This window comes from Mercenaria mercenaria, chromosome 7, assembly GCF_021730395.1.
Source record: "Mercenaria mercenaria strain notata chromosome 7, MADL_Memer_1, whole genome shotgun sequence".
Lineage (NCBI taxonomy): Eukaryota > Metazoa > Mollusca > Bivalvia > Venerida > Veneridae > Mercenaria > Mercenaria mercenaria.
In genome coordinates, this window is record NC_069367.1 from 84,423,131 (window position 1) to 84,495,219 (window position 72,089).

At 34.0% G+C, this 72,089-nt stretch overlaps 1 protein-coding gene across 1 annotated transcript; it reads left to right on the forward strand.

The window, feature by feature from the left end:
• The first annotated feature begins 1,305 nt into the window (after window positions 1-1,305).
• LOC123553737 (PCI domain-containing protein 2-like) lies at window positions 1,306-33,389 on the forward strand. Its single transcript, XM_045343341.2, has 14 exons — window positions 1,306-1,401; window positions 6,180-6,221; window positions 7,725-7,846; window positions 10,567-10,632; window positions 11,099-11,195; window positions 13,766-13,869; window positions 14,714-14,789; window positions 15,439-15,533; window positions 16,487-16,533; window positions 17,445-17,545; window positions 21,979-22,052; window positions 22,785-22,910; window positions 26,100-26,223; window positions 31,908-33,389. The coding sequence occupies exons 1-14, from the start codon at window positions 1,366-1,368 to the stop codon at window positions 31,995-31,997; spliced, it is 1,200 nt and encodes a 399-aa protein (XP_045199276.1). The 5' UTR covers window positions 1,306-1,365; the 3' UTR covers window positions 31,998-33,389.
• The last annotated feature ends 38,700 nt before the right edge of the window (window positions 33,390-72,089 follow it).

Below are 72,089 nucleotides of genomic sequence, written 5' to 3' on the forward strand. Positions count from 1 at the left end.
TCACTAGGTCAAATCAAAGAAAAACCATGTGTATGCTATAGAGGCTGTATTTTTCAATTGATCTTCATGAAATTTGGTCAGAATGATTGCTTTGATGAAATCTAGTCCGAGTTTGAATGGGGGTCATCTGGGGTCAAAAACTAGGTCAGGAGGTCAAATCAAAGAAATACCTCGTGTATGCGATAGAGGCTGTATTTTTCAATTGATCTTTATGAAATTTAGTCAGAATGATTGCCTTGATGAAATTTAGGTCGATTTTGAATATGGGTCATCTGAGGACAAAATCTAGGTCATTAGATCAAATCAAAGAAAAACCTTGTGTACGATAGAGGCTGTATATTTCAATTGATCTTCATAAAATTTGGTCAGAATGCTTGCCTTGATGAAATCTAGGTTGAGTTCGAATATGGGTCACCTAGGGTCAAAAACTAGTTCACGAGGTCAAATCAAAGAAAAACATTGTGTATGCAATAGAGGCTGTATTTTTCAATTGATCTTCATGAAATTAAGTCAGCATGGTTGCCTTGATGAAATCTAGGTTGATTTGGAATATGGGTTGGCTTGGGTCAAAAAGTAGGTCACTAGGTCAAATCAAAGAAAAACCTTGTGTATGCAATAGAGGCTGTATTTTTCGATTGATCTTCATGAAATTTGGTCAGAATGATCGCCTTGATGAAATCTAGGCCGTGTTTGAATATGGGTCATCTTGGTTCAAAAACTAGGTCACTAGGTCATATGAAAGAAATTACTTGATTAAACTCAAAGAGACCACATTTTTGGTCCAATCCTAATGAAAATTTGCCAGAATATTTTTTTCCATAAAATCACTAGGTCAAACATATTTACACTGTTATGGTGTGCTTCTCAGGTGAGCGACCTAGGGCCATCTTGGCTCTCTTGTTCTTTTAATTTATATAGAATCTAACAGGCACAAATGCTAGTCTGTTTTATACATTTTATCAGAGAACTGATTGTAATATTATCAGTCTATGATATTGTACATAGGATATAGACTGGTTACATCAAAGAGCTATAAAAATAAATTGTATTTTATACTTCTTTGGTTACATTCACATTTGTAAAAACATTTTTTAATTTTAAAAAGTAATATCTCTTAGTCGAGGAGCTAGTCTACCCAGGTGCCTGCCTGTGATGAAATAACATTGCATGGATGGTAACTTCCTTCACCATCAAAGCTGGAAAGTCAGCATATGACCTATAATTTTGTCGGTTTGATGTTAAACCAACTAGACATGGAGTGTACATGCACTGGCTTGTCGCCCAGTAAACGTTTTTCGCCGCGGAAGTAACAAAAATCCGAGAAGTAAACTTCCAATTAATGGCGGCGTCCACAAAAAACGAAAGATGGCACAGTGGAGTTTAAATCAATATTTCAACGTGGTATGACACAAGTGTGGAATGAAAGCTGCTCATACGTTTTATTTAAACATTTTATTGAAAAAATTTATTATTTTTTTCTATCCATGAACCCCAGTTGCACGGAAAATTCAACTTCAGTAGAATTCAGTTTCAGCAAATTTCAGGGGAGATAATCGGTGTTGAATTAGCAGTGCCGTTTATATATATACTCCTGGTTTACCCCCCATAACCACCATCATTGCTTTATATATATAAAAGTGACTGAGATAGTGAGAATAAGGATAGAAATAATTTAGGAATCTGTATCTGAGCTCTACGGAATGAATGTGAGTGTGTAACTGTCGTAAGAAGATGACAGTGATGTATTTTATTCTATAGGAATTGACCATATCGACATTATAGGATAAATCCCGTTTTCCGGTATTTCCGTAAATAGGGTCAGGGGGGCTGGCAAGATTCACCGATATAAAGACCGTGTACAATATTAGCGATTATTTTTGCCAGAAGATAAGGATTTAGGAAAGTTCTTACTTTCTCACAATGGAAATACTATTCTACATCCTCGGCAAAATTTTTTTTGTAAAAATAATCTGTTTACCTTGTTTTATGCAAATAATTTCACACCTTTGGTATCGTATCGAGCCACGGAAGCGGCAGTGTAGAATAAAAGATAAAATTTCAAATATAAAGTAAACTTTGAGGATATTTTTGCTACATCTTAATTACAACAATGTTTAATGATAATCTGCAATACTTTTTTTATTCATTTTCTTTGTTTAAAACTTGAAAAAGGATAATGTAAACATTACCGCCATGTAGCGTTATGGCCGATACCCCCCTCACCGTAAAACCGGGCACGGGCATTTATCCTATAATGTCGATATCGAGAATAGTTCCCAAGGGGTCTAATCCAGTAGATTGCCCAATTTTGAAACAACCCTATTTTGAAACAATTTCAAAACTGCAATTTAATTAAATGGGTAAGAGATAGAGATGTATAATAAACTGAAACTGATTAATTTAATTAAACGCCTATTTCTATACAATGACATTAGACTCTTCCACGCGTTAGCAGCATGCCCAGTCACACAGAATCCTGCGTTTTTCACGCAGAAAACACAGTGTGCACGCAAATTTTTCGATGGCCGTGCGTGATGGTACGCATATTTGTTGTGGCCGGCAAATAAACGAATTCGGCTCAAAAATTGGTGGTCGCTAACCTAAAACCCGGGAAACGCTTGCTTTTGAACAGAAAACCAATAAGCTTCCAGCGGCAAACATCTGCGCGATCAAGATTACTCCAAATACGTCACTAACAAAAATGGCAGCCGAGCATGAAAAACTTCATTCTGGGTGGAAATATTAGATTGACCTCAGTGCCATGCGAAAGGCGGGGTTTTCACTACAGAATAGGCATCATACAGCAAGTTCCTGCAGGCGTACTGTTGATAATGTGCAGAACAGAATGGTCATCGAGTACTACTGTAAGCAAATGCCTAAGCCAGAGAAAAATCTTATCAATATCATATCAAAAGCTGCTGAAGCATTTAGGCCTTTGACATTCGTAATAGTTAAATACTGTTCTTTATGCCTTAGCAGCATATAGTTAACAGGCTAGGCCTATATAAACACAGTATGACTGAGTTTACTGAATAAATACTGTAAACATTATCTAATATCTGTTGCTTTTAGTTTTCATACCAGTACATAATTATGTTCATGTTTTGGGAAAATTCAGTGTACCCAGATTTTTTAAGCCTGTACCCACTTTTTCCAAAAGTAGTGTAATCCTGTGGGCATGCTGCGCGTTAGATACTACATATTAACGACTGTTACAACCCAAGAACTATGACGCGCCAGGTATAAAATTAGTGAAAGATAGCATTGTCTTATTAATCCTGAAAGGATTGTTCAATCACCTAACATAACAAGTTAAACCTAAAACTATGAAGGTTTAAACAATACACAACGGTGGATTATTTGTACAAAAATCTGTACGTTTTTAATCGGTTTGTAACTGACTCTGTATTCGATAAGACAGATCAGTGAAACAGACTACAATGACATATTCATTAGCATAGTACATCTAATTTAACTAGCCTTAAAAATTGAGCGGCTGACACCTTATCCACTAGACCACTGCTCCTCTCATAAATATTATTTCGTGTTTAAAAACTTATGTCAGCAAAAAGTATTGAAAGCCTGGAAATAGCTGCATTTAATGGTTATTTCTTCCAAAAAATCTTCTCAGTATTAAGAGGTGATACCAAACCCACCTTATTTGTCACAACGTTAAGGATCGAATGATGTGAGAGAAAACGTAACACAGCAATACTGACATGGTGCAGAGTTTAGGGGATAATTCAGTGTTCCCAGAAACCCCCAAATAGGGGTTTTTCACCCCCAGAATGGTACTTTGCACTCCCAGTTTTGGAGACAGCTGTTATATATCTCTTAGTGAGGGGGTGCAAAAGTGCAAGAAAAACTCAAGTTTTCACCCCCAACTTGAAATGCCAGTGGGAACACTGATAATTGTGAAAAATTGATTCAAAACTGCACACCCCATCAAGTGCCATGAAGTGAATCAATAAATATTCATTTGTGAAAAGTCTACCATGCATGAATACAGTCAATGCTTGTCATGATTGACAATACTGCAGTTGCATGTGTCCGATATATGGAGTATTTGAGAATTGCGGGAGGTTATGGGACAGATAATATTTGATTACTTCCCTCGAACCAGTTATGTATTTAGATAAAATGGGTAGTAATGGAATTAAAAACAACATTGATTGATTAATTTATGTTTATCATATACTTTATTTTAAAATCACAAGTTAATATACAAGTTAGAGGGAGATAATTTGTCCTACGACACATGGACCACAAATGTGCTTACGTGAAGTTTAGTCTTTTTTCTGAGGCAGACGTAAAGTCATATCCACACGTAAATAAGTAATCATACCATCATATTGAAAGAGGAGCTTATAATCTGCATCAAATTTTGATCGGAAAAAGTGCACAGTTATTTTGCACTTTAAAGTGATTTGCTTTATCTCTACTACATACCAAACCTTTTTTAAAAGAATTCAGTTAAACAAAGCATGTTTCTCTTATGACTGTTCAAATATAAATGCATCTAGAACGTTATCTCGCTCAATAATGCGAAAATCACGAGGAAATTAAGATTATTTGGTAGATAAACATGTTAGCTTTACATTGATACCACACCCATTAAAATCCATTCACTTTAGCTGTGTCTATCGCTCGCTAAACATTGCCTACTCATGTATACTAATACAAAAATGGTTGGAAGAAGGTCAGCATACGCCGTTGAAATACGGTCCTATATTAAGAATTGTTGTATTCTTGGCATAGGGTGTAAAGACATTTTTGATGAAATATGTTCTGTTTATGGGCATAATGAAATGTCTTTTTCGACAGTTATCCGTTGGTTTAAGAAATTCAAATGTGGGTAAGTTTCAACAGAAGATGCACCACATGGCCGTCGGCCGAAGACAGCAACGTCTGCCAAGATGGTTGCTAGAGTGAAAGAAATAGTTGCTAATGATGCAAGATACACCGCTAGGCAAATAGCTAGTATGGTTGGCGTCTCATTTGGAGCAGCTCATACAATTCTGAAATGTAATTTGTAACAGATGAGCAGAAAAAGGCACTCGTGCAATGCGCAAAATTGTTGCTTAAACAGTTTCCAAATTACAATGCACGGTCTTTCGCAAATGTCGTCACTGGTGACTAGACATGGGTTCACTTTTTTGAGCCCAAATGCAAGATTCAGAACAAAATATGGGCAAGAAAGTCTGGCAAAAGACCATGCATTGCAAAGCAGACCATGAGTGTCAAGAAGGTAATGTATGCCATATTCTTCACAACTCGGGGGTCCTGCCATTCAGGTTGCTGTACCTAAAGGCAAATCCGTAAATGCGAAGTTTTACAAGACTAAAGTTCTCCGAAAACTGAAGAAATATTTCAAAAATCGAAGACCCGCAACTGGTTTGGCCAATGTCAGATTGCTACATGACAGTGCGTCATCGCACAAAGCGTCTATTGTACAAGACTTTCTGAAGCAGGAAAAGGTTGTTGTGCTCCCTCACCCTCCTTATTCGCCTGACCTTGCCCTGTGTGACTTCTTTTTGTTCCCAAGGCTCAAAAAATACCTTTCTGATTGAAAATTTATGCAGTGCAAACACCACGGTTCTGCAATATTCCAGTGTCTTCATAGTATACCTAGAAAAGACTATGAAAATGCCTTCAAGGATTGGATTAGAAGACTGAAACTTAGCATATCTGTTGGAGGTGAATACTTAGAGGGGACCAAATAAAATTTTCATTGAAATCTATCAAGGATACATTTTTATGTGCTTAGATGCATTCATATTTAAACAACCCTCGTAAACAACGTAAAAAAGGTTTGAGTTTTTTCTATGAACTGTATGGATGTGTTCTTTTTGCATGTATGAGTGTTAGGCAGGTGAATGAAGAAAGACCAGTATTGACCAGTATATTTTTCAATGAACAGAATTGTATATTATTCAGATTGCTTAATTATTGTTTAATATATTACTGTTACAACCTGTGCTAATATGTGAATCTAAAAGTGTGCTTTTCTGTGAATCTGAAACTTCGTAGTTAAAGTGTTGAAAAATTGGCCCGCCCACTTAGCTCTTTAGGGAGACCGCAGATCTAATAAGCTTTTATAATAAATTGAAACACACAAATTAAGTAAATACTTCAGAATTCAATGATCTCAGCAGATTGAACTTTTGTTCATTTTACAGTTGTACGACAGCTTACAACAGTATGATGGAGAAAAGGCAGGGGTAAGTTTATAAATCAATTTACATATTTAGTTATTAAAAAGTTGTTCATGTTATAAAGTTCCTTTATGCTACTTGTTACAGATCTGCGTTAAATTTAACTCTGATCATACTGTTGCCAATTTAGCAGATTGTTCTTGAAGCCATGGAAACTGTGCAAATAGTAAACAAGCTCTGTCGATGTGTCTTTTGTGAGCAAACAATTAATTTGTCTCCATGTCTGGGGTCTCTGTTGGCTTAAATCCTCCCTTGGGATTTAGAATTCTTTTATTATTATTATACCAGGTATATATATAGCGCCCTTTTCATGATAAACACGTTCAAAGGCGCTTTATATTATATCAAACGCAGCTACACAGGGCGCGAAATTCATCCTCTACTAGTACAGACACAGAGCGATCTGACCAGAGAGACAGAGTGAGATAAAGCCCCCAGAACAGATAGAGAGAAATCCTTTTTAAATACAGGCCTGTCCAGCTAACTTAGCCTAGCTCTTTGCGAATAGACAGTCTGGTTCTTTAACATGCCCGGTGTATAGCACTGATACACGGGAAGCCTTCTGTTCTGGGAAGAACCAGTACAGGCCTGTTAGTTAGGTGGGAGACACTTGAGAGCATCTCAGAAATTTCTAGTGCCTGGACTGGGGATAGAACCCTGGCCTCTGGATTGACAGTCTAGCATGTTACCACTAGACCACCGGCCCACTATGAGAAAGCCATACAGATAGTTTATGGACAGTCAATCCACTGTTCTTCCCCAGTGCCTGCATGTGCCAAACTTACTGTCCAAAGTGGCACCTTGGTTATTCCTCCCCCATGAAAAGCTGAAAAGTGGCCATATGATCTGTTGTGTTGGTGTAATGTTAAAGCCAACATAGGTTGTCTTCATCTTTTCTCATTGCTGGAACTTGTCATTTAATTAATAAGAAGTTGTAAATTATATGATATATAGGGTTTCTTTAGGATAAGAATCTTAGTTTCTTTTTAAAAGTTGATACACAAAATGTATAAAGCTTCACCATTTAAGTTTTGTTTATACTTAGAAATTATTTCATTTCAATGGGAGGGAAATCAGTGGTTTCTGGTACGTTGGAACATCTATTTCATGGAGGCATCAATCCACAGATTTCAAATGTTATAGATAAAATGAACAGAGATTTTATCTTTTCTTTAGGATTGAAATTTGTTGATAGATGCAACCACAAAATGCATGAAATTGGCCCCTCCACAAAATGATTTTAGTGACTGCAGTAAATTAAAATTTAGTGTTCTCATAATATTCTCATTGAAGTAGAGGTCTTAAAGTTGAGCTGTTATGATATTGCTGTGAGGAAAATATTAGAATTACTCCACAGTTGCAGCAAAAATAAAGTTACTTGTTGCATTAGCTGGTTCCCCTCTTAGAAGAGCGAGATTGGCCTTGTGTTCTAGTGTTCTATAGTTTAAAATGGAAAATCTTACTTAATCATCATATTACATGTTATGGTATATTTGTTCATTCCTTTAGGAGTTGCTTGGATTCAACCATCCACATGTTGCCAATCCAAGATTACAGTTGGAAAAGCCTGAGTCAGCAGTGGGTCGAGTGTTTGAACCCCCATGGGAGGATCTAGTTGTGGCACATTTGAGGTAAGGTTCTCAATGTTTTTTTGTCCCCCCCCCCCCCCCCCCCCCCCCCCCCCCCCCCCCCCCCCCCCGTCCATGAGTGGTGGGGGGCATATAGATTTGGTCTTGTCCGTGTGTCTGTGCGTCCGTCCGTCTGAAGTTCGTGGCGCGCCTAGCTCAAAAAGTATTTGATATAAATTGATGAAACCTTGCATGAGTCTTAATCATGATATGAACTTGCGCACCTCCTATTTTTCATTTGGCTCCTCCCCTAATTTTCAGAGTAATGGCCCCTGAAATAGTCAAAAATGTACATTTTCACTTTGTGACGCACCTAGCTCAAAAAGTATTTAATATAAATGGTTGAAAACTTGCATAAGTCTTAATCATGATATAAACTTGCACACCTCTAATTTTTTGGCTGGCTCCACCCCCTATTTTTAAAGTTATGGCCCCTGAAATAGCAAAAAAATGCACTTTTTCACATAATTATGTGCCTAGCTCAAAAAGTATTTGATGTAAATTCAGAAAACCTTGCTGGAGTCTTTATCGTGATGTGACCTTGCACACTTGGCATTCTTCTTAAGAATCTTAGCTCTTATTACAGAGTTATGGCCCTTGAAATAGACAAAATAGTGGATTCTTTGTTTGTGATGCACATAGCTCAAAAAGTATATGGCCTAAAATAATGAATCCTTTTCATAAAACGTTTGTTGAGGCTATACCCTCAAACTGAGACTACAAACATTTGAATTATTGCCCCTTATTTGTGACAAATGTACCAGTGGGGGGCACACACTGTGTCCTACAGACACATTCTAGTTTTAAGTATGATGAAAATAGTTCAAGTTTGGTTGGTCAGAATCCATCTATCCCAAAAGCTCTGTATTTGGAGTACTGATTTTTTACGTTTTTTTTTCAATCTTTTGCGCGCCTTATCTCCCAAACCCTTGCACGCAATTTAATAAAGCTCCACACAAGTGATCAGTACCTTTGTTGTGTATGGTACCATACATGTTAGGTTCTTTTAGATAAATGTTCTGCAGAGTTATGGGACTTTGTTATTTGTTACAATGCTATATACATACAATCTTGTGCACGTCTAATCTCTCAAATTCTTGCACACAATTTAATGAAACTTAACACAAGTGATCAGTACCAACCCTAGTTATTCTTTTACATAAATATTCTGCAGAGTTATGTGACTTTGTTATTTGTTACTATGCTATATACATAGAGTCTGTATACATACAGTGCACATAAATATGCAATCTTGTGTGCGTCAAATTGCAATTTACTGTGTCAGTGCATGCGGGGGTACATTCATCACCTTCAGTGATAGCTCTAGTTACATTATGTGGTAACTTGTTTATTAAGTCATTTATTATTTCTGAGTTGAGGAAAGAGGAGTTTTGAAACTATATCATTGTATCTAGGAATCATGTCACACTTTCTTGTTAATCCCCCGCCGTGGTGGAGGGATTATAGGAATGGTCTGCGTCCGTCCTTCCGTCCGTCCGTCCTTCCGTCCGTCCTTCCGTCCTTCCGTCTGTAACAAAATCGTGTCCGGTCCATATCTCCTAAACCCCTCGAAGGATTTTCATGAAACTTGGGTCAGATGATCACCTCATCAAGACGATGTGCAGAACCCATGAGTCAGCCTTGTCGGTTCAAGGTCAAGGTCACAACTGAAAGTCAAAGGTTTGAGCCTGCCATTTTGTGTCCGCTCTATATCTCCTAAACCCATTGAATGAATTTTATAAAACTAGGGTCAAATGATCACCTCATCAAGACGATGTGCAGAACCCATGAGTCAGCCATGCCGGCTCAAGGTCAAGGTCACAACTCAAGGTCAAAGGTTTGAGCCTTCCATTTTGTGTCCGCTGTATATCTCGTAAACCCCTTGAAGGAATTTTATAAAACTTGGGTCAAATGATCACCTCATCAAGACAATGTGCAGAACCCATGAGTCAGTCATGCCGGCTCAAGGTCAAGGTCACAACTTAGGGTCAAAGGTTTGAACCTTCCATTTTGTGTCCGCTCTATATCTCCTTAACCCCTTGAAGGATTTTCATCAAACTTGGGTCAAACGATCACCTCATCAAGGCAATGTGCAGAACTTATGAGTCAGCCATGTCGGCTCAAGGTCAAGGTCACAACTGAAGGTCAAAGGTTTGAGCCTTCCATTTCGTGTCCGCTCTATATCTCCTAAACCCCTTGAAGGAATTTTATAAAACTTGGGTCAAATGATTACCTCATCAGAACGATGTGCAGAAATTATGAGTCAACCATGCCAGCTCAAGGTCAAGGTCACAACTAAGGGTCGAAGGTTTGAGCCTTCCATTTGGTGTCCACTCTGTATCTCCTTAACCCCTTGAAGGATTTTCATCAAACTTGGGTCAAATGATCACCTCATCAAGAACTCATGAGTCAGCCGTGTCAACTCAAGGTCAAGGTCACAACTGAAGGTCAAAGGTTTCAGCTCTGTATCTCCTAAACCCCTTGAAGGATTTTCATGAAACTTTGGTCAATTGATCACCTCATCAAGACGTTGTGCAGAATTCATGAGTCAGCCATGTCAGTTCAAGGTCAAGGTCACAGCTAAAATCAAAGGTTTTACCCTTTCACTATCCATAGCAGTCGCGGGGGATTTAGCTGTCATTCAGACTGCCTTGTTTGTTATATTTTGTTGTATATTTGTACCTTTTGTATATTCGTATTGTATATTTATACTATATTTTCAGATGTTGCTGGGCAGTTGGCAATCATGATTTTGTTGAAGCATACAACTGTCAGTCATTCATAGTGCAGTATCCTTTTTTAGTGCACCACTTGTCAGTGATGGGGTGGTTCTTGAATATGTAAAAAGTTTCTTGTTTAACGAGGGTAGTTGACGGAAGTCCCCTCCTGGAATGGATGGAAGTTTTGAAGTAAGAAAGTTCTGAAAGATTAATCTTTTGCCGAAAAGGCGGCCAACCATTGATAAGGAAATATTGTTTTGAAAAAAAATACGGGTCTGGAAGCAATGCACATGTCAAACTGTTCTTGATCACCTTTCTCATGGCTCATTGTCACAGGAGCAAAATTTTTTTCAAAATGGCTTTTTGTCATTTTTTTCCTAAGAAAACATTATAATTGTAGTAAATTTAAGTGCATATGGCTCATGGACCCATACTGTATCCTAGGTACGTTACTGCCACCTGTGATCAGAATATGACTTTTCTTTGCACATAGTAGAGTCAGTTTTGTCTCTGTGTTTTCTTTAACCAGTAACAGATCATTTACAAAGATCTTCCAGAGTCAGAAAGATGAGAACTGGTCTCTACCTCTTCTCTTTGCTATATGTTTAGATCTCAGACTTTTTGCCAACAAGGTAAGTGGTGTTTACACTGGAAAATGTTTCTGCACCAGCTTAAACTTAGCAACTGTATACATCTATTCAGACATGCTGTCACAAACTGAACTTGGAGACAGCAAACAAAGTTATATTGTGAAAAAGTGCTTATCATCACTTTTAATATTATATATAATTTATACTTTTCAATTATCAAGTCCACATTATATTTGATTACATTTTGCAACATTGAGTTATTTTGAGTTATATTCATTTTTGACTTTCTGCAGAGTTGCTGAGACCTTGTTTATTTTTGTTAATTAATTGACATTATAATAGTACAAAATTGATTTCAATGTCAAGATATCATGCACATTTTTATTAGCTCACCTGTCACAAAGTGACAAGGTGAGCTTTTGTGATCGTGCGGTGTCCGTCGTCCGTCCGTGCGTGCGTGCGTCCGTCCGTAAACTTTTGCTTGTGACCACTCTAGAGGTCACATTTTTCATGGGATCTTTATGAAAGTTGGTCAGAATGTTCATCTTGATGATATCTAGGTCAAGTTCGAAACTGGGTCACGTGCCGTCAAAAACTAGATCAGTAGGTCTAAAAATAGAAAAACCTTGTGACCTCTCTAGAGGCCATATATTTCACAAGATCTTCATGAAACTTGGTCAGAATGTTCACCTTGATGATATCTAGGTCAAGTTCAAACCTGGGTCACGTGCCGTCAAAAACTAGGTCAGTAGGTCTAAAAATAGAAAAACCTTGTGACCTCTCTAGAGGCCATATATTTCACAAGATCTTTATGAAAATTAGTCAGAATGTTCACCTTGATAATATCTAGGTCAAGTTCGAAACTTTGTCATGTGTCATCAAAAACTAGGTCAGTAGGTCAAATAATAGAAAAACCTTGTGACCTCTCTAGAGGCCATATTTTTCATGGGATCTGTATGAAAGTTGGTCTGAAGGTTCATCTTGATGATATCTAGGTCAAGTTCGAAACTGGGTCATGTGCGGTCAAAAACTAGGTCAGTAGGTCTAAAAATAGAAAAACCTTATGACCTCTCTAGAGGCCATATATTTCATGAGATCTTCATGAAAATTCATGAAGATTGGTCAGAATGTTCACCTTGATGATATCTAGGTCAAGTTCGAAAGTGGGTCACGTGCGGTCAAAAACTAGGTCAGTAGGTCAAATAATAGAAAAACCTTGTGACCTCTCTAGAGGCCATATTTTTCATGGGATCTGTATGAAAATTGGTCTGAATGTTCATCTTGATGATATCTAGGTAAGATTTGAAAGTGGGTCACGTGCCATCAAAAACTAGGTCAGTAGGTCAAATAATAGAAAAACCTTGTGACCTCTCTAAAGGCCATATTTTTCATCGGATCTGTATGAAAATTGGTCTGAATGTTCATCTTGATGATATCTAGGTCAAGTTTGAAACAAGGTCATGTGCGGTCAAAAATAGGTCAGTAGGTCTAAAAATAGAAAAACCTTGTGACCTCTCTAGAGACCATACTTGTGAATGGATCTCCATAAAAATTGGTCAGAATGTTCACCTTGATGATATCTAGGTCAAGTTTGAAACTGGGTCACGTGCCTTAAAAAACTAGGTCAGTAGGTCAAATAATAAAAAAACCTTGTGACCTCTCTAGATGCCATACTTTTCAAGGGATCTGTATGAAAGTTGGTCTGAATGTTCATCTTGATGATATCTAGGTCAATTTTGAAACTGGGTCAACTGCGGTCAAAAACTAGGTCAGTAGGTCTAAAATTATTAAAATCTTTTGACATCTGTAGAGACCATATTTTTTAATGGATCTTCATGAAAATTGGTCAGAATTTTTATCTTGATACTATCTAGGTCAAGTTCGAAACTGGGTCACATGAGCTCAAAAACTAGGTCACTATGTCAAATAATAGAAAAAAACGATGTCATACTCAAAACTGGGTCATGTGGAAAGAGGTGAGCGATTCAGGACCATCATGGTCCTCTTGTTACAACATAGAAATCTGATGTCAATTTGACCTATTATTTAGCGCCATACAGGCATTAAAAAAGAGCACTACCTCATTTGATACACTATTTTGTATAAAGGATGTTTCAGAATTGAAATAATTAAAAAGAACTCTGCTGCACATAATTCACACATTTTGCATTGATTAATAGGCATGTAGAATGACTTACAAGATGTCTACACAGTCATAAACTATTCTGCGGGATGCGTTACTTCCCGTATATTAACACTGTTAAAACACGTTTATGCATTATTGTCACATCAGCATACTATTTTTGGTGCCATACATGCACCAGGAAATAGTGCTTCCCTATTTCATATACCTATTTACTTAATAGAATGAAGATAACTTGTAGCAAAACCATGTTTTAACATACCTTAACAATGCGAATCCGTGATACACCACATGTATTTTTCACTCAGCTTGTGAACATATAACGCATGCGTAAAAGCTCTCCCTATTGTTTTGATATGTTAAAACATGGTACTGCTTTATGTTATTTCTTAAATAGAATATAACCCAAAAAATTTAAAAACACTGAAGTATTGTAGCAGATTTATTTCATGTCTTGGTATACCTGCAGGCAGATGAGCAAGTAGTGAGACTCGGGAAGGGAAAGTACGGTGAAAGGTTAGAGAAGGCAGCCGATACTCTGATGGGATGTTTCAGAGTATGTGCCAGCGACAAGTAGGTTACTTGATATGTTTTATATATGAAGTAGGTGTTTTGATTGACCCAGATTATATAGGTGTGAGATTTTATCAGTTTATCTGCCTGTTGTGATAGAGCTATAAATAATTAATACAGTGATATTTATCAGCATATCTTTAATATTGGTTTTTGTAATAAAACAGTATTTTCTTTAAAAAATGATAAATTGTTGTGACATTTACGATTGACTACACATAAAACTTGTACCGCAACTAGTGCAACACAAGCTGTTTTTATCTACCGGTATTGTGCACAGTGGTAAAATTCCTGGAAGCATATTGCTAGAAATAGTTCAAGATTTATTGGACGTCTGACATATTTCTCTGAGTACCAGAAGTATCAGTATAAAGGGTGTGAGGTTAAAGATGTTTTTAAATAGGACATAAATTATGTGGTTTAGTAAATACAGTTTATGTTGTGTTTTTGTAATTATTTCATACTTTTAGAACGTGAAACGTGAATAAAATCACAAACAGAAAGGTCCTCTTTACAGCATTCACTAATAAGATATTGAGGTCTGTTAAACAAAAGACAAAACAAGAAACAAAATACAATGAAGCTGATCATAAAATGTCACAGTATGTAAATTCTTACCTTAAAAATGATTTAATCTTTTTTTGTCTGATCAGTTCTGTCTGGAATGAAACTGTCAGAAATGTGTGGACATTGAGGGAGACTGTAAACAAATGTCTTTGTATTCTAAACTAAAGGTTACATTCTTTACCTGTGGTCTGATACTCTTAATTTCCAGTTTTGTAATGTAAGATTTAAAATTAATAGCGGAGTTTATAACTTACTAATTACTGGTGTTATATTTCAGTCGAGCAGCTATAGAAGACACCAAGAAATGGGGAATGTTAAATCTCGTTAATCAGCTGTTTAAAATTTACTTCAAGGTATGCAGTAGATAAATCATTGATAAATATTCATAAAATGTTCAGGACATGACTGACAGCTGGTTACAGAATTTCTTTTATACTACTGAGAACAGTCACTGGTCTTTTCAGATGCAAACTACATGCAGTGTAAGAAGTCTTTATCTCAGTATTGTTATATTTTCTGTCCTGGATCATTGATTTCAACTCATTTTAGATTTGAAGATTGAATACTGCTTAAGCCGATGCTAGGGGACATGGGCAGTGTTGCATTTTCCATTACTGCTTATGAACAGAATCAAACCGAGTCTGCAATTTTCACTGTTTGCCTTGTTCTTGGTGCTTCCGAGGGGTCTGCTTTCCAGATTTTATTTACAACTTAGCAACTTCCTCAATAGTTAGATTTTCAGGAGAGACGGTCAGAAGTGATGCATTAGCTGACAATATATAGCACAGTTCTGAACAAGAAAGTTAAATCAAAGTTTCCTTATTACTTTGTTAAAACATCACAAATAATTTTCTCTAAGTATGTGGTTTGAAATAAATAGATCTGTGTTGAATGTAATTTTATGCATAATATGAAATCAGTACTATTTCAGGGGAGGGGTAGGGTGCACTAATTTTTGTTGATTAAAATTTTATGGTCACATCAACATGTTTATATTTACAGATTAACAAGTTACATCTGTGTAAGCCTCTGATACGTGCAATAGACAGTCTACCAATGAAGGACAAATTCAGCTTGTCTCATCTTATAACATTTAGGTATTATATATTGTGTACATAAGATAATGGAAGCTAAACGCATTGGACAAAATATATGTTAATATATATGCCATTTGTTTGGTCATAATTCAAATAAAGCGTTTAAGCTTTTTAGTTACAAGGATACTTAAAGAAATGCCATTTAATCAATATGTGAATAACAGTTGTCATAGCTGACATTATCTTTTTAGCTCACCTGAGCCTCTACCAAAATTGCTTAAACAGTTCTATTTCGGAAAAAAAATGGCTGCCAGGTGGCAGGGCTTATTTTCCCTATATGGATATTCTTCTCAAAAACTATCAGCCGGATTCCAAAAATATTTTGTAGAAATGGTGTGAAAGCCGGTGTGAATCTTCTTCTCCGGAACCTGAAGGTCTAGGGCTTAGATACAGAATGTTAGATTGGGGTTTCCTTTAATATCTCTGCAATATGTGCATAAAATAAATTATATCAGATTGATACATTACACAAGATATTTAAAGAAGAAATAAGATACTACTGTGACATATAAACCATATGACTGTAACAGGCAGTAATTTTAAAAATTGAAGAAAATACAGCTAGAAGTTAAACCACTGCTCCAATTTGTTACAAATGTCCCTAAAAGAGCCTTTACCAGATTCTTTCAATTACACAATATGGCCCCCAGTGGACAGCACTGGATTTTCCTATATATCTGTATAGAAAGCTTTGATAATCTTACAAACCACTGGCCTAATTTCAAAATAAATTTACACAACTACCATTATGAAACTTAAGCAATGGGACTCAGGTGAGTGATTTAGGGCCATCATGGCCCTCTTGTTTACAAAATTTGTTTCACTTTGAATGAAGGTAGGTGTATATATGAACAAAGATCAAATGTGTGATTGTTTTTCAGAAATTGTAGATATTTCCTTTAATAATGAAACCTTTTTCGCTCGCCTTTAATATGAGGTCAATATATTTTCAGGTATTATGTTGGACAAAAAGCCATGTTTGATGGGGATTTTAAGAAGGGTAAATGTTTTGTTAGACATAAATCTGATAACATCAGTGGATAATATTTAATCCGCTAAAATAAAGGAAACTACATTTGAAATACGATGCTTGTTATAAACTGGTATTATTGTTAAATGATGATTCAATTGATGCAAATGAATTATTGTTCTTCAAATTCTATATCATCCAGGATATTTAATCTTGCAGAAAAATTGTTTGTCGTAAATGTCTTTCTTTGATCTAATGTTGGGCGATCTGTATTGCTTTCATCTTCAGTTAAATGCATGTTGCTATGTATTACTGATGCTAAGTTTATAAAACTTACAGAAAGTACTTTTAACCACTTTAAATTTCTCTATGATAGATTCATAGGATTAACCTAACATCAATTTACTCGGCAGACATAAATAATTGAAGTTGTGAAGAGTACTGTTTGCTTCATCCAATCAGTTTACATCTATTTTTGCCGTTTTGGGACCCAAAAAACTATTCCATATAACCAAGTTTCACTATACCAGAATTTGCTTGTATACTCATTACATAGATGAAAGAAAGAAACCATCTCCTGTTGACTGAGTCAAACACTCCTGGTTTCTGTGAACTGTACAAAGGTTACTGTGTGGCCAATTTCCCAATGTATTTTTCAAGAAAGTATTTAATTGTTTCCTTGTAAATATTCACCTTCAACATGTATTTGAAAGCACAAATTCTTGTTTAACATGTGACCATATGGTATAACCTCTGTCAGTGATACATCCATGGAGCAAACTTTTCTGTACGATAGTAGATATGTTCTTTCCCATTTTATAAAGTTCTTAGTAAACAGACCTTTCTAGTGCAACAACTTTTTAAAACAAAATTATTGTAATCTTACTAGCAGTGTTCTGTACAGACTACTGGGGTTTCACTATACCTTTATGTACTTTCAGCCGAAGAGTATCTCAGTTTTGCCTTTGAACGATGTCATAAGGACAGTACAAAGAATAAACGTCTGATCCTACAGTTCCTTGTCCCTGTCAAGATGTTACTGGTAAAGTAAAATATTTCAAATTCATTTTACTCATAGAATTTGTCATAGACCTCTTATTACATGTCATAGACCTCTCCTGTATGTTACAGACTTTTTTGTGTGTCATAGACCTCTTTAGTATATCAACGTCATAGACCTCTTGTATGTCATAGACTTCTCTTGTATGTCATAGACCTCTTGTATGTCATAGACCTGTGTTGTATGCAGTAAACTTCTCTTGTTTGTAAAGTAGCTGTTATTTGTTTATTTTAGTGAAAAAATATATCTGCATACACATTTTTTAGTAGATTTATGTTTTTTTTTTTCTTGTTTTCCCTACTTTATGTTGGATTTAAGCCTACCAAGTTATTGCAGTAAAGAGATCGGGTCCTAAGCTATAGAAGTGTGAGACCATGGCATATGCTGTCTTGCTGAGGGCAAATATACTTACCTTGTAGTATTCAGGGCAAGGCTGTGCTGTGCTTTCCAGAGCAGGGCTATGCTATAATGACAATTTTATTGAAGGCAAAGTATCTGAAGCTGAGTATCTTCAGCCTCTGGTGTATGTGGGGAAGGTGTCAGTTGCGAAATACACATCATTACTAGTACAGAGTCCATGAGAACTTGTAAGGTTAACTCAGACAAAGAGCCCACCCGCTTAGCTCAGTAGGGAGAGCATTGGTCTACGGATTGCGGGATCATGAGTTCGATCACCGGGTGAGGCATATGTTCTCCGTGATGATTTGATAAAAGACATTGTGTCTGAAATCATTTGTCCTCCACCTCTGATAATTCATATGGGGAAGTTGGCAGTTACTTGCGGAGAATAGGTTTGTACTGGTACAGAATCCAGGAACACTGGTTAGACTAACTGCCCGCCATTACATGACTGAAATACTGTTGAAAAACGGCGTTAAACCCAACACAAACAAACAAATAACTCAGACAAAATTGACCTTGGTTAAGTTTTTCGTACCAGTCCTTATTTTGACAAGACCTTTTGAGATAAAGCTTTGAAACTTTTAAAACTTATGTACCATCACCATGTTCAGCTTCAGGCAATAGGACATAACTCCATCAAGGATTTTGTCTGAATTATGGCCCCTTTTCACTTATAAATCGTGGTTAAGTTTTTCGTACCAATTCATGTTTTGTGTAAACTTTTTGACATATGGCTTTGAAACTTTTATCACTTGATTATTATAACAGTCTCTATCTGTAGGCAAGAGTACCTAACTCTGTCAACAACTTTGGCTAAATTATGGCCCGTTTTGGACTTGTAAATTGGTTTAGATTTCGTACAAATCCATGTTATGTCAAAACTATTTGACCTGTGGCTTTGAAACATTGAACACTTAATTATCATTATGATCTCCATCTGTAGGCAAGAGAACATAACTCTGTTGAGTATTTTGACTGAATTATGGCCTTTTTTGGACTTGGAAATTGATTCAGTTTTCATACTACAAGTCCACATTTTGTCAAAACCATTTGATATGTGGCTTTGAAACATTGAACACTGTTTATCATTATGATCTCCATCTGTAGGCAAGAGAACATAACTCTGTTGAGTATTTTGACTGAATTATGGCCCTTTTTGGACTTGGAAATTGGTTCAGTTTTCATACAAGTCCACATTTTGTCAAAACTATTTGATATGTGGCTTTTAAACTTTTAACACTTGCTTATTGTCATGATCTCTATCTGTAGGCAAGAGTACTGTCAATTCTGTCAAGTATTTTGGCTGAAGTTTGGCTCTTTTTGACTTGGATATTGGTTCAGTTTTTTAACAAGTCCAACTATTTGACATGTGGCTTCGAAACTTTGAATACTTGTTTGTCGTCATGATCTTCATTTGTAGACAAGAGTACATAACTCTTGTCAACATTTTTAGCTGAGTTATGACCTTTTTGGGCTTGGAAATCACTTAAATTTTTCGTACCAGTCCATATTTTGTCTAACCTGTTTATCATATGGCTTTGAAACTTTGACCACTCATTTACCATCATAGTCTACATATGTAGGCAAGACTACATAACTAGAACGATGACTTTGGCTCAGTTATGGCCCTTTTTGACAAAGGAATTAGTTAAGTTTTGCATATCATTCCATATTTTGTCTAACTGTTTGATATATCTGGCTTTGAAACTTTGCACACTTGGTTGCCATCATGGTCCCACGTTGCCATAAAGTGCAAGATTTATCCAGTTCCACAAATACAGGTATATTGTTTGTCTTATCTATTTTTCTTCTTTTGTCTGAAAATATATTTTGACCCCATACTTAATCAATTCTTCGTATAGCTAAGCGCGCTGTCAATAAACAGCTCTTGTTCATAAAGTCTAAGCAGTGCTAATTTATATAAACTTAAAAGTTAGTGTTTATATAAGAAACCTATTGATATACCTAAATACATAATCAAAGTTTTCATGGAATAAAAAACAACTGTATTGGGGCCTGCCTTCCTTCGGTTGTGTGTAATAGGAATAGGGTTGGAAGTTGACAAGTGGATGAGGGCAGCAGGGTTTATATATGTTTATGTCAAGCCAGTGTATATGAGCACCATCAATGGAGTCAAAATGTAGTCGTTATTTGCAGATATTTTTTATTTTTGGGTTAAAATTCACTGCATGTGCTCGAAAAATAAAACAGATGGTTGTAAATGACAGGTGGTCTCTTTAACACAGGTTTCGCAGTACATTGGTTATGAAAGCAATATGTATTTCAGGGACAGATGCCTAAAATTAATCAGGCTTATTGTTATGTATTTTAGGGACAGATGCCTAAATCAGGCTTATTGTTATGTACTTTAGGAACAGATGCCTAAATCAGGCTTACTGTTGTGTATTTCAGGGACAGATGTCTAAATCAGACTTATTGTTATGTATTTCAGGGACAGATGCCTAAATCAGGTTATGTATTTCAGGAACAGATGCCTAAATCAGGCTTATTGTTGTGTATTTCAGGGTCAGATGCCTAAATCAGGCTTATTGTTATGTATTTCAGGGACATATGCCTAAATCAGGCTTATTGTTCTGTATTTCAGGAACAGATGCCTAAAGCAGGCTTATTGTTGTGTATTTCAGGGACAGCTTATTGTTACGTATTTCAGGGACAGATGCCTAAATCAGGCTAATTATTGTGTATTTCAGGGACAGATGCCTAAATCAGGCTTATTGTTACATATTTCAGGGTCAGAGGCCTAAATAGGTTATTGTTGGTAGTTGACAAGGTATATGGCTATGCAGGCTTATATTTTTATGTCAAGGGACAGATGCCTAAATCAAAAGGCTTATTTTTAATATTTTCAGGGTCAGAGGCTCAAAATCAGGTTTAATGATGGTGGTCACTTCAGGGTCTTTAACACATTGCAGTACTATTGGTTTGTTGTATTCAGGGACAGATGCCTAAAAATCAGGCTTATTGTTTATATTTAGGGACAGATGCCTATATCAGGCTTATTGTTTGTATTTCAGGTCAATGCCTAAATCAGGCTTATGTTGTGTATTTCAGGGTCAGATGCCTAATCAGACTTATTGTTTGTATTTCAGGGACAATGCCTAATCAGGTTATGTGTATTTCAGGACAGATGCCTATATCAGGCTTATTGTTGTGTATTTCAGGGACAGATGCCTAAATCAGGCTTATTGTTAATTATTTCAGGGACATATGCCTATATCAGGCTTATTGTTCTGTATTTCAGGGACATATGCCTATATCAGGCTTATTGTTGTGTATTTCAGGGACAGATGCCTAAATCAGGCTTATTGTTGTGTATTTCAGGGTCATATGCCTAAATCAGGCTTATTGTTGTGTATTTCAGGGTCATATGCCTATATCAGGCTTATTGTTGTGTATTTCAGGGTCATATGCCTAAATCAGGCTTATTGTTGTGTATTTCAGGGCATATGCCTAAATCAGGCTAAATTTATTGTGTATTTCAGGGCATATGCCTATATCAGGCTTATTTTGTGTATTTCAGGGACATATGCCTATATCAGGCTTATTTTGTGTATTTCAGGGTCATATGCCTATATCAGGCTTATTGTTGTGTATTTCAGGGTCATATGCCTATATCAGGCTTATTGTTGTGTATTTCAGGGACAGATGCCTATATCAGGCTTATTGTTGTGTATTTCAGGGACAGATGCCTATATCAGGCTTATTGTTGTGTATTTCAGGGTCATATGCCTATATCAGGCTTATTGTTGTGTACTTCAGGGTCATATGCCTATATCAGGCTTATTGTTGTGTATTTCAGGGACAGATGCCTAAATCAGGCTTATTGTTGTGTATTTCAGGGTCATATGCCTATATCAGGCTTATTGTTGTGTATTTCAGGGACAGATGCCTAAATCAGGCTTATAAACCGAGCCTGCAACATTTTCGTTTTTGTCGTGTTGAGCGACCTGTGAAGTTTCCACTTTCCTCTATTTTATTGTTATCTATTTCAGGGACAGATGCCTAAATCAGACTTATTAAGGAAGTATGATCTCTTAGCCTTCTTAGAAGTCTCGCAGGCTGTAGGGTAAGGCTGCCTATTTGTTTGGAGTGTTTACAGCAGTGAAATTTCAGCTGTACTTCCAGAAATGGAAGAAACAGAAAACAGTTAAATACTGGTCACAATTTTACTCGTCACAATTTTCCGTGTTTTCACTTGACTGTACTGATAAAGCTTTCTCAAACTTTCTTTGTTGGGTTTAAAGTCAAGCTGACAGAGTGATAGGTCATATAGGGACTTTCCAGCTTTTCATGGTAGAGGAAGACCCCAGGTGCCCCTCGCGGCATTATTTCATCACAGGCAAACACCTTGGTAGGACCACCACCTTCCAGCTGGATAGCCTCCTCACATGAAGAATTCTACACCCCTAATGTTGCTCAAACCCACATCAGTGAGGGGCAAGTGATTTGAAGTCAGCGATCTTAACCACTCGACAATGCAGGCCCCATGTCTTAAACCTGGGGTTTAGAATCACTCTTCCCAGGTTAAGAGTCACTCTTAAGCTGCATATAATATCATAATGAAGTTCATTAATGAATCACTACCAGTACACTACTGTAAGAAAATATTTCTTTAAAAAAAGTCATTATTTTCTTAATGGCAGAAATAGAATATGCTATAAATAGAATTACTGTTAGTAGATGTGGATAGGCATATCTGGCTCACAGTTTATTTTACCTGAGTGTAACTGTAAGCCTAAATATTCCCATCCCAACCTATGACAGTGAAAGATTCTTATAATTATGCCTATTTTTTCAGATCTGGTAACATACGTCAGCTGAATGCAGTTATGGAAAAGCATGAACACTACTTCATCAAATGTGGAATTTACCTCATCTTAGAAAAACTCAAGATCATAGCCTACAGAAATCTATTTAAGAAAGTGTAAGTGTAGAATGTAGACTGAAGTAGAGATCTTGCTTACAGTTGGACTGGTCATAGTTGGATATGTGTTCTCTTTAGTGTTTAGGCTTTGAAGCAGCTTTTTTCACTGGGTATAGTCATCAAAAGGCAAGAAATCAGCAAAGCAAAAAAGTTGGGCCTGTGGTCTAGTGGTAACATGCTCGACTATCAATTCCAGAGGTCCGTGTTCGAATCCCGGTCCAGGCACTGTAAATTTCTGAGATGCTCTTGAGTGTCTTCTACCTAACTTAGAGGCATGTACTGGTTCTTCCCAGGAAAGACGGCTTCGTGTGTATCAATGCTATACACCTGGGCACGTTGAACAACCAGACTGTCTATTCACATAGAGCTAAGCTTAGTAAGCCAGACAGGCCTGTATCTAAAAAGGATTTCTCTCTATCTGTTCTTGGGGCTTTATCTCACTCTGTCTCTCTAGTCAGATTGCTCTGTGTCTGTACTAGTAGAGGATGAATTTCATGCCCTGTGTGGCTGCGTTTGCTGTATGTAAAGCACCATTGAGTGTGTTTATCATGGAAAGGGCGCTATATAAATCTAGTATAATAAATAAATAAATAAATAAATAAAAACTAATACTGTGTTTATGAGATCAAAACGATATGAATTATTATTTATGACAGTTTGATAAAATGATAACTAAATTCCTGTTTTGTTGTGGGTAAGTTGTAAGTGTTTAGGATAATGGTAACCAGGATCAGTATCATATAACTTGACCATATTTATCTAATGGTTAAATTACAAATTCTGGTCATGACTGACTTATTTGTTGTCACGGCAACAATGCTATCCTCACATGCTTGTAATGTCATTCTTACAAGTCTACAACTTTAATTGGTGTCTTTCTTTTGTTGTTGTAGCTTAACCCATTGTTGTCACAGCAACTCTGATAATAATTTGGCAGATGGGTTACACAACATACATCCAGAGTTCATTTTAAAACGAGTGTTTCTGCATATAAATATGGATATACAATATTTTTGCAACTAAACATCAACATGTAGGTGTCTGTCATGCATGCAGAGTTAATAACTAAGCTAATATACTCCCAGAAACTTAAATGGAAATTTTGTAATATGCCATAGAATCATTTTTGTGGGTATGAAATTTCATGGTTTCTGCTAAAACTGCTGTTTCAAGGGATATGAATTCATGGATTTCAACTTCTGAACATGAAATGATTGGGAATTTTACTTGTGTTGTAATATTTGTTGGTATTCAGTTTCATGGATTTACTGAACCACAGAATCCATGAAAATCTGTTCCCCATGAATTATGCGCATCATACCACATGCTGTACTTTGACTGGGGCAGTCTTTTTAAAAAAAGTCAAACTGCACACACAAGTTGCTTCCCTTCAACTTCAGAAATCTCTACCTATCGGTAAGGGAGATCACTGTGTAGAAGATTGAAGAAAAGAACTATGATTATTTTATTAGTGTGATTTCTTTATTTCTAAAGCATCAACTTCAAATACCTTTGAGGCATTATCGTTAATTTAACAGCAACAGCAACCGAAAATTGCAAAAACACACTATGTGCGGTAAGATGCGCATAATGCCACTTCAAAAAAGTCAATATATGTGACTGGGTATTGCTATTTTTGACAAAATGGAGTTGTCATCAAATTTTGTCATTTTAAAATAAGCCAGGTTTATATATTATTATTTTATTTTATGCTAACTGGTGAAATATTGTGTTTTATCAGTGAGATATAATCCATATCACTCACTCTATATCACTCACTGTAAATGATATAGCTTTGGCGATCTGCTTGTACACTGTGTATGAATTTTAAATTATTTGCTTAAAACAGGATGAAAATTGTAGTCGCACTTTGTTCTTTATAGTATATTTATCGATTTAAATTATTTTACTTAATGTGAATTTCATAACATTATGCAGCAAGAAATAAGATAAAATGGAACTTTATGTCGTGTGCGTCTTTCTATAAAACGTCACAACACGTCTGACGTCATGTTCGTTTATGCGCGTCTGTTTCCCGCACTGAGATTACAGTTTGTTGCAAAATGCATATCTCAACGTAATTAAGCATAAAATAAAAAGAAAATTTGTTTGTTTTTCGTGAATATAGAATATCTCACCTCAAAGTGAGAAAATGTTTATATTTTCACTCGCGCTACATGCTCATGAAAATATTTGAATTTTCTCACTTCTCAGTGAGATATATTCCATATTCACTCAAAACAAACAAATATCCTCTATATAGTTTTATTACCATATTTGTATAGCACTCTTTTCATACAAAAGAACATACATTCAAAAGTGCTTAACAATAGAATGGACATACATGTACAATAGATAGTTATAAAATTAAAAGCAGTGATACCGATCAATTCTGCAAATTAAGATACGTGTTTAAAACAATTGAATAATAATTAAAATGAATAAATGCTAAACACAGGTTACTACATGAAGATTAAAACAATATCACACCTGCAATATATCTATGCATATGACTACGAATAGCGCAAATTGTCTGGTTAAACACAAATTACATCAAAAACTGTTTTATGCAGAAAGCAACACTGAAGTATTTAAAATACGATTCATAATGAGACTAAGAAAAGATTGGTAAGCTGACACAGTCACAGTCAGACTATCATATATGCATGTGCATATATATATTGAATTGCTTATTGGAATCATATGATACATGTACATTCGTGGTCTGATATATTTACAAAAAGCTTAAATTTTTTAAGAGATGGTATTCTAGTCTTGGGTCCATTTGCACCAAATTCCTACCCCTTTCAGGTTTTTATTTTTCTATTTTGATGAAAGTGATGACAATTTCAAAAAGACAATAATTATTCCTGATATAAATAACATAATTATGATATTCTTATATGATACTGAATATTAACATTTTTTACCTAAACAAAAATTGGTAATTTTTATACACTGTTCTGGCCCATTGTCATGGTAACCCAGGACAAAACACAATCATTGATACTGTATTAGATAACCGTCAGAATTTCTATGCATTGAATATTAAATTATAATTCATGAACTATACTGCCACAGACAGAACTTGAACATGAGATTTTGAGGACAACTTTCTAACCAGTTTTAAATTAGTACTTTTTTAAAAATGTTTAGCCATGTGTAATGTATATTTATTTATTCCTTCAGATATTTGATACAGAAAACACATCAGCTGCCTATACAGTCTTTTACACGAGCTTTACAATGGATGGAAGTGGAGGAAATTGATAATGATGAAACAGCTTGTATCATAGCCAATCTTATATGTGATGTAAGTTGCATTTTTAGCTCGACTTTACAAGATATATGAAGAACTAACCTACTTGCCCTTGTGTCAGCGCCCATATCACTTTGCTTATTTTGTATTTATCTTGTCAGTTCAGAACTTAAATATTTTGCTTCCTCTCACAAAGCAATATTGCCAGTGTATTAATCACTTAATCACTCCAGTGATAGTGATAGCTCTAGTTTCCTCAGAGATAACCTATTTCACTATCCAGCATCAATGTATTAATCACTCCAGTGATAGCTCAAGTTTCCTCAGAGATACATCCTATTTCACTATCCAGCATCAATGTATTAATCACTCCAGTGATAGCTCTAGTTTCCTCAGAGACACTATCCAGCATCAATGTATTAATCACTACAGTGATAGCTCTAGTTTCCTCAGAGATCGTCCTATTTCACTATCCAGCATCAATGTATTAATCACTCCAGTGATAGCTCTAGTTTTCTCAGAGATACATCCTATTTCACTATCCAGCATCAATGTATTAATCACTCCAGTGATAGCCCTAGTTTCCTCAGAGATACATCCTATTTCACTATCCAGCATCAATGAATTAGTCACTCCAGTGATAGCTCCAGTTTCCTCAGAGATCAATCCTATTTCACTATCCAGCATCAATGTATCCAGCATCAATGTATTAATCATTCCAGTGATAGCTCTAGTTTCCTCAGAGATATCCTATTTCACTATCCAGCATCAATGTATTAATCACTCCAGTGATAGCTCTAGTTTCCTCAGAGATACATCCTATTTCACTATCCAGCATCAATGTATTAATCACTCCAGTGATAGCTCTAGTTTCCTCAGAGATACATCCTATTTCACTATCCAGCATCAATGTATTAATCACTACAGTGATAGCTCTAGTTTCCTCAGAGACACTATCCAGCATCAATGTATTAATCACTCCAGTGATAGCTCTAGTTTCCTCAGAGATATCCTATTTCACTATCCAGCATCAATGTATTAATCATTCCAGTGATAGCTGTAGTTTCCTCAGAGATACATCCTATTTCACTATCCAGCATCAATGTATTAATCACTACAGTGATAGCTCTAGTTTCCTCAGAGATACATCCTATTTCACTATCCAGCATCAATGTATTAATCACTCCAGTGATAGCTCTAGTTTCCTCAGAGATACATCCTATTTCACTATCCAGCATCAATGTATTAATCACTCCAGTGATAGCTCTAGTTTCCAAGAATATCCTATTTCACTATCCAGCATCAATGTATTAATCACTCCAGTGATAGCTCTAGTTTCCTCAGAGACACTATCCAGCATCAATGTATTAATCACTCCAGTGATAGCTCTAGTTTCCTGAGAGATATCCTATTTCACTATCCAGCATCAATGTATTAATCACTACAGTGATAGCTGTAGTTTCCTCAGAGATACATCCTATTTCACTATCCAGCATCAATGTATTAATCACTACAGTGATAGCTCTAGTTTCCTGAGAGATATCCTGTTTCACTATCCAGCATCAAAGTAATCAATAATAAATAACTGTCTCCTCTTAAACCTCTTGTATGCTCAATTATTCAAAGAATAGAAATAGTTGTTCTACCTATGTGATAATTGGCATGACACTTTGGTTGAAGTTTTTTGTGCAAGGTCATATCTCATCATTCTCATCCATCAGATGTTCGTCAAAATCCCGAGACGAACCTCTGATTTATTTCTGTCATTTATTTGGTGAGCATGCGCACTCGTAATTACTACCGGGAGAAGTTTCAGCCAATCAATGTTCGCCACATTTGGCACGCCGAATTGAAATTTCGAAACAACATAGTTAAGCAAGGTAGTTGCTAAACGATGGATAAAGGCGTATTTTATGATTGCGATAATAAAGAGATTTATTGCTGTTATCGATGTTAAGAATTCACCTGAAGAAATAATATTCCTCGTAAGTCGGCATCGATAGAAAGACCGTCACACTTTTCACGGACGATTTGATTGGTTCGTACATTTGTCGTGAAACGCGCTGATGCTGAAACTTTACTGTAATGTAACCAACCACAAATACGGCGAATGTGCAGAGGTTCATCCGGAACCAGGTAGATCTCTGTATGCGAGAATGTATCTCATTAACATTGCATGTTTTGGATTGAAACTTGACAAGCCACTAGTCATCAACCCGTCAGATAACTGTTGGTCAACTGTGTAATTCCTTTTGCGATTGAGAATTTGGTTAAGTTTTGCATACACTTCAAGTCATCAAACAAAGTTAAATAACTCCTTTTTTTTTTTTTTGACACTTTTTCAACTAAGAAAATCCAGTTTAAAGTTTTGCTTTCAACAGAGTATCAAGTTATATCAAAATAACACCTATCGGATTGAATCTTTACACGATGGTTCTCAGTCATCAGGCCTACTGATATAACCAAGTTAGATAGGTATTTTGTTAGATTTAATGTAAATATTGGCTACAGCTTTTTGGAGAAAAAAATGGCCTCACAACTTTAAGTCTCAAAATGGAGTAAATTCCAAGTTTTTTTGCATCAAGAACTTTTTTATGCCTCCAAAGGTGGGCATATTAAAATCGCACTGTCCGTCTGTGTGTGCATCCGGTTAATTCTTGTCCAGTCTGTAACTCTTCCATCCATAAAGGGATTTTGAAATCACTTGGCATAAATGTTTAGCATAATGAGACGTGTCATGCGCAAGACCCAGCTCCAAGGTCAGGGTCACACTTAGAGGTCAAAGGTTATCATAGTCTGTTTCGTGTCCGGTCCATAACTCTGCCATCCATGAAGGGATTTCCAAATAACTTTGCATAAATGTTTACCATAATGAGACGAGGTGTTGTGTGCAAGATCCAGACCCCTAGCTCCAAGGTCAAGGTCACACTGAGAAGTCAAGGGTTTTTCTTGTCTGGTTCATAACTCTGCCATAGGGGATTTGAAAATAATTTGAAACAAATGTTAACCATATTGAGAATGTGTATCACGCTTATGACCCGGCCTCTTAGCCATTTAAACAGTTTGTTTGATGCTATTTACATGGAATTAAAGGAAGAAGCATTCTAAATGATGTTATTAATTAACTATAAAATTCCCAATCTGAGTAAAAACCCGGTTATTTTCCCCAATTTATCCGGTACCGGCCCTTTTACCAAAAGGGGAAAAAAAATCACTGATCAGGTCAAGGTCACGAAATGATGTGTGATTTTTTTACACATACAGCTGTAGCATTATTGGGCACGCTTCAGGGGCTTTTGTCACTAATAGTGACAGCTCTTGTTTTTTATCAAACTGCATGCAATACTTATTGCAAAAATATTTTTGTTTGTTGGCAAAGTCATTGTATGAACACACTGTAGAATGAGAAATTCTTTACTGGTGAAAAACAGAACAATCTTTTTCATGCTCTTCCTGTGTGTGGGTAAATATGCTGTAACATAATTTAATTTGGCAGGCACATAAGTTTGTAGTTTTGTTAATTGGGGATATGAGTTCATGGATTTCGAATTTCAATTTCCTTTTTAAACCCCCACAAAATGAAGATGGTTGGGGTATATAGGAGTGAGCTTGTCATTTGGTCAGTCTGCCAGTCGGTTCGTTGGTTTTCATGGTTTCCGGACTCTAACTCCTGAAAGGCTTGACAGATTTAAATAACTTTTGGTATACGGGTGTAACATTATATACATGTCAAGTTTGACTTTGAGGTCAAATACACAATGACCCGAAACAGTTAAACAGTTTCTATATGATAACTTGAGATTGCTCTGGCCTAGGATCATAAATTTTGATATACAGATGTAACATAATAAAATACAGGTCAGATTTGACTTTGAGGTCAGTAGATCAAAGGTCAAGGTCACAGTGACCCGGAACAGTTAAACGGTTTCCGGATGATAACTTCAGAATGCTTGGGCCTAGGATCATAAATTCTGGTACACAGGTTTAACATCATAAAATACAGGTCAAGTTCGACTTTGAGGTCAGTAGGTCAAAGGTCAAGGTCATAATGACCCAGAACAGTTAAATGGTTTCCAGATGATAACTTGAGAACGCTTGGGCCTAGGATCATGAAAGTTGATAAGGGGCTTGATCATAACAAGGAGATGACTCCTATTGGTTTTGAAGTCAGTAGGTCAAAGATCAAGGTCACAGTGACCTGGAACAGTTAAACCATTTTCAGATGATAACTTGAAAACACTTGGGCCTAGGATCATAAATTTTGGTACATGGGTGTAACATAATAAAATACAGGTCAAATTCGACTTCGAGGGCAGTAGGTCAAGGTCACAATGACCTGAAACAGTTAAATGGTTTCCAGATGATAACTTGAAAACGCTTGGGCCTAGGCTCATGAAAGTTGATGGGGAGATTGGTCATGACCAGCAGATGGCACCAACTGATTTTGAGGTCAGTAGGTCAAGGTCAAAGTGACCTGGAACAGTTGAACTGTTTCCCTTCAACTTTGACATTGGCTTACTTCTGTGACAAGGCCGTATTGTGGGGGTATAGTTGGTCACTCCTGTGACAGCTCAAGTTCATCAGGGTTTAATTTTGTGGAATGACTTGAGCATGAAATCAGTGAAAATCAGTCAGTGATTTTAAAATATATTTCTGAAATAGAGTTGAGTTTCTTCTTATTGTATGTTCTTGTTGGCATTTTTATGCCCCCACTTTGGGGGGGGCATATAGATTTGCTCTTGTCCGTCCGTCCTTCCGTTCGTCTGTCCGTCCTTCCGAAAATGTTGTGTCGCGTGTAGCTCTGAAAGTATTTGACGTAGAGCCACAAAACTTTACAGGAATGTTGGTCAGCATGTGTAGTTGTGCACCTGGGGTTTCGCGTCCAAAATTCATTCAGTCATGTAGAAGTTATGGCCCCTGACTTTGTAAAAATTGGTCATTTTAGTGTTGTGTCATGCCTAGCTCCAAAAGTATATGACCTAAAGTCACAAAACTTTACAGGCATGTTGGTCAGCATGTGTAGTTGTGCACCTGGGGTTTCGCGTCCGGATTTATCCAGTCATGTAGGAGTTATGGCCCCTGACTTAGTAAAACATTGGTCATTTTAATGTTGTGTCGCGCATAGCTCCAAAAGTATTTGACCTAGAGTCACCGAAGTTTACAGGAATGTTGGTCAGCATGTGCAGTTGTGCACCTGGGGTTTCGCGTCCGGATTCATCCAGTCGTGTAGGAGTTATGGCCCCTGACTTAGTAAAAAATTGGTCATTTTAATGTTGTGTTGCGCATAGCTCCAAAAGTATTTGACCTAGAATCACCAAAGTTTACAGGAATGTTGGTCAGCATATGCAGTTGTGCACCTGGGGTTTCGCGTCCGGATTCATTCAGTCGTGTAGGAGTTATAGCCACTGACTTAGTTAAAAATGGGTCATTTTAATGTTGTGTCGTGCGTAGCTCCAAAAGTATTTGACCTAGAGTCACCAAAGTTTACAGGAATGTTGGTCAGCATGTGCAGTTGGGGTTTCACATCTGGATTCATTCAGTATTGTAGGAGTTCTGGCCCCTGACCTGGGAAAAAATTGTCATTTTAATGTCATGTAGTGGGGGCATCTGTGTCCCATGGACACATTTCTAGTTTTCCAATCAAGGGCTCAGTGTGTCACCACAATGTCATGAAGTTATCTTAACGTACCATTCTTGTCACACAAAGAAGTAATTTAATAATTTTTTCTATTTTTCAGAACAAAATAAAGGGGTATATTTCATATCAGCATCAGAAGTTGGTCGTCAGCAAACAGAATCCATTTCCTCAGCTATCTACAGTGATATAAACTGGTACATGATGTCATGTTATTGTGAACAGTGAGTGGTTGTTATAGAACCACATAAATCTGCCATGCACTCTATTAAATCATGTACAGTGACTTTCACAACAGTGATTTTGAGAAAACTCTAGCACAGTGATTGTTGAGAAACTGCACAGTGATTAATGTGTGCCAGAAGAGTGATTTAAGCTCACAACCTTATAGTGATTGCTACAGTCCTATACAAGACAGTGATTGTAGTGATTAATGTCTGGCAGGACAGTGTTTTTCGACAGACATTTAAATGTTATTGGGACCATATCATGCAGGACAGATCTTTTAATAAAACTGTACAGTGATTAATGTCTGATAGGACAGTGCTTTTGGACAGACATTTAAATGTTATTGGGACCATATCATGCAGGACAGTGCTTTTAATTAAACTGTACAGTGATCTTTTTGCATGAAGGCACTTTACTCGTGAACCACTGCACCCAGGACCTTCAAACTTCACATGCTGATAGTACTTATGAGTACACGAACCCTACTGACTTTGGGGCCACCAAGTCAAAGGTCAAGGTCACAGGGGCCAATGTTAATTTTTTGCATGAAGGCACTTTACTTGCGAACCACTGCACCCAGGACCTTCAAACTTCACATGCTGATATTACTTATTGAGTACACGACCCCTACTTACTTTGGGGTCACCAGGTCAAAGGTCAAGGTCACGGGCCAGTGTTAACTTTTTGCATGAAGGCACTTTACTCGCGAACAACTGCACCCAGGACCTTCAAACTTCACATGCTGATAGTACTTATTGGGTACACGACCCCTACTGACATCACCAGGTCAAAGGTCAAGGTCACAGGGGCTAATGTTAACTTTTTGCATGAAGGCACTTTACTCATGAACCACTGCACCCAGGACCTTCAAACTTCACATGATAATAGTACTTGTTGAGTACACGACCCCTATTGACTTTGGGGTCACCAGGTCAAAGGTCAAGGTCACCAGGTCAAAGGTTAAGGTGCTGCGAGGGCATTTGTCACCATTAGTGACACCTCTTGTTCCTTGATTATTACAGTCTTAATGCATTTCCGTAGATGAAACTATATACAGCTGATACACAATACACAACAATCTCGGATGAATTTGAGACCCCAAAGAATGAGCATTTAAGAGGTCACTGTGCTTAATTGGCAACAATTGCTTACACATGTCACATCATCATGAGATTAGTATGCATTCTACTACCAGTTTTGTGATCACATTTCATTGTATAAATAATTTTGCCAAATCCTTGTAGCTGAAGCACAATTTAGATTGACAAGTTCTGAGAGAACAAAAATTTTATTTTATTTTAAATGATCTGATTGGTTAACAGATAAATGCCACATTGTGAATAAACTGATAAATGTTTTGTTTGTTTGTCACATGATGTAGATCAAACAGTGATTTTCCAGCTTCTATGTTGGAAGAAGACCCTAGCCAGATATAATTTCACAGAGCACTTTGGTAAAACCAGCGACCTGTAATCCCTCGCATGATGAACCAAGCTGGGCTCAAACTTGCAGGATTAAAAGCAAGTAATTAAAAGTTGACTTCCAGAACCTGACAGTACTGCATGTTTACATTTCTGCAATACTAGCTTGCTATAGATAGTGTTACTCGGTTTCTATGCCTAACGAAAAAATCACCGGCTGGAAGAAAATTGAGGAACAGGATGGATTACATATTTTAGCTCACCTGAACTTTGTCCAGGTTGATCTACTAGAATGGGTGGATGATCCTTGTACATTGTCTTGAATTGTTTGTCCTGTGTTCACATATTTTGCTTAAACATCTACTCTGAAACTACTAGTCAGAACTACACCAAACTTTGTCAGAAGTATCCTTACATAACTCTCTTTTTTTTCAAATGTTTCAGCCTGACCCCTTGTAGGGACTGCCAGAGCTATAAAAAAGAAAAACCATCATGAATTTTCACAGACCACTTGATTAATTTTTACCTAACTTTGTCTGTGCAATCCTTGTAAGGTCCTCTTTTAATTTTATATAGTTACCAGTATTGTAAATTTTCTAAAATTGTGAGGACCTTTTAAAGCTTCAGCAAACCTTGTCCTTTCTTAAGTTGAAAAATTTCTGAGAAGATTTTAAAATCAAAAAGGGAGATAAATATTTAAAAAATAATTCAAGATAGAGTTATGGTTCATGCACACCACTTAATCCATCACAGTCTATCATGCATTATGACAAGTTTCGTTAAATTCTGTGAAGTTGTAAAATAATTACCTTTACAAAACGGGTACAGAAGGGGAGCTCATTCAAATACTAAGATGAGTTAAGCTTCTTGTTTTCTTCACTTCTGCTAATGCCACCTGTCATTGCCGCATGTTTCTTCCTCTTCACTTAGCAGTTTTAGAGATACTTTTATGGAAAAAAGGTGGACAATTTAGTACAAAAAGTGTGATAATGATTACACTGTATACAGTATTCATCATTAAATATCGAGTCATACACCACCACTACAATTTTGGGTCTTATTAGCCCAGCAGCATCAGATGTCCATCCGTCCGTTAACAATTTCTCGTTATCACGTCTCCTCAGAAACTACTGGGGGGATTTTGACCAAACTTGATCAGAATGATGTATTGGTACCCTAGTTGTGGCCCCCCCCCCCCCCCCCCCCACTGAAAATCAGACTGGTTCAGCAATTTTTGAGTGAGTTATGGCCCTTTGTTTATTTTGATTTCTAATATAATTTTATAATCCAGTGGCCCTCCATGTAGTTAATTGGTTTTTTATGGCCTTACCTGTAGAAGGGTCATAAAGTCTGCAGACACTAATGAGATAATGATTCAAGGTGTTCATTATTTTCCTATTACACCACAGCAGTGAATGGACTACTCTAGTAGACTTATGATAGATTTTAGTACTCAAATTTCTGGGTTTAATTATTAGTTATGATATAAGTAATTATATGTGCATTCTTTGTTTCCATAATAAGAAAAAATAATAATTGCATTTAACTCATTAATGGTGTCATCTCTCTTGTTTAGGGTATGGGTTTAATCATTAGTTACTACCCTAGTCGATTGATGATTAATTTGTTTAGTACTCAAATTTCTGGGTTTAATTATTAGTTATAATAGAAGTAATTACATGTGCATTCTCTGTTTCTGTAATAAGAAAAAAAATTGCATTTAACTCGTTAATGGTGTCATCTCTCTTGTTTAGGGTCAAGGTCACTTATTTTGATCTAGTGACCTATTTTTTTTGTTTTTAACCTACAACATTCAAATTTGGACCACATGTATAGTTTTGAGTGGCTAGATGAACCTTGACATGAGTTGACCTTGATCTTGATCTAGTGACCTACTTTCGCATTTCTGTAGCTACAGCCTTCAAATTAGGACCACATGCATAGGTTTGTGTACTGAAATAAACTTTGACCTTGACATTGACCTAGTGACCTACTTTCACATTTTTAGCGCGACTATTCGAAGAATAGGGGAGCTATCCTACTTGCCCCGGCATCAGTGTGAGCGTTAACCTGAGCATGAGCGTCACACAAATGTTAAAGTTTGCATACCACCCCAAACATTTTCAAAGTCCATTGAGATATTGCTTTCATATTTTGCATACTTGTTAACCATCATGACCCCAGTCTGTAAAAAGGAGGAGGCAACTCTATCAAGCATTTTGACTGAATTATGGCCCCGTTTTGACTTGGAATAAATGTTAAAGTTTGCGTACCACCCCAAATATTTTCAAAGTCCATTGAGATATTGCTTTCATATTTTGCATACTTGTTTACCATCATGACCCCAGTCTGTAAAAAGGAGGAGGCAACTCTATCAAGCATTTTGACTGAATTATGGCCCCTTTTCAACTTAGAATAAATGTTAAAGTTTGCGTACCACACCAAATATGTTCAAAGTCCGTTGAGGTATTGCTTTCATATTTTGCATACTTGTTTACCATCATGACCCCAGTCTGTAAAAAGGAGGAGGCAACTCTATCAAGCATTTTGACTGAATTATGGCCCCTTTTCGACTTAGGATATGCTTATTGTAATGTTAAAGTTTTACTCATTGCTTATATTATACTATCAAGCACTGAGAATAGTCGAGCGCGCTGTCCACTGACAGCTCTTGTTGAAGGTACAGGCTTCAAATTTGGAACACATGCATAGTTTTGTGTTCTGAAATAAAATTTGACCTTGATTTTGACCTAGTGACCTACTTTCACATTTCTCAAGCTACAGCCTTCAAATTTGGACCACATGCATAGTTTTGTGTACCGAAATGAACTTTGACCTTGACATTGACCTAGTGACCTGCTTTCACTCTTCTCTAGCTACAGGCTTCAAATTTGGACCACATGCATAGTTTTGAGTTCTGAATTGAAATTTGACTTTGATTTTTATGTAGTACCTATTTTCACATTTCTCAAGCTACAGCCTTCAAATTTGAATCACATATATAGTTTTGTGTACTGAAATGAACTTTGACCTTGAAATTGATCTTGTGACCTACTTTCACATTTCTCAAGCTACAGCCTTCAAATTTGGACCACATGCATAGTTTTGTGTACCGAAATGAACTTTGACCTTGACATTGACCTAGTGACCTACTTTCACTCTTCTCTAGCTACAGGCTTCAAATTTGGACCACATGCATAGTTTTGAGTTCTGAATTGAAATTTGACTTTGATTTTTACGTAGTACCTATTTTCACATTTCTCAAGCTACAGCCTTCAAATTTGAATCACATATATAGTTTTGTGTACTGAAATGAACTTTGACCTTGAAATTGATCTAGTGACCTACTTTCACATTTCTCAAGCTACAGCTTTCAAACTTGGACCACATGCACAGTTTTGTGTACCGAAACAAACTTTGACCTTGATTTTGACCTGGTGACATATTTGTGCTTTGCTCATAGCACATTCATATATTGACCAATCTCTTTGATATTTGGTATGTAATAGTACCTTGTATGGAGCCAAAACTACCAATTGGTATTAGAGGTCACTGGATCCAAGTACTGTGATGACCTGGATTCTGACAGTTACCTACTTTTAGGATTTTGAGCTAGTCTTGAAATTTGGAACATTCAAAAATGACACAATGGTGGGCGCCAAGATCACTCTGTGACCTCTTGTTTTTTTAGTTGATTCTACTTTTGTGCTGTAGTGATTTTTAGCTCACCTGAGCACAAAGTGCTCAAGGTGAGCTTTTGTGATCGCCCTGTGTTCGTCGTCCGTCCGTCCGTCGTCAACAATTTGACTGTTAACACTCTAGAGGTCACAATTTTGACCCAATCTGAATGAAACTTGGTCAGAATGTTACCCTTGATAAAATCTTGGACGAGTTCGATATTGGGTCATCTGGGGTCAAAAACTAGGTCACCAGGACAAATCAAAGGAAAAGCTTGTTAACACTCTAGAGGTCACAATTTTGGCCCAATCTTCATGAAACTTGGCCAGAATGTTACCCTCAATAAAATCTTGGACAAATTCGATATTAGATCATCTGAGATAAAAAACTAGGCCATTAGGTCAAATCAAAGGAAAAGCTTGTTAACACTCTAGAGGTCACAAATTTGGCCAAATCTTAATGAAACTTGGCTAGAATGTTACCCTCAATAAAATCTTGGTCGAGTTTGACATTGGGTCATCTGGGGTCAAAAACTAGGTCACCAGGTCAAATCAAAGGAAAAGCTTGTTAACACTCTAGAGGTCACAATTTTGGCCCAATCTTAATGAAACTTGGTCAGAATGTTACCCTCAATAAAATCTTGGACAAGTTCGATATTGGGTCATCTGGGTTCAAAAACTAGGTCACCAGGTCAAATCAAAGGAAAAGCTTTTTTACACTGTAGAGGCCACATTTATGACTGTATTTTCATGAAACTTGGTCAGAATGTTAATCTTGATGATCCTTAGGTCAGGTTTGAATCTGGGTCATGTGGGGTCAAAAACTAGGTCACCGGGTCAAATAAAAAAAATCTAGTTATCACTAGAGACCACATTTATGACCATATCTGAATGAAACTTGGTCAGAAACTTAATCTTGATGATCTATAGGTCAAGTTCAAATCTTGTTCAGGTGGTATCAAAAACTAGGTCACCAGGTCAAATCAAAGGAAAAGCTTGTTAACACTCCAGAGGCCACATTTATGACTGTATCTTCATGGAACTTAGTCAGAATGTTAATCTTGATCTTTAGGTCAAGTTTGAATCTGGGTCACGTGGGATCAAAAACTAGGTCACCGGGTCAAATCAATGAAAAAGCTATTTAACACTTTAGAGGCTACATTTATGACCATATCTTAATGAAACTATCTTGATGATCTTTAGGTCAATAGGTCAGGTGGGCGATACAGGGCCTTCATGGCCCTCTTGTTTTCTTTTGATATTTAATTAGCACTGGCAATGGTCTTCAAAATATATGTTACAGACATCTAGAGACAGTGTTGGTGTATACTGCAGGTTTGAAGTTTGTTCATTTCGTGTAGAGTGAAGGTCCGCTATTTAGTGAATAAGTGAATACAAAGTACTTTTGTGGTACGTATAATGACAGGTATAATTACAGTTTGCATGAGAAATTTTCTGTGCACTCTCAATATTATGTGATGTGAAATATTGGTAAAATAAGTCTAATGATATTTTAATAGGCAAGAACCTTTCTTTCGTAAGATTTCGCAGTGCAAACATAGATTTGAACGCTTTTCCGGCTACTGAAGTGGTGGATTCCTTTCCCAAATGAACCACTCGACGTTAATTATCCATACAAAGACTTTCATTTTACGCATATTTCACATCACATAATATTGAGAGAGTGCACAGAGCATTTCTGAATAAATCGTTCAAATTTCCCAGTGTGTTACGTGCTGTCACCTCGTCTTCCATTGGTTCTGTTGTATTCGTAGACAGCAATTAACAAACTAAATTTTCATATATGCAAAATTGAAAGCGTACATGTTGCGTTATATATTGCAAAACTGTATATCTCTGACTGATAGCATATCATTAGGTTATGCTGCAACTGAGATAACAGCATGACATTACCTTAATCACTTGTTTTCATCGAATTAGCTACATGAATAAATCTATGCTGCTTCCATTTTGCAATGGGAAGTTGAGTTGTGTCAGTTTCAAGACTGAAATATGAAAATATTAAATATTCCTTTCTCAGACTTTAAGTAATGAATTCAAATGAAACATTCTAAAATTGATGATTTTAGAAACTGAATTGATACATTTGCAACATTCAATAGGCTGGCTAAAGGGACACTACTCGTATGTAGTGCATATTGGTCGAAACTGGCGAGTTGTTTGTGTACCCCCCCCCCCCCCCCAAAAAAAAAAAAAGGAAGCGTCCAATGCATGGAATGTACTCCAAAAGATGTAACTGTTAACTGTTGTTATTACAATCCTGTAATATCAGGAAACGTTTACTCATTGGAAGCTACTCACGGTAAAAACTTAATACAGCGTCTGTTGCTTCAGTACAATATGCCACTTCGGTCGTGTATTACAATGAAATGTTACGGAACTACCAATACTCATGCTGTAAACAAACTCTACTATAAATATATAACATTAGTTAAAACAAAATCAAGGGTCACTTTCTGACAAAGTGGCGGATAGCGCTAATATGTAGATATATACCTTTTCTTACAAACCATTCTAAAATCACGTGGACAGTGTTCTGTGGTGGAAAACTGATGAGACTGTCTGTCTTCTTAACATTTACTTTTGTTTTATCGGAACATGTAATTAAAATACACTCCGTCTATAAGAAACGAAATATCTTCTCTCATTTGTTAATTTACTGTCTTAATTTCTCCAAATCGTTCATTAACGTAACAAATTTTGAAAATCCACCCGCTTAGCTCAGTAGGTAGAGCGTCGGTCTACGGATCGCGGGGTCGCGAGTTCGATCCTCGGGCGGCGCGTGTGTTCTCCGTGACTATTTGATATACGACATTGTGTCTGAAATCATTAGTCCTCCACCTCTGATTCATGTGGGGAAGTTGGCAGTTACTTGTGGAGAACAGGTTTGTACTGGTACAGAATCCAGGAACACTGGTTAGATTAACTGCCCGCCGTTACATAACTGAAATACTGTTGAATAACGGCATTAAACCCAAAACAAACAAAGAAACAAATTTTGAAATACTGCATATATATTGCGTCCTGTTGCTTTAATGTAAAACACGGCTGTATAACAAAGGCGCCTCTGACATTGGATACGTTACACTGAGGCTATCGGATATAAATAATGTATAACATTTATAACAACCATGAGACAGATGATGAACTCAAATTTGAAATAATTTTAACTATGGTGAAACTCGAAGCTCCTCGGTTTACGTAATTTGTTTCCTTCCAGGAAGAGGGCGTGGCACCTATCGCAATGAAGTTTTTTGTTTTTTCAATTTTGCTCGTATCTTGTCTTCATGCGGCAGGAGGGTTAAAAATACCTGCACTGTCAACTAGAAGGCTATATCTACTCAGTCCAATATTCGCAAACATTTTAAGAAAACTAGTGTATTCTTATAGTCTCATAATCGAAAACGAATTATTCGACTAAATAATCATATTAAATGTTAATTTGTTCTGTTTACAAACGTATAAATTGTAAGTATACAGAATTTCTCCTCACCTGCAAAACAAAATAGTAAGTAGTGGTAGTTTTAGAAGTAACAAAATGAATATCTGTATACAGGTTTATGTAGGAAACATTAAACTATGGTGGCTGATTTAGGACATCTCGTTATGTCGCGTTGGCGCGCGCACATTTTGTTGTGTCGTCCTGGTGCGTTGTAGTGTGCACGGCTATGCAGCACATTTTGTGTCGTCCTTCATTTCGTCTTAGCGCGCGCCAACCTCTGTTAATGGCAAACACGACAACATTTCGTTTCGACTTGACGTGCGTGCCAACGCGCAAGCATAACATTTTTGTTGATGTCACGTGCGTCAGCACGAATGTTTCATTATATCGCTTTGTTAGTTTTGTTCTGTCGCACTGATGAGCACGCCAAAATGACACACAAAACTTTCAATATTTCGTAATACTAATATAGCGTTGGCCGCAATGAAATGTGCTACACAAATTGTGCGCACGCCAATGCTATAAATGAGATGCCCTAAAACAACCACCTTATAAAACACTAATTTCACGTGCTTTTACGTCCGGCATCATGCGATGTAACAAAGATCTTACGTCGGACACGCTACTATTGTGGGAAAAATTAATGAAACGCTTGATGATGCTACCACTTTGTGATCATAATGAAACGATGTGCAGCAAGCAGACTTCCTTGCAGATCACTGTCGTACGGTAAGATCAAATGTCAAATAGACTGCCATGCAATGCATGTCCACTCTGTATCTTTTCTTTCAGCTAGTTTGGCTTCAAAATACGCTAAAATGAGAGGACATAAAAAGCGCAACTTGCAGTCGTTACGTCCTATAATGAAACAAAAGATTACAAATTTGCGGTACTTGACACTCTACATTTTCAACCCTGCGACTTTACACAAATGTTTATGGTAACGTCCGGCCATGATGGCTTATGCTTACTCAAGTCTGCGCTAGTCAAAATTGACACAATGTTACGATAACGTAAACTTCTTTTTCAAAATCAGTTTTTTTTAAAACTCCGCGCTAGTAGTATTAGAATTACCGCTTTTGGCCCGATTTTGACCCCCCTGACCCCTTGACCCTATTCTAAAAAATCCAATGCCGGACAATTTAAAACCAAAAAATAAATAACTTTTCATAGTACTTTATGAAAACCTATAGTAAAATATGATTAAACACTTCCACCAAATATTTGCCAAATCCTGCCAAGTGGCAGCAATGTGGCAGTCGCTGCAACTTGACAAACTTTTGGCAGAACGTTGGCAAACACAAATTAAACCAATCATAAAGTCTGCATTGTTCTGCAAGTGGGGCAGCATGTGACAATGTCTGCTAACTTGACAACTTTTGGCAACACTTTTGGAAGATTATTTTTATTGAAAAATGTAAAGTTATTTGATCTATTTTCAATTAATAACTCATTATTAGTCTTTCAATAATTTTTAAATACATTTGATATAGATGAGTTTACAAAAATAAAATTTATTGTTGTAAGAAAGAAGATTTACTGATAATATAAAATCTCATTATGTTACAACAAAAAAACGGGGAGAAAAATGATAAGGGCTACTTGTTCATTTGTGGGAAAATGAAATCAAAGTTTGTTTAAAAGACAGGGGGTTAATTTAGATATTCACAAAGCAATGTTACCTTTATTTACCTTAAGAAAGGTTTAACACTTCCAGGATATAATTATTGTGGCCAGGAAATTAAATATTATACCCCTAGATAATGGACCCCCTGTCAATGAACTGGATGCTGTTATGTAGGACTGATTTTTGCTATGACTCAAGACTAAGTAAAGTGCATGTGACAAAAACATGCTTTCTTCCAACTTAATAAAACTAAATCAAAAACCAATTTGGAGATAAAGATTGCAAACATTTAGTGTAAAAACAGTATCCAAAACGAAATACAAATTGGGTTGGGACAAAAAATCAAAAAAAACGGGAAAAGGGGGTCGAGTATTACCCGAAATAAATTGGAGCGATGAATAGCCGAAGAAATACACAAACAATTAACAGAAAATTAGGTAACGATGAGTGATAGTTAGTGATATTGTGATACTTGGTGCAGCTGATTTAGTTGACATGCAAGTTTTTCAATCCATTAAAGGAGTTAAAGTACTTGTTAACCGTTATAGATTATATTTAGTAAATTAGGCTTGGGTTATTCATTAAAGAATAAACGGGAGAATCTGTTACTGAGCATTTGAAAAATAATTTTCTGAAGGACGATTACCGTAAATTTATGTGTAGATGAAAGGAAAGAATTTTATAATAAAAAGATTGGAAGCATTTTTGAATAAAAAATGAAATTAATTGTATCATACATTTAATGAAGGAAAGGCCTGTAGTAATAGACGATTTAATAGAACGTTTAAAAAGAAAATGTGGAAATCATTTTGCAGCAAATAATACTTATACTTATTAAATAAATTTGCAGGATATGGTTGATAAATATAACAAAACAAAACATTCTAGTATAAAATGACACCAAACGAAGCTAGTAAAAACTGTAACTAAAGGTTCTGTTTACTTTAATTTATATGTGTGATATAAAGATACCAATGAGCAAAGCAAAAAATTTAAAATTGAGTGATCGATGAGTTCGCTTAAGCAAACTTAAAAGACATTTTGAAAAAAGGATATACACCAAATACTGGACAGAGGAAATATTTATAATTTATAAAATTCATATTACAATCCCTGGAACATACACGATTAAAGATTTAAATGGATGAAATAATTTCAAGGTTCATTTTATGAACAAGAATTTTATACTACACAAGATGTTTTTAGAATAGAAAAAGTTATTAGACGGAGACTATAAGAAAAAACGACTTTAGTAAAATGGAAAGATTCAAAGATTACAAGGAAAAAATTTAATCGTTGGGTACCATTTAGCGATCTTGAACAAATTTAATTTAGAAATAAAGTTTATTTAAAATGAGTAATAAAAATCTTATTCTAATAATAATGGAATAGAAACAATAGATTCAATTAATTATTCACTTAACTAAACTAGCTGCTGCTTACAGAAAAAGTTATAAATTTTGTGGCGAGAGTTAATACTGGTTATATTTGGCAGCAGGTATTTTTGGTTGCTCAGCTGCATTGTTACTTGTTCAGCTATTCCTATATTTGTAGCAGGTGCTGGCGCTGTTCATCAGTAATTACCCATATTTACTAACAGACTAAAACTTGACGACAGAAAATTTATTTTAAAATCACATCACCACAATATAAAACACCTTATATAACAAAGCACGGATTGGAACAGCCTGAAATAAAGGATGATCGAAATAAAGGTATTTCAGGATATTTTTCCTACTATTAGGGAAATGCAGAAGAAAAAAATTATTTCAAACCCTTGAAATGATATGAAGGAATTTAAACTTAACGGATATAAAAGTAAAAAGAAGAAGAGCTCTATTAAATTTTAAGTGTGTTTTATAAAGATTTTTTTTATTAGTATATTATATATAGATGAGATAATAGAAAGGTAGATAGAAATGAATATGCCAAAATTATCTAGCACTTTGGAGGATAATGCATCAGATGAAAAATCCATATAAGAAAGTTCTTAAAAGAAGAAATGTTATTGAAATCAAAACTTAATCAAATAGTTAGCGAATGGAAATAAAAATCACGGTTATTGTAAATTACAAAATGTTTATAGAGACCTTATCTTCGTAAAAGAAACTTTATATGAATGGGAATGTGGTTTTGTCTATTAACTGAAGAAGAAAAATGATTGAAAAGATTATGTGATTGTCCCAGACCAAATATTATCGAAACAATCCTAAACAAAGTTATTTATTGTAACCGATTGTGTACTAATGACGAAAAATTATTGCAGCACTTACAAAGCATCTAAAATTTGGTATTATGCTGGAGAGTTAATAAAAAAATTGTGTTGTGAAGGGACAAACCGAAGTAAATGTGATTCAAAAGTTAATGGAAAAGATATAAATATACATATTTATTTTTCTTAAAGATAAATTTGAAAACTTTATTGATTTTATTATTTTTTTAATTATTTTTTTAATTATTTTGTTATTCCTTTTTTGCTTGAAAGATTTTTTTTTAAATATACTAATTATATAGCTGGAAATGAGAGATCTACAAAACCAATCGTATAAGAAATTTGAAATTAAAATTACATATAGACAAATCCAAAGAATCCAATTATATTTAACTATAAACGACTCTTATGAAATATTAAATCTGAACTTAAAACTTTTAAAAGGTATAAAAATAAACGTTTGTTTTAAAAAATACTTTTGCAAAAAATGGATTAATTAAAACTGTTACAATATATAAATCAGCTTTTTTCAAATCAAAGGCTTTTAGAAATTATGTAACACAAACGAAATAAAAAAAAAAAACTTTACATCAGCTTTTGATGAAATAATAAATAGAATTGGTAATTGGATTTCTGAAGAAGTGGCTGGAGAATGAGTCTGTTGATGCTCTTTATATAAATAGGTAGATATAAGTATAGTCCATTGGCTGCTTCGAGTTATTTAGAATTACCAAAACATTACAACATCCAATGAAAGGATAATAAATATAAAGAATGGATGATAATCAATGTTTTAGATGGTGTCATTTGGCTTACAAAGTTCCTGATAAAAAAAATCCAAAATATTTCAAACTATAAAAAACATATAACGATCTTGATTATACTGGAATTAAAATTTCCTGTTACTTTAAATCAAATACTAATAATGAAGTTTTAAATGAAATATCATTTTTTTTAATATATTTGGATATGAAGGAATTAGTATTGTATCCATTGTTTCATATCAAAATATCAATACGAAGAACACTGTGACATGTTGCTAAATAACTAAATGATAAAATAAAAAATGATAAAAAAAATGATAAAATAACTGATGATGACTGGAAACCCTCAAGAACTGTATCCAACATTTATGTTTTGGATAAGCTATAATAGATTATGTTTATAAAACCAAGATCAACATAAAAACATTTTTTGGAAATCATGTTTACCAGAAATTTTATCAAGGAAAGAAATATTAAAAGAACACATCCCAAATTGTTTAGCTATTATTGGTTCAAGGCGTAAAATGCAAAAGAGGGAAGTAAAGTACAATTTAAAAAATTATCATAAAGTTTAGCAGTACCTTTTGTAATTTATGCTGATTTTGAATCCAATAACTAAAAAAAGTTTAACTGCTTTACCATCAACTGAATCTTCATTTACTGAACCATGTATCAAAATCATATAGATTGTGGTTCGGCTATAAAGTTGTATGTTGTTATGAACGATTTAGCCAACAAGGGAAAGTCCTAAATATACTAAACCCAACCCAGATTTATACGGGGTCTAATGCAGTTTATAAGTTTATTGATAAAATGCTTGAGGAAAATGATATTTGTAAAGAAATATTTAAGAACATTTCAAACAAGAAATAAGAATGTCCTAAAAATGATTCACGAATTTAAAAAACAAAAAGTTTTGTCATATTTTGTGGAGAAGATATAAGGAAAATGAAATCTGTCCGGATCATTTGTCATATAACGGAAAATTTAGAGGGGTGCTCACTCAGAATGTAATATTAATTTTAAATAACACCTAAATTCTGTTATTTTTCATAATTTAGAGGTTATGACGGTCCATTTTATTATGCAACAAATAGGGGAAAATTTAAAAAAAGAAATTAATGTTATTCCTAACAATATGGAAAGATATATGGCATTTATGATTTTGACTTGGTCTTTATGATTCAGTCCAATTTATGTCTCAATCATTGGATAAACCTAGTAAAAAAATATTCCAGATTTAAAATACTTAATCTCAAGAATTTTGCTTACATAGAAATTATTAAAACAAAAGGTGTTATCCTATGATTACATGGATTCATTTAAAAAATTCAAAGATGAAACAAAATTACCTCCTAAGAAGATTTTTATTCAGTTTTAAATGAAAACTATATTTCTGTAATGAATACGAACATGCTAAAAAATTCTGGAAAAAATTTAAAATTAAAAACAATGGGAGAATATCATGATCTATATTTAAAAACTGAGTATACTTTTAGCTGATGTATTCGGGAAAATTTTAGAAAAACTATGTTTTTTAAGAGTACTACAAATTAGATCCGTGTCATTATTTTTAGTTAGTCCTGGGTTAGCTTGGGATGCAATGTTAAAATGACTGGAATTTTAAGTTAGATTTAATAAACTGATGATTGATATGTATATTTTATTGAAAAAGGGACTGAGAGGAGGATAAGTTATATTTCAAACAGATACAGTAAAGCAAAACCAATAATATATGAAGGATTATAAATCAAAGAAGAAAGCAAATACATCATGTACCTTGACGCCAATAATTCTTTACGGTTGGGCTATGTGATCAACCTTTACCCTCTGGGAAACTTTAAATTTATATCGAAAAAATCAATTCAAGAAATTTAATTGCAAAAGGTAACTAACTTTATTAGTTGAATGTGATCTGTATATCCAAAGAATTACATAAAACCATAATATATCCATTTAGCTCCTGAACAAAATTAAAAATACCAGATCAATGGCTTTCTGATTATAGTAAAAATATTAAAACAGAATTTGAAATAGGAAAAGTAATGTAAAAGAATTAGTTCCATTTTTAATGAAAAAACAAATTATGTAGTTCATTATGAAAACTTGTACTTATATACACTATTAGGGTTAAAAGTAACAAAAATACATAAAATATTAACTTTTGACGAAAGTCCTTGGTGTTAAAAAAGTATATTGATTTTAATACTCAAAAAAAGATCTAAAGCAAAAAATTATTTGAAAAGGACTTTTTTAAGTTAATGATCAATTCTGTATTCGGTTAAGGACGATGGAGAATTTACGTAAGAGGGTTAATATTAAATTACACACATGATGATAATATTTTATTACAAATACATAGGCCTACACCTTCATTTGTTAGTGCAACGATTGTTTAACTCTAACTTTTTGGTATTCATAGAATTAAAAGAAAGGTTGTTATTAAACAGACCTTGTATATGATGAATGTGCATTCTAGGATTTATCAAAAATATTTAATGTTGATTTTCATTATAATTATATTAAGGGAAAGTACGAGGGTTAATTGTAAATTTATTGTTTACTGACACTGATTCTTTATGTATGAAATAAAACCAAAGATGCATATAAAGACTTTTATAAGGACAAAGATTTATTTGATAATAGTGATTACGATAACAACTCAAATTTTATTTCGACAAGAATAAAAAGTAATTGGAAAATTTAAAGATGAAAAGCTGCGTTGTTAGAATTGTTGATTTGTCGGATTAAGAAGTAAAATGTATTATATATTTATTAGAAAACGATAGTTACCATTAATAAATGTTAAAGGAATTAAAAACTTGTGTTAAGAAACATAGTTTTCATAAAAAATTATAAAATGATACTTTGTTTAATTCAACCCAAAGTAATTCACACCTGTAAAGTTATTCGTTCTGATAAAACACAAGTTTCATGTTGTGTTATAAATTAAAAACATCTTTATCATGTTATGACGATAAAAGATATATTCATGATAAATGGATTGTTACATTAGCTTATTCTTAAAATTTAATTAAAGTTTTTATTAGTTTTTATGAAAGTTTTTATTAAATTATAGAAACCATAATTGTTAACTGAATAGTTTTAACGTTTAAAGAATTATATAAATAACATTCATTTACTTTAAATTTATTAACATAATTAATAGAAATTAGATTCATTTTTTCTGTTATTTTTTACATCCGAATTATGAAGAATTACATTTTCTTTATTTTTTTTAGTTGTTTTTGCTTCTCCTTTATCTAAATTTAATTGCATCAACAAGAATAATTCAATGCAATTAAAATTAAATCTTACATTATTACCTTTTTGAACCTAAACAGGACTAGCATTTACAGTTTTCCATTGAAATTAATCCACTATCGGTATCTTGGGTATAACTTGTTTAAAAGCAATGGAGGTTTTCTTATTAATTGTCTTTCTATTTTATTTACTTTTTCATTTATATTTTGAAATATTCCCATTTATTAATTTTCCAGGTAAATAAATGTCATTTTTTATTAAAATAATTTATATAGTTTGTTCATTTACTCTTTTGATTATGAATTTTTAATGTTTTATACAATAAATCATACAACGGTACTTTATCTTGTAACTATTTTAATGAAAATAAAAATTAATAACCACAAAGCATTCTTGTTTTGTCTTGATATTGAACATTGTTTGTATTTTACAATTTGGTATATACTGAATTCTTCTTTTGGTGTGGAGGAAGACAATGGGTCAAAATACATATTATTTAAAAGTAACAAACCAATGTGTTCCAGGACACAGAGTCTATGCAAATTTATAAACTTTCCACACTCGTCTGATCTTTTAGTTTTTTAATAAATTATTTTACTAAATACACCCCTAAAGTTTTTAAATTTTTAACTGTTTTACCCATTGTTCAACTTCAAATGTTTGATATTGGTTTGTTTATAAATTTTATTTTTTTTTTTTACATATTGGAATTCGTCTGTAAGTCTCCGTTGTGAATCAATCTGTAATCCTTTTCCACTCAACATAGATGTAATCAAAGGTATTCTAGACTAGCAGCCAACATACTAAAAGCCACCGTCTTGTTTTTGTTTTTGTGTTAATTTAATCACTCCAGTCCTACTAATTGCTTTCTTTGATTAGAGTGTTAGATTTTTGGTGATATCATATTTCTCTTATCATTAGCTACTGAAATAATACCATTTCCAAGTATTTTACTAACACCAGTACTGGACAGTCCAGACAATGCGCAAATGCATTAGAGGGCTAATATTTTTTGGAGCTTATTTTTGCTGCCATTGGAGAATTGTTTTTTTAACAAACCAGCAAAAGCTCTAAAAATCCCCATTTTGACCTTTGTGACTCTGGAACATCTGTTTTTTGAAATTGTAATTTCTAATCCCTTCTTATTTGCACAGCTTTTTTAATTTGATTAATTGTGTTTTTGGTTAAAAGTAAGGAGTTTCTCCAGTAAATGTTCATGTTTTTAATCTAAAATGTAAGTGGAATTGTGTTGTTGTAGGCTGGGCTAAATTTTTCTTTTGTTCCATCTGTAGGTTAACTTTATATTCATATAATTTGATGACATTATATACTTTATATATATTTTAATTTATATTTATTTTATTTAAACAAATAAACATGTTCAATTTAAAACAATAACAGTTCATTTCCATTGTATGTATTTCAATGTTTCTCATACAATTACAATTGCTAAACACGATATTGGTGCTGGTGGAATATTTAATTTTAGCTGTTAATGTAATATGCTTATGGGTCATCTGTAAAAATACTTCCTTTAATATTCAAAGTTAAAATGAATAAATCCAAACAAAATAACTATTTAAAGTTGGTTCTATTTAGCAGACTTCAGTAGTTTTGTTATTTTGTTTATAATAATAATAATTACAATCGTCATATATCTTTGATATACTTTGTGTATTCTAGTTCTGGATAAAAAATCCATTACCAACTTCAAGACGACACAAGAACTCAAATGCAATTTTCATTTGACTGCATTAAATTTTATATGTATCTAATAAATGTGGATTATGTTCTTGTGAAGTACTTTTATCAGGCGTTGTAAATAAACAAATACATTTGTTGTGGTTTTGTTCACCAGCGTTATTCTAAAGGTTTATATTAGTTTGTTGTGTATCAAGTTGATTGTGTCACCACTTTCCCTAATGGTATGACCATCTTGCTTTTGTTAAAAATCTTTTCAGCAGTAGCAATTAGATCAAACCCAAATTCATTAAAAATTAAACGGGGAACCCATAGAATTAATTTTGTTACAATACTCTACCGCATCATAGCATTAGCTCAAAACAATTAATTCATCATCACTGTCAGCTGTAGTGGTTATTTGAATTTGACTTGGGGGTAAATATTAAAGTTTTCCTAAACCCTGAAAAAATAATAATTATTTAAGGGAAATTTTTAGCATTTACCTCTTTACCACCCTGGATCAAAATTCCTAGAAGCAAAACCAGAATTAAAATCCATCTTGTTATTCCTACTTTCAGCAACAGCAGTAGTATCTAATAAATAAACTCATTTGTTCCAGTTGTTTTTGCATAATCTTCAGATAGTTCAACCAAACCTTTTACATTTGTTACTTTGTAAAAAATTTATTACAATCATATACAATTTTTTCCATTTGTTTAACCACAAACTTATCAATTAATGAAGCTGCATTTTAAAATTAAAGCAATTTGATTATCATCTCCCACCAGCAACATAATTATTACCTTTAGCAAGCTTATTTACTTTAAAATTTACTTCAAAATAAGCATAAACCCAATAAAAATAAAAAACTTCAATCATTAATTGTAAAGTGATATCCGTTTTTTTGTTGTTTAACATTATTTCCCAGGAAGATATTAATGCTGGTATCTAATTGAATAGGAGTTAATTCATATCTTTCCACAATATTTTTTTTGTTCAAACATGTATATATTATATATTATTTTATTTTTTATTAAAGTTAAAACTTTATTTTTTAAATTTTTTTTTTTATTTTATTTTTTATTTTATTTTTTATTTTTTATAAATTAATCTGTTAATACGTTTGTTGAGCTAAGTCCCAGATCCGACAATATTCTATTTATTCTCATATGAATTCCTCCTCATTAATCATTATTTTTATTATTATTTTTATTTTTTATTTTTTTTATTTTTATTTTACTGTTATTCTTTCTTGAAATTTCCCTTTGGGCAATTAAATTACCAACTGCGGGAGCAGGTTTCTTTTTAAGTTTTTCAACAATTTTAGCTGCACAAAATTTTTCCAACTTCTTTTTCCAAACCCTTTTTTTTGTTCCCTTTCAAGTGCTGCTTTTCCTGCTTTTTCCAAAGCTTTTTTTTTCCAGCTGTCAATTGAAGTTGAATTAATTTCTTTTAAGTTCAAAGATACCTGTTCCGTGTATGATTCTTCTCCGGTGTGCATCAACATAAAAAATTCCTTTATTTTGTATAAACTTTTTTGTAATTTTTATAAACTAATTTTATAATTTCAAATTTCTTTAAAATTAGTGTAAACTTTTTTCAACTCATTAAATTAATTATTTTTAAACCAATACCATCTGTAATATATATTCAAATTTGAATTTATAATATATTTATAATTTCAGAATATCCAACTCTTTGGGTTTCTTTTGAAAATGGATAAGCTCTTTTTAAAATCTGCAGTACTTAAACATAGATATATCACTAAAATTACCATCAAAAAGTGAATTATCAATAAGATCACAATGAATGTAAATTGTACCCCCACAGAGTTAGTTATTTTTTGGTGTTTTATTCCCCTTCATTTTGTCTAATTTTTTTTTCTAAAACCCAAAGCAATGTATAAATTTTATATTTCCAATCCAACTTAAAATTATCTGAAATTTGGGAAATCAAAATCTTAAAACTACTTAATCAAATTCCAAACTTATTGGAGTGGAACCATGGTCCCCTGTCGCCTGCGGCAGCAATTTCTGATTTATCAATTCATAATCGCCATTATTTATTAATGTTCTCTAATATAATTTTTATATCTGTGTAACTGTAAAACCCATTTGTAAATATGATATCTTTCCAACCCTTTACCATTATGATAACAATTTTTTTATTGCCCAGATTCATCACTAATATTTGCCAAGAGTAGGTCATAGTGTTAATACTATCCAAACCAACAACATAATTTTTATTTTTTATCAAAAATTAAAGAACGACTAAATCTGATTGTAAAATAACTGGGTTTATTTTTATTATCTTTAACTTTTTCAAACTTAATACTATTTTTTTTCCCATTTATATATAATTAAAAACTAAAGTTTTAAAACTTTAACTAAAATTTTAAAAATTCAGAAAAATATTTTTTATAAAACATTTCATGTTTTTTCGGTAAGAGTGAATTCATTTTTAATAGTTCATCATTATTCAAATACCTTCATTTTTTAGTTCTTCATTATTATTTCCAGCATTAATTGAACCAAAAATTAACTCCAAGTCATTAACCAATTCTTTTGGATTACATGGACAAACGTCATAACCTTGTCCCCTAATTACTTTTTTAATTTCATAGATCTTTTATTGATAGGTAACCTGTTTTTCTGTTAATTCTTTAAATATTTTTCTTGAATGAATTGAATGCTTTTTATTATTGTTATATCTTTTATTAATCAAATAAATTTAAAATCATCATCTATTTAGGTTAATGACTTCTTTTCCAGTTTATTCTATCCTTAGCATTAATTTGTTTTGACCATAAAGTTATTTAAGTTAATAATTAAATTACCATATTGCCCATTTGGTGAAACTTTATATGGTTATGATATCTTTTTCCCTTTTTCCCTTTTTTTCTAATTACCTCTGATTCATCAATCATTTTGATAAGCGTTCACCATATATTTTAAGATTTTTTTTGTCTGATTTTAACTCTGAAACATACTCACCTGCAGTCATAGGTTCTGCATCTGTAAATTTAACTATTTCATCTGGATTTTTTTCCCTGTGTTCTTTTATTCTACAAAGTACATTTCTTTAATTTTTCGGTAAACCTCTTTTCTGTTTTTATCCAACCCATCTTTATCTTTGTTTATTATACTAACTCTGATAATACAGGTAAATTCCAATCTGATAATACATCTTTAATCAATATTTAACATCTAAATTTTATCACAAAATTCTTCTTCTGATTCTTCAGGAATTCTCTAGTGTTTTCAAACTCATCATTTTCATCATCCAAACCCAAAAATCTTCGGGTAATAATCGTTTTGGGTTTTCTCGGAACATTCTTCCAAAACCCCATAGTATCTTCCAGCGGTAATGGTTGTAATGGTTGCTGTAGTCCCGGAGGTGGTGTTTTTCCAATAACTCGTCACCATTTTTAGATTTTCTATTTCATGTATCTTATCAGCAAAACTTTTTGGAAGTAATGCTAATTGTTGTTTTATTCCAGGTAATGCTTTAACTGACTTGAAAATTGTTTCTTTTTGACTTTCTATTTTTTCAAAATTGGCTTATAAATTTCAGTATACATATCCCGATTGTAGCTTTTCTTATTTTTCTCTCATTTTCTTCTCTAAGATCTCTCATCTTTGCCCGACTAATTTTTTTCTTATTATCATTTCATTAATTTTGATTGCATTTATATAATAATGTAAGATACTGTAAGATATTGTAAAATAATGTAAAATAATGTAATATTATATAAATGGAATTCCAAATTATAAATACAAAAAATGATAAATCCAATAATTTTTAAAAACAATTTAATCCTTTTATGCCAGATTCATTTTTTTAGAATGTTAATATGTGGATCTTCTGGATCTGGAAAAAACAAATACATTAATGCATATACTTCGAAAACCTCTTATATATTATGATAAATTATACTTGTATGCTAAAAACTTAGAACAATCTAAATATCAGATTTAAATTAAAAATTTAAAACCAAATTGCAAAAAAAATTAAAGTAGATTCCAAATGAAATACTTGAATATTAAAGCTGACCCGACCAAATTGAACCTTGTGAGAATCTTGAATCAGAAAAACAAAAAGTAGTAATTTTGATGTTTTTTGTATGTGAAGATAAAAAATTTCAAAATGAAATAACAAAATATTTTATTCAAGGACGTCACAAAAACTGTTTGTGTTATTTTATTTAATCGTCTTACTATAAAACACCAAAAGATATTCAAATTTAAACTGTTCACTTTAAATTTTATTTGAAAGTCAGGTAAATGGAAAATAATAGGATTTGCGATGAACAAAATATAGATCGTGATACTTTTGCTAATGCCAACAAATCAAAAACATGATTTCTTATATATTGACAAACCAAGGAAGTTTTTAAGAAAAAACTTTACTGTAATATATAATTTTATATAATGGAGTTTTTTAATGATGTAAAACAAATAAGTGAACCTGACAGTATAAGTAAAGTTAAATTTGATATTGATTAAGTGATTATGCTACAAAAAAGCAATTAAAAAAGCTTAAATAGGAAAGGGAATCATATCTTCACAAAAAAAGGAACTTGATAACACAATGAATAGAGCTTTAGATATGGGAGGTAATGAAATAATCAACCAGGAAATCCGATAAACCCAACATGCAGTTCCAAGACGGTTTTTGTAAAAAAAATCAAAAGTGTAATAGATGACTATAAACTTGAAGACATCAAAGTATAAAACAAACACTAGAATAGAAGTAAGAAAATTGAAGAATTAACAAAAAATTTTAAAAAGAATTCATTATTAATTAATCAATTACAAGGTAAAATTGAAGAAGAAATGAAGCTAAAGACTGATTCTATTAAAAAACTTGAAAGAAATCGATTTTGACAGATGACAACATAAAAGAAGTAATTTCGATTAATTTTAAACATTTTATTCACTCAAGTTCAGAATTAAAAGATAGTATGATTAAACATGAAGAACTAAAAGACAAGATTATTGAAGCTGAGAAAAAGTTACAAAATATGTATCATTAGAAATCAGAACAGAAATAAATAAAACTAAATACGAATGACAAAAGGGAAACAAGATTTACTCGATACTTTTCAAATAAATTTGCAGAATATAAATCTTGAATTGGAAAAGGCGCTTCACAAGAGGTGATGATCATGATACAGCATTAGAATAACCTTTAAAAAAAAAATTAATTCTAAAATAGATGACTTTAAAAACAAATTCGAAATTTGGGTTAGTATTTTTGACAAACCCCACAATTTAAAATATGCAGAATTAGTAATATTACAAAAAAATTACAAGAAGATATTAATGAATTTAATGAACAATTAAAAAAATAACAATGATTTGGACTCTGTAGTTAAAATACAGATAAACAAGAAGAACAATTAAGATAATTAATATCAATTTAAAAAAAAAATAAATGATTTGACTCTGTAGTTAAAATATCAGATAAACAAGGAGAATCAATCACTGCTAAACCCAAGTAATTACTGCTAATACTAAACAATAACCGCTAATGTTGAAGAAATTACCACTAATGCTGAAGAAATTACAAAAGTAAAAATGTTTTTTTCATAAACAGAAACACATTAGCTAGAACAAGGCTACTGTTGACAATTTATCTGCTTCTGATTGCCACAACAAAAAGGTTGAAAGATTTTGCTGAAATAATTCTTAAACTTAAAAAGAAAAACAGAAATAGAAGAAAACTAGAAAAAGTAAAACATGAAGTGTTTCTCTTTGAATACTATATTTAAAAATTTTTATGATTATGTAAAAATGAAAAGTATTTAACCGTCATGGTGCCTGGATTATTCAACATATGAAGAAACTGGAGGTCTGGGGTATTTAAAAATATTTTAATTAAGACCTGAATTATCGTAGATTATAAAAATTTTATAAACACAAACCAAGAATATAAAATAGATGTACTAGATGTGACTTTTAAGGTGTTTTATAGTCGAAAAAAACGGAATTTATATAATAGATATTAATATTTTATTAACGGGGCCAGGCCCATAGGTGAACCAGATAAACCGATTAAAAGCCCAATATCACATTTTATATTTAGGTGGTGGGAAAGATAGGTTCGGGATGGTATTGATGATCTATTTTTTGGTAAATTTAGCAGTAATATAATAAATATAAACAGCCCGAGGCAGCTGAGGGCTTTGACACTGATCATTAATTCTATGTTAAGAAAAAATTAAAATTTATTTAACACAAGGGACCAAGTTTGACATTCATCCTTATAACGATTCAACATCTAAAAGAAGTACATTTTTCAAATTATGAGGGATATTACATTAGATTCTACATATCGGATGAAACTATACCGGGTGACTGCCGATAAAAAGCAAACTTTTTAATTAAAAGCTTAATTAAAGTTTTAATTACTATGTGTACCCCCTAAAATACTTACTAATTCAAAATAAGATCAAATACCCTTTTCAATTTATCAATAAAAATAATCTGCCAAAAGTTTGCCAAAGTTTGTCAAGTTGGCAGACATTGTCACATTGCTGCCACTTGGCAGAAAAATGGCAGACTTTTGATTGGGTTTAATTTGGGGGTTTGCCAACGTTCTGCTGCCAAAAGTTTGTCAGTTGGCAGCGACTGCCACATTGCCCGCCACTTGGCAAAGGGAAATTTTTGGGAAATATTTGGTGGAAGTGTTTAATCATATTTTACTAAGGTTTTCATAAAGTACTATGAAAAGTTTGTTTATTTTTTGGTTTTAAAATTGTCCGGCATTGGATTTTTTAGAATAGGGTCAAGGGGTCAGGGGGGTCAAAATCGGGCCAAAAGCGGTAATTCTAATACTACTCGCGCTGATTCAAGAGTTCGCAGCTTGTTCGAAAGCTAGTATTCTTTTCATACTGATATTTCGGTAACAATTCGATTTGATTTAATAGCTTGATTCAAATTTGCTTTCAACTTCGAGTTTTGAAATTACAACCATAGATCTTGGTCCGTTTCCATTTGGAACTTCGTCGATTTCGATGTTAATTCCACCTAAATAATGCGAAATTAAATTTCGATTTTAACCCCGAAATTAATTAACCCTTTCATGCGATATTTACCCATGCATTTTGTTTCGAGTTCATGAACAGATAAAGTCATAAAATTTTGGAATTTAACATTTTCAAACATTTTGCATGGACCCCGGTGGGCTTTGCTAATTGCGAAATGCTAAATGACAAATATTTGATAATTATTGTCAGTAACTTTTTACTATTTGCCACATACTTAATGATAAATGACAAATATTTATTAATTATTGTCAGTAACTTATTACTATTTGCCACATACTTAATGCTAAATGCCAAATGATAAATGCTAATCGCCATATTCTTTGTCTTGGCAATCAGCATGGCGCACCGGCCTTCCATATTTTTTTTCATTAAATGCGACTGTTCTACTTTTTGGGTTACTGTGGCAACGAACTTAAAAAAATGTATCAAAGTATCTGCTAATATACTTGTGGTATCTTTTTCCGCTTGACAAACACCAATGACTGCGTGTTGGTCTCGTGGTGCGACAATGTTTGAGCTACTTATTCACCCGTGAGAAAACTGGTTTGAGAAAAGTAGCTGGGTGTTATTGTATATCCTTGACAGAGACGCACAAACCGGCTGCTGACTAACAAGCTTAAATCAATTCTGAGCAGGAAAAATAAATTTGTTTTACAGAAAAAAAATGAAGTTTAGCAATGTCGTGTCCATAGCTGGATTTTGCATGCTGTCAGTATTTGGTAAGTAAAGCTTTAGAGATATTGTGTAAAAAATAAATGTCACACGTATCATCCAGATTTTATTTAGTAGATAGTATTCATGATAGGGGCTTCTACAAAAACAGTTTAAAAAGTACATGTTGTAATTTCAATTTTCTGAATTATTATTTTTTTTATGAACAAGAAGGATCATTATTCCAAATGCCTGGAAGATCTATGATTTTTTATATTTTTACTCCGCTATTGATAATAAAGCGGTGTATAAAGCTCATAAAGTAAATAATCATTGAACAATATCAAAAGAAATACTTAGTACCACTTCTATGTACCGAGGCAAAATGGTCATAATTCTTATAAAATGCGAACGAGCGGCATGGTTACTAGTCAATTTACTTACCCAGTTATGATAGTTGAAAGCTATTATTTATGACAGCTCGTTAAGTTACGAGAAAATCGAAAATCAACGTCGCCAGACTGAAGACAATTAAGAACTGAATGCCTTTTTATGCGTTTATAAGGGTATAAACCGCATTTGGACGTCTTGCAAATCTAGCGATTCATGGCGGATTTGCATGAAGTTCCAATGTGATTTATTCCCTTATTAACGCAAAAAATAGCATTCGATTCTTATATTTACATTTTACGGTAGCTTTCTACAAAATAAGTGATTTTCTTTCGAGGAATATCAGAAAATCAAAATAAATGTCAGGATATCGATCTTTTTGGCATCTAAATAGCCAAAAAAGACCCGCCCACGTTTGTATTTCGCATTCCGATGAAAATATAGTTCCCGGAATTTATTTAAGATATTATTAAATCCAGTGAAAAATCATACAGTTTTACAATCAGAAACATTAGTTTAAGCTTTAATTTAATGCTCCTTTGAACTTTTGAAAGAATTTTTCGAACTACGTACCCCCTTTTTTTCTTTTTTCTGTAAATGACTCTTCGTTTGCATCTCGGGGAAAAGGGGACTCCTTGATATTTTACCCGCAATTATATCTTTCCCTTGATTTGAGGCTTAGTTTTATCTCCCATTTCATCTTCCCCTGGTTTTTGAGTTTAAATTTTTATACCCGCTTTGGGATCTTTACCTGTGTTTTTTGAGGCTTATTTATATCTCGGCAATTATGTCTTTCCTGTGTATTTTGAGGTTTAGTTTATATACTCGGCCTTTTCTCTTCACCTTGTATTTTGAGGCTTATTTTATATACCGGCCTTTTTGATTTTTACCTTGAATTTTGGGCTAATTTTTATATCCCGGGTCATTTTGATCTTTACCTGTGTTTTTTGGGCTTAGTTTATATACAGAACCGGCATTTTGATCTTACGGTTTGTGAGGCTTTTTTATACACTCTTTTTTTATTTTTCCCTGTGATTTGAGGCTTAGTTTAATACACCCTTTTGATTTTTAACTCGTATTTGAGGCTTATTTTATATACTGGGCCACTGTGACTATCCGTGTATTTTGAGGCAATTTTTATTCCGGGCCACTTTGATCTTTAGCTCTGTATTTTGGGGTTGTTTTATACTCGGCCACTGGTCTTTACCTTGAAATTTTGAGGCTAGTTTATATACTGGGCCATTGTGATCTTTCCCTGTGAAATTTTTGAATTAGTTTATATACTGGGGCCATCGTGATTTTTATCTGTTATTTTTGAGGCTAATTTATATACACGGCCTTTTGATTTTACCTTGTTTTTTGAGGCAAATTTATAAACCGGTCTTTTTTTATTTTTGCTTGTATTTTGAGGCTTAGTTTAAATATTCGGCCATCGTGATCTTTAGCTCTGTTTTTTGAGGCTTAGTTTATATACTCGGCCATTTTGATCTTTACCTGTGTATTTTGAGGCTAAGTTTATAAATTCGGTCATTTGATCTTTAGTCGTTTTTTGAGGCTTAGTTTTATACTGGCCCTGTGTCTTTACCTGTGAATTTTGAGGTTTTATTTTAATTACTGGGCCATTGTGACTTCCTGTGTAATTTGGGGTTTATTTTATACCCGGCCTTGGATCTTTCCCCTGGTTTTTGAGGCTTAGTTTATATACTCGGCCATTATGATCTTTACCTGTGTATTTTGAGGCTTAGTTTATATACTCGGCCATTGTGATCTTTACCTGTTATTTTGGGGCTTTTTTTTTAACCCGGCCATTGGGGTTTTCCTGTGAAATTTTGAGGCTTATTTTTAAAATCTCGGCAATTTGTTTTTAAACTGTGTAATTTGGGGCTTATTTTTAATAAACCATTTGATTTTTCCCCCGTGTAATTTTGGGGCTTGTTTATATATCGGCCTCGGATCTTTACCTGGTTTTTTGAGGCTTTTTTTATATACTGGGCCTTTTTGATTTTTAAAACCTGTTTATTGGGCTATTTATATACACGGCGATTTTGATCTTTAGCTCTGTATTTTGAGGCTTAGTTTATATACTCGGCCACTGTGATCTTTACCTGTGTAATTTGAGGCTTAGTTTATATACTCGGCCATTGTGATCTTTACCTGTGTATTTTGAGGCTTAGTTTATATACCCGGCCATTGTGATCTTTACCTGTGTATTTTGAGGCTTAGTTTATATACTCGGCAATTATGATCTTTACCTGTGTAATTTGAGGCTTAGTTTATATACCCAGCCATTGTGATCTTTACCTGTGTATTTTGAGGCTTAATTTTTATACCCGGCCACTGTGATCTTTACCTGTGTAATTTGAGGCTTAGTTTATATACTCGACCATTGTGATCTTTACCTGTGTAATTTGAGGCTTAGTTTATATACCCGTCCATTGTATCTTACCTGTTTTTTTTGAGGCTTAATTTTAACCCGCCATTTGTTTTTACCTTTTAAATTGAGGCTTTATTTTAATCCCTCGGAAATTTTTACTTTACCTGTGAAATTTTGAGGTTTATTTATATATGGGCCATTGGATCTTTACCTGTGAAATTTTGAGGCTTATTTTATTCCCGGGCCATGTGACTTTATTGTTTTTTTTTTGAGGCAAAGTTTATACTGGGCCATTTTGTCTTTACCTTGTATTTTGGGCAAATTTTATTACAGGGCCATTTTATCTTTGCTCTGTATTTTGGGGCTTAGTTTTAACTCGGCCACGGGATTTTTCCTGTGTAATTGAGGCTTATTTATATACAGGGCCCTTTTTTGATCTTTACCTTGTAATTTGGGGCTTATTTTTAATATGGGCCATCGTACTTTTCTGTTTTTTTTTGAGACTTAGTTTATATACACGGCCATTTTGATCTTTATCTGTGTATTTTGAGGCTAAGTTTATAAACTCGGTCATTTTTATTTTTGCATGTGTATTTTGAGGCTTAGTTTAAATATTCGGCCATCGTGATCTTTAGCTCTGTATTTTGAGGCTTAGTTTATATACTCGGCCACTGTGATCTTTACCTGTGTATTTTGAGGCTTATTTATTACCGGCCTCGTGTCTTTACCTGGTTTTTTTGAGCTTAGTTTATCACTGGGGGCCCATTTTATTTTTACTGTGTTTTTTGAGGCTTAGTTTTACTCGGCCAAGTGATCTTTACTTGTTTTTTTGAGGCTTAGTTTAATACAGGGAAATTTTGACCTTTAATCTGTGTTTTTTGGGCTTATTTTTTTTATACAGGGAATTTTATCTTTACCGTGTATTTGAGGCTTAGTTTTATACGTCCCGGGGCTATTTGATCTAAATCGGGTTTATTTTGGGCTTAGTTTATAAAAACACGGCCATTTTGATCTTTACCTGTGTTTTTTTGAGGCTTGTTTATTTACACGGCCTTTTTGATCTTTACCTTGTTTTTTGGGTTTAGTTTTAACACGCCATTTTGATCTTTACCTGTGTTTTTTGAGCTTGTTATTACACGGCCTTTTGATCTTTATTTTGTATTTTGAGGCTTAGTTTATTACCGGGGCCATTTTGATCTATATAGGGGGTTTTAGAGGTTTTTGTTTATAAACGGTCATTTTGATCTTTCCCTGTGTTTTTTGAGGCTTTTTATATACACAGCCATTTTGACTTTCCCGTGTATTTTTGAGCTTGTTTTTTTACAACGGCCATTGTGATTTTTGCCTTTGGTATTTTGGTTTATTTTTTATACAGGGCCCTTTTTTGATCTATATATTGAATAAAAACTTTTTATATAACGCCTTTTGATCTTTACCTGTATTTTTTGAGGCGTAGTTTATTTTCCGGGCCTTTTTGATCTTTACCTGTGTATTTTGAGGCTAAGTTTATATACTCGGTCATTTTGATCTTTACCTGTGTATTTTGAGGCTTAGTTTATATACACAGCCATTTTGATCTTTACCTGTATATTTTGAGGCTTAGTTTATATACACGGCCATTTTGATGTTTATCTGTGTATTTTGAGGCTTAGTTTATATACACAGCCATTTTGAACTTAACCTTTGTATTTTGAGGCTTAGTTTATATACACGGTCATTTTGATCTTTATCTGTGTATTTTGAGGCTTAGTTTATATACACGGTCATTTTGAATTTTCCTGTGTATTTTGAGGCTTAGTTTATATACAGGGCCTTTTGTTTTTACTGTGTATTTTGAGCTTTTTTTATACACACCTTTTAAACTTAACCCTTTGTATTTGAGGCTTAGTTTAAAATATCCCATTTTCATTTTTAACTTGTGTATTTTGAGACTTAGTTTATATACTCGGCAATTATGATCTTTACCTGTGCATTTTGAGGCTTAGTTTATATACTCGGCAATTATGATCTTTACCTGTGTATTTTGAGACTCAGTTTAATACTGGGGCTGTTTTGATTTTCCCCTGTTTTTTTGAAAATTAGTTTAAATACTGGGAATTAGATTTTTACCTGTTTTTTTGAGGCTTAATTTTTAACCCGGGCCTTTTGTGTCTTTACCTGTGTTTTTTTGGGATTATTTATATACCCGGCCCATTGTGACTTTACCTGGTATTTTGAGGCTTATTTATTCTCGGCCATTGGATCTTTCCCTGTGTATTTTGGGTTTGTTTATATATCGGCCATTGTGATCTTTACCTGTTTTTTTGAGGCTTATTTTATATCGTTCATTGGATCTTTACCTTGAATTTTGGGGGCTTAGTTTATATACCCGGGGCCCTTGGATTTTTACCTTTTTATTTTGAGGCTTATTTTATATTTGGGCCCATTGTGATCTTTACCTGGGTTTTTTGAGGCTTAATTTTTATACCCCGGCCATTTGGTTTTTTACCTGTTATTTTGGGGTTTAGTTTATATACTGGGCAATTATGATCTTTCCCCTGTGTTTTTTGGGGCTAAGTTTTATTATCGGCCATTTTGACCTTCCCGTGTATTTGAGGTTAGTTTATATACTCCCCCCATTGTGATCTTTCCTGTGTTTTTTTGGGCTTATTTATATACCCGGCATTGGATTTTTACCGTGTATTTTGAGGCTTAGTTTATAAAACCCCCGCCACTGTGATCTTTTTTGGGTTTTTTTTGGGGCTTGTTTAAAACCCGGGCCATTTGATCTTTACCTTGTATTTTGAGTTTGTTTATATACCCGGCCTTGTGATTTTTTCCCTGTGTATTTTGAGGCTTATTTTTATAACCCGGCCATTGTGATTTTTTACCTGTGTTTTTTTGAGCTTAATTTTTATACTCGGCCATTTGATTTTCCTTGTTTTTTTGAGGCTTGTTCTAACCGGCCTTGGATCTTTACCTGGATTTTGAGGCTTAGTTTTAATCCCCGGGCCCCTTGTTTATTTTGAGGCTTAAGTTTTATACCCGGCCATTGTGATCTTTACCTGTGTATTTTGAGGCTTAGTTTATATACCCGGCCATTGTGATCTTTACCTGTGTATTTTGAGGCTTAGTTTATATACTCGGCCATTGTGATCTTTACCTGTGTATTTTGAGGCTTAGTTTATATACCCGGCCATTGTGATCTTTACCTGTGTATTTTGAGGCTTAGTTTATATACCCGGCCATTGTGATCTTTACCTGTGTATTTTGAGGCTTAGTTTATATACTCGGCCATTGTGATTTTTACCTGGTATTTTGAGGCTTGTTAAAACCGGCCTTTGGACTTTCCCTTTATTTTGAGGCTTAGTTTTATCCCGGGCCATTTGTTTTTTACCTGTGTTTTTTGAGGCTTATTTTAAAACCCCGGCCATTGTGATTTTTACCTGTGTATTTTGAGGCTTATTTTATATCCCGGCCATTTTGTCTTTCCCCTGTGTTTTTTGAGGCTTGTTTTTATACCCGGCCATTGTGATATTTCCCTTTTATTTGGGCTTAGTTTTATACCGGCCATTGTGATCTTTCCTTGTATTTTGAGGCTTATTTTTTATATATGGGGCCATTGTGATTTTTACCTGTGTATTTTGAGGTTTAAATTTTTATCCCCGGGCCATTGTGTCTTTACCTTGTTTTTGAGCTTAGTTTATATATCGGCAATTATATCTTTACCTGTGTTTTTGAGGTTTAGTTTTTAACTGGGGGCCTTTTTGTCTTTACCCTGTTTTTTGGGGCTTTTTTATCTCGGCCACTATATCTTTACCTGTGTTTTTTGGGTTAGTTTATTACTCGGACTGTGATTTTTTTCCCTGTTTTTTTTGGGGTTTATTTTATATACACGGCCTTGTGTTTTACCTGTGTATTTTAGGCTTTTTATATACCCGGCCATTTTGATCTTTCCCCTGTTTTTTTTTTTTTTGAGGCTTAGTTTTATACTGGGCCTTTGTATCTTTCCTGTTATTTTGAGGTTTATTTTATATCCCCGGGCCATTGTGATCTTTACCTGTGTATTTTGAGGCTTTTTTATAACCCGGCCTTGTGATTTTACCTTGTATTTTTGGGGTTAGTTTATATCCCCGGGCCATTGTGACTTTCCGTGTTTTTTGAGTTTATTTTTATATATGGGGCCATTGTATTTTTACCTGGTATTTTGAGGCTTAGTTAAATAAAAGCCATTTTGATCTATACCTGTGTATTTTGAGGCTTAATTTTTATACCCGGCCATTGTGATCTTTACCTGTGTATTTTGAGGCTTAGTTTAAATACTGGGCCACTGTGTCTTTACCTTGTTTTTTGAGGGCTTAGTTTATTACACAGCCATTTTGATCTTTACCTGGAAATTTTTTTGAGGCTTAAATTTTATACCGGCCTTGTATTTTTACCTTGTATTTTGGGGCTTAGTTTAATACCTTGCCTTTTGATTTTTAAACCCCTGTTATTTTGGGCTTAATTTTATACCCGGCCTTTGTGATCTTTCCCTGTGAATTTTGAGGCTTATTTTTTTAACCCGGCCTTTGATCTTACCTCTGTATTTTGAGGCTTAGTTTATATACCCGGCCATTGTGATCTTTACCTGTGTATTTTGAGGCTTAGTTTATATACTCGGCCATTTTGATCTTTACCGGGGTTTTTTTGGGCTTAGTTTATATACCCGCCATTTGATTTTCCCGTGTTTTTGAGGTTTATTTATTACTGGGAAAATTTTGATCTTTACCTGTGATTTTGAGGCTTATTTATATACTGGGCCCTTTTTCATTTCACCTGTCTTTTTGGGGTTTTTTTTTATCCTCGTCAGTTATGATCTTTACCTGTGTATTTTGAAGCTATGTTTATATACTCAGCCATTTTCATCTTCACCTGTGTATTTGGAGGCTTAGTTTAGATACTCGGCCATTTTCATCTTCACTTGTTTATTTTGAGGCTTAATTTTTATACCCGGCTATTGTGATCTTTACCTAAGTATTTTGAGGCTTAGTTTATATACTCGGCAATTATGATCTTTACCTGTGTATTTTGAAGCTAAGTTTATATACTCAGCCATTTTCATCTTCACCTGTGTATTTGGAGGCTTAGTTTAGATACTCGGCCATTTTCATCTTCACTTGTTTATTTTGAGGCTTAATTTTTATACCCCATTGGATTTTTCCCAAATATTTTGGGCTTAGTTTATTTCGGCATTAGATCTTTACCTTTATTTGGAGGTTAGTTTATATACCGGCCATTTTCATCTTCATTTGTTTATTTTGAGGTTAATTTTATCCCCGGCTATTTTTATCTTTCCCTAATTTTTGGGGCAAATTTAATTTACTCGGCCTTTTTTTCATCTTCACCTTTTATTTTGAGGCTAGTTTTTAACTCGGCCATTTTGACTTTCCCCTGTTTTTTTTGAGGTTTAAAATTTTTATCCCCGGGGCCATTGTGACTTTCCTGTGTATTTGAGGCAAATTTTAATACTGGGGCTTTTGATCTTTCCCGTGTTTTTTGGGGCTTATTTAATAAATACACCTATTTGATCTATATTGTGATTTTGTGGCTCATTTTAATAAGGGCCATTTGATCTTTACCTTGTATTTTGAGCTTATTTATTATCGGCCATTGTGATTTTACGGGTGTATTTGAGGTAAGTTTTTCTCGGCCTTTTGATCTTTCCTGGTATTTTGAGCTTAATTTTATCCCCGGCCATTGTGGTTTTTTCCTGTTATTTTGAGGCTAATTTTAATCAGGGCCATCTTGTTTTTTTTCCTGTGTATTTTGGGCTTTTTATATCCCCCGCCATTGTGTCTTACCTGTGTATTTTGGGGCTAATTTTTAAAAACTCGGTCATTTTATTTTTGTATGTGTATTTTGAGGCTTGTTTTGAATTTTTCGGCCATCGTGGTTTTTTAGCTCGGGCATTTTGAGGCTTAGTTTTTATACTCGGCCACTGTGATTTTTATTTTTTTTGGGTTTATTTATATCCCCGGCCCACGTGATTTTTAAACCTGTGAAATTTTGGGCTTGTTTTTTTATCGGCCATTGTTTTTTTTACCTGGTAATTTGAGGCTTATTTTATATACTGGGGCCAAGGTGTCTTTCCCTTGTTTTTGAGGCTTAGTTTATATCACGGGCAATTTGCCCTTAATCTGTGTATTTGAGGCTTAGTTTTTATACACGACATTTTGATCTTTCCTGTTATTTGAGGTTATTTATATACTGGGCCTTGTAATTCATCTTTGCTTTTGATTTTTTATGTTTGTTTTGGGGTTTTGGGCCTTTTTTCAGGTTTTTTCTGTTGTGAGGACCCGAAAGCGCTCAGGTTTTTTTATCACACTTTTGGCAAAAACCCCTTTCCCCTGATCCATTTGGGAAAATTTTCTGTGAAAAATATTTCGTCATGTTTTTTTTTTTTTCCCACTCATATCATGTACATTACTAAATTCGCTTGCAATGGATTTGAAGCTAAATTCCTTTTCGACTGTATAACCACCCCACAAAATTAAAAAAATGTTTTCGCCTTAAATAAGCAAAAAAAAAAACTCTTTTAAAAATTTTTTTCATTCTTTTTGAAAGTCGGGGAAAATTTATAAAGCCGGGAAGACATAGGATAGATGATAGATTACAGTCAAACTGTAAAATACGCTAAACATAAAACCCCCCATTACAGGGTAAACGCCACTAAAATAAAACCTGCTGTTTTCCTGTTATTAAACATAAAGTAATTTTACTTTGTTGAGAAATACCTGTCACAACGACCCCTTTTTCATTCCTAATTTTGCCCGACTGTATTTGCCCGTATTATTATATACTTGGTTTAAAATCGTCATAAAAATGTTTTTTTATAGAGAGTACCATACGGTTTAAAGGTGGTTCGACCCAAAAGATTTTTTACAAACTTTAAAAAATTAAAAACAGTTTTTCTCATTTTTTGTTTTACTGAGGTTTTTAATGCATGTTGATTTCCTGGAAAATATTTAAAAAGAGATTTTCCAAAACCGGTTGCCCTAACCAAGGTGGCGTTATTTTAGCATAAGTATTAATTTAATAAACATATTTTGCCTAAGAAATGGTAGGAATATAAAGACTATTGTATTAGACTTGTCAAAGAGTTGTATTGAGAAATAATATTTTTCCTAAATTCATAAGAAAAGAAAGTTTTTAAAATTATTATTTCCTCCCTTTGCCTACATCGGTTGCGCAACCAAAATAGATTGAAAATAAATGATGAATATTTCATAAAAAGTGGTAAAATAAATATTTGTAACAAGGATTTAACTCTAGGTATAATAATTCTCTGACAGAATATACGAAAGCTGAAAAATGTCATAAAATGTTGCTGAGATGCTATTGACCACCTTTAAGGTTTCTTTTGTTTTTCTTTTTTCTTCTTTTTGTTATTCCGTATAGTATGGAAGTAGTTGACTTATTGTCCTTTTGTAGTAATATGCTAGATGATAATTTTTTTTATCTATTTTACAGTTCTAATTTTGTACTTTCTAAATATAATAAATAGGATACAAACGTTGGAACACTTTAAGCGAATAAAATTTCATCAAGCATTAATAATTAATTGGAATTCTTTTATGCACATAAAATAAATGAACCCCATGAACCCCAAAGGGCCAAAAACTGTAACAATTCATTACGGTTGCTTACAGGGCTGGAAAAAACCTCGTAACTGTACTTCACCTGACAGTTTTAACTATTCCTTTGATGATGATATGGAAACAGTTTTTTAAGTGTATAAATAACTTACATTGTAAATTTTTTTTGTTTTCATGTATAGCAGGGTATTCAGTGCTAATAAATTTATTGACTGTCAATAAAAAAGTTGCTGAAAAGTAAAAAAACGCTCCCGTGGAGGGGGTTGTAAAAAGTCTATAACTGTTAAATTTACAAACAGGTGAACTTTTCTGTTGCATTATAGCAGGGGATCCTCTAATAAAAAGTTTTTTTGACTGTCAATAAAACTGTTGCGAATGTTAAAAAAAGCTCCCGTGGAGGGGTTTTTTAAACATTTAACTGTTAATTTACAGCAGGGGCAATATTTTGTTGCATGTATAGCAGGTATCTGCTAATAAAATTTATTGACTGTCAAGTAAAAGTTGCTAATGAAAACAAATCCGTGGAGGGGGGGTTTTAAAAAATGCAAACTGTTAATGACGGGAGGTGTAAATTTTCTTGTTGCAAATTAAGTTTTTTTCTGCCGCCAAGGTTAGTAAACAGTGCAACGACTTTTTATTGATTGGCAGGTTGAATGTGTAACAATGCATCCCGTGGCTGGAGTTAATATTTATATTTGCTGACAGTGAAACGTTCCTTTTTGGGTTTTTTTACAGTGTATTTTCGGGTGGAAAAAGTGCAAACTGCTTACTAGATGACAAATTAAAAGAAAATTTGAGCAGCTCCACAACCCATGGATTTTTGGTGGATTGCACGGGGCGTGCTCAAAAATAAGATGAGGCAACTGGTAAAATTTTGTTTCTTAAACTTGCGTATGGAAGAAATGTATAGTCAGAGATAATACCATATCTCATGAAATAATCTTTAAAAAACTGAGAGCGATTAAAAAACATTTATTTTTTGAGCTCTTTTTTTATTTAAAAACCGGGGTTTAAACATTTGTCTGTTTTTCCCCCGGTCAATTCGAAAAAATTTTATTTTTTTTCTCACCCAGCAAAAACCCATTCGACCATTTCTGTGCGTTTATCTTTGGGTTTAAATTTTAAAAAGAGTAACCCCTATGGTTTGCAAAAAACGGGAAAAACCACACTCACGCACAAGGAAAGCTGCTTTCTACTTAATAACCCCCCCAAAAAGAAATTTGGGTTGTATATTGGAGTGAGTTTAACAAATTGCCCTTTTGTGGCCTTTCTTTTTTATGGTTGCCCTGGCCTTATTGTGGATTATTATTTGTTTTCTCCTGCGACAGTTCTAGTTTTTTTGTTTAGTTTGACATTTTTTAAGATGAGGAAAGGGAAAAAACTTACAATTTTTTTGCGAAGAAAATTTTACTTGCAGTACGCAATTTACTTGCTTATGTTTTGTTTGTAGTATCATTTTTTTAATATTATTCCCTCTTTCCATTTCCTACTTTTTTTTGGGTCGTTCATGATTCTGCTCACCAGTACGGTCAATGCTGGTTTTTTCATGGGGTCAGACTTTTTACGGCGCCGAGGAAAGTCATGTGCCCGTGATGGAAAACGCCTGTAATGGGGGAAGGGGCGGGATCTTCCATTTATCTTCGTGATGCTCCCCGGTCGCCCTTTGTTCTTCAACCCTATAATTAACGGGTAAAAAAGCTGCAGCTATCCCTTTTTATTTTTTTGCATTGGATCAGTTTTGCAGCTAAAAACTGCAGACACACCACAATATCAACACCTCTAAAGAGAGATTTATTTGTGACATCAAAGTCAAGTTGAACAGCTACGATTTAAAATACAACTAAAGTTCAAAAACAACTATCGTGCGACCTCCACTGTTGGTAGCATTTTCGTGCATGCTCTTTTTTTTGTCGGACAATTAGTGCGACTAAGTTTGCTTAGAACTCAATGAATCGCTTCGTTTTCTTACAAAAATATTTCTCTAAATCGAGAAAAAATGACATAAACCGGGCGAAATGTGTTATGATATTTTTGCAGTTTTTATCTTTGATTATTCTGTACATATTTTTCTTTCCCAAACAGCGATTTACATTTGCACAATGTTACCTTCCATCATATTTCCGTAATGAATACAATATATTTCGTATTGGACAATGTAAAAACTTTTGATTCGAATCTCCATGTTTACTAAACAAAGAAATCTGCTGACAGATGAAAAAGATTATTTGCCATTGTTTGTGCATACCTGATAAATTTTGACCATCCAACCCAAAAAGGTTCTCCGGATGGGGTTACCATAATGGATAAAAAAATGTTGAAAACCAAAAATATTTTTCGAAACGCCTTTTTATCTAATATTAAAACATATTAGGCCCCAAACGCAGTAAACGGCCCCTTTCAGTTTTCATTCCTTTAATTTGAATGAAAAAATAAAACCTATATATTGAAAGTTTTTTAAAAATTTTTTTTCATTTTTTTTTTAACCATTATGCTATTGTTGTATCATGCTTTTGAGTATTCAGATCAGTCTGATATCTTATTAATTCTTTGCCCTGTTTATAAATTATATATAAAATACATATTTACTGTTCAAACACGTGTTTCAACATGATTGTCCTACATTTACCAAAGCGTAGAAATAGAAAGCAGAAACAGTTGAACTTATTTCAAGCGAAAAGAAGTACGTAAGAACAATTTGTTTTTCAGATCTCAGAAAAATGTGACAAATCGTTGAATAATCAAAACGATTTTCTTTTGGTTTAAACAGTATTCATTGATATAGTTACAATTGTTACAGTTTTACAAATATACAAACATAGAGGATTGAGTAGGAAGCTATAAGCTTTTTTAGAAACTCTCTGCCTGGTGATTTTCTTTTAATACCCTTACCTGACTAATTTATCGTTCTATATTCAAACAGAGACGTCATTAAATGTATATTGACTGTACACTTACAAGATTACATGACAGTAGGCCAACGTGACCGTCCTATGTGGTCATATTGAGTATTGTTACATATTGCTTGTCCGTATTCTCAGCTATTGATTGGTCTAAAGCGCAGCACAGGTTTGCTGCAAACAAATTAAAACTTGAAGAAACAAAATCTTTATTTCTTATGTCATGTTATGCAATACTTACTAAATGGCTTTTTGGCAAATAGTCAGACAGATACAGATACAAACATTTATCCATAGATCCTTCGGACCATGGGCAAATAGTCAGACAGATACGGATACAAACATTTATCCCTAGATACTTCGGACCATGGGCAAATAGTATGACTATTAAGCGGAAAGAAATTCAGTAAGTGAATCAAAGTTTGCAAGCAATGAAACTCTGTGATAATTTTGCTGGTGGCCATGTCAACGGAGTTGGCCAATGGTATGGTTCATTGCATTCATAGAAATCTTATATATGTTAACTTGTTACTTAATCAAATAAAGACTTAGCTTTATCAGGATTTATTATTTATTTGTACAATCCTACTAAAAGATGGTTATCAGAAAAGGTCAATATTATTAAAGTGTCAGTGGAAACGAAACTTCGTAGTATTTTCCGTCACTTTTCTTAATCAAGAATGGAAAAGTCACTCAGAACTGAATGCGATACATTGATAACAATTGAATTTCTATTAATTGTCTATAGAATGGTTTCTATATTAGCAAATCATCTACATAAAAACATCAACAAAATGTAGTTTCCCGATCAGTGTATGAACTGTCAGTTTTGATAATATAGACACTTAGACACTATCTATCTTACGTGCTTAATATTTCAAGGAGGTACAACCCTATACACCACCCCCCCCCCCACCCCCGCAACCACACACTCACACGCCCTTGACTCATTTAGCTCATTAGCAAG

Coding starts and splice junctions, on each gene's coding strand:
- LOC123553737 (XM_045343341.2), top strand. CDS start 1,366: ATGGCACAGTGGAGTTTAAATCAATATTTCAACGTG. Junction 1,402..6,179: donor TAAATCAATATTTCAACGTG/GTATGACACAAG, acceptor TTCATTTTACAG/TTGTACGACAGCTTACAACA. Junction 26,224..31,907: donor TAGCCAATCTTATATGTGAT/GTAAGTTGCATT, acceptor TCTATTTTTCAG/AACAAAATAAAGGGGTATAT.